The sequence below is a fragment of the Procambarus clarkii genome, chromosome 69 (genome assembly GCF_040958095.1).
Source record: "Procambarus clarkii isolate CNS0578487 chromosome 69, FALCON_Pclarkii_2.0, whole genome shotgun sequence".
NCBI lineage: Eukaryota > Metazoa > Arthropoda > Malacostraca > Decapoda > Cambaridae > Procambarus > Procambarus clarkii.
The window spans coordinates 19801619-19862566 of NC_091218.1; the positions used below are offsets into that span (position 1 = coordinate 19801619).

At 38.3% G+C, this 60948-nt stretch overlaps 2 protein-coding genes and 1 long non-coding RNA gene across 13 annotated transcripts in view; 2 read left to right on the top strand and 1 right to left on the bottom strand.

The window, feature by feature from the left end:
* Positions 1 to 6280, bottom strand: part of LOC123772106 (uncharacterized) — a 27054-nt gene extending 20774 nt beyond the window's left edge. Inside the window, exon 1 of the long non-coding RNA XR_006774615.2 lies at positions 6145 to 6280. This is a non-coding gene — a long non-coding RNA (uncharacterized lncRNA). The remainder of the gene's footprint in view (positions 1 to 6144) is intronic.
* Positions 1 to 9036, top strand: part of LOC123772105 (uncharacterized) — a 98659-nt gene extending 89623 nt beyond the window's left edge. For 8 of the 10 annotated variants that reach the window (XM_069311153.1, XM_069311147.1, XM_069311146.1 and 5 more), the window contains 4 exons: positions 3304 to 3544; positions 5862 to 6015; positions 6157 to 6410; positions 6906 to 9036. In XM_069311153.1, coding sequence (XP_069167254.1) covers positions 3304 to 3544; positions 5862 to 6015; positions 6157 to 6410; positions 6906 to 7060 — 804 coding nt within the window. In that variant the 3' untranslated portion in view covers positions 7061 to 9036. The other 2 variants (XM_069311155.1, XM_069311156.1) reach the window with 2 other exon arrangements.
* A 21587-nt stretch (positions 9037 to 30623) lies between these two features.
* Positions 30624 to 60735, top strand: app (Palmitoyltransferase app). 2 transcript variants are annotated; one of them, XM_045765062.2, is made up of 11 exons: positions 31871 to 31941; positions 32268 to 32334; positions 36869 to 37023; positions 37347 to 37507; positions 39450 to 39608; positions 43705 to 43842; positions 45643 to 45797; positions 46379 to 46496; positions 46641 to 46750; positions 47057 to 47216; positions 58002 to 60735. In XM_045765062.2, the coding sequence occupies exons 3-11, from the start codon at positions 36875 to 36877 to the stop codon at positions 58298 to 58300; spliced, it is 1449 nt and encodes a 482-aa protein (XP_045621018.1). In that variant the 5' UTR covers positions 31871 to 31941; positions 32268 to 32334; positions 36869 to 36874; the 3' UTR covers positions 58301 to 60735. The 2 variants fall into 2 exon arrangements, with proteins under 2 accessions (XP_045621015.1, XP_045621018.1); XM_045765059.2 differs by lacking the exons at positions 31871 to 31941; positions 32268 to 32334 and adding an exon at positions 30624 to 31507.
* Positions 60736 to 60948: the final 213 nt, after the last annotated feature.

The following is a 60948-nucleotide window of genomic DNA, read 5'->3' on the forward strand; positions in this document are numbered from 1 at the left end:
GTGTCGTCTCCACCCGCCCTGTGTGTGTGTCGTCTCCACCCGCCCTGTGTGTGTGTCGTCTCCACCCGCCCTGTGTGTGTGTGTGTGTGTGTGTGTCGTCTCCACCCTCCCTGTGTGTGTGTGTGTGTGTGTGTGTGTGTGTCGTCTCCACCCGCCCTGTGTGTGTGTCGTCTCCACCCTCCCTGTGTGTGTGTCGTCTCCACCCTCCCTGTGTGTGTGTGTGTGTGTGTGTAGTCTCTACCCTCCCTGTGTGTGTGTCGTCTCCACCCTCCCTGTGTGTGTGTCGTCTCCACCCTCCCTGAGTGTGTGTGTGTGTGTGTCGTCTCCACCCTCCCTGTGTGTGTGTGTGTGTGTGTGTGTAATTACCTAAGTGTAATTACCTAAGTGTAGTTACAGGATGAGAGCTACGCTCGTGGTGTCCCGTCTTCCCAGCACTCTTTGTCATATAACGCTTTGAAACTACTGACGGTCTTGGCCTCCACCACCTTCTCACTTAACTTGTTCCAACCGTCTACCACTCTATTTGCGAAGGTGAATTTTCTTATATTTCTTCGGCATCTGTGTTTAGCTAGTTTAAATCTATGGCCTCTTGTTCTTGAAGTTCCAGGTCTCAGGAAGTCTTCCCTGTCGATTTTATCAATTCCTGTTACTATTTTGTACGTAGTGATCATATCACCTCTTTTTCTTCTGTCTTCTAGTTTTGGCATATTTAATGCTTCTAACCTCTCCTCGTAGCTCTTGCCCTTCAGTTCTGGGAGCCACTTAGTAGCATGTCTTTGCACCTTTTCCAGTTTGTTGATGTGCTTCTTAAGATATGGGCACCACACAACAGCTGCATATTCTAGCTTTGGCCTAACAAAAGTCATGAACAACTTCTTTAGTATATCGCCATCCATGTATTTAAATGCAATTCTGAAGTTAGAAAGCATTGCATAGGCTCCTTGCACAATATTCTTAATGTGGTCCTCAGGTGATAGTTTTCTATCTAGAACCACTCCTAGATCTCTTTCTTTATCAGAATTCTTTAAAGATTTCTCACATAATATATAGGTTGTGTGGGGTCTATGTTCTCCTATTCCACATTCCATAACATGACATTTATTAACATTAAATTCCATTTGCCAAGTGGTGCTCCATATACTTATTTTGTCCAGGTCTTCTTGAAGGGCATGACAATCATCTAAATTTCTTATCCTTCCTATTATCTTAGCATCATCAGCAAACATGTTCATATAATTCTGTATACCAACTGGTAGATCATTTATGTACACAATAAACATCACTGGTGCAAGAACTGAACCCTGTGGTACTCCACTTGTGACATTTCTCCATTCCGATACATTGCCTCTGATTACTGCCCTCATTTTTCTATCAGTCAGAAAATTTTTCATCCATGATAGAAGCTTACCTGTCACCCCTCCAATATTTTCCAGTTTCCAGAACAACCTCTTATGTGGAACTCTGTCGAAAGCCTTTTTTAGGTCCAGATAGATGCAGTCAACCCAGCCATCTCTTTCCTGTAATATCTCTGTGGCCCGATCATAGAAACTGAGTAAATTCGATACACAGGATCTTCCTGATCGAAAACCATACTGTCTGTCTGATATTATATCATTTCTCTCCAGGTGTTCTACCCATTTAGTTTTGATTAGCTTTTCCAATACTTTCACTATTACACTTGTCAATGATACAGGTCTATAATTGAGGGGGTCTTCCCTGCTGCCACTTTTGTAGATTGGAACTATGTTAGCCTGTTTCCACACGTCTGCTACGATTCCTGTACACAGGGATGCCTGAAAGATCAGGTGAAGTGGAATGCTGAGCTCAGATGCACATTCTCTCAGAACCCATGGTGAAACGCCATCTGGGCCAGCTGCTTTGTTCCTCCCGAGCTCCGAGTGTGTGTGTGTGTGTGTGTGTGTGTGTGTGGGTGTGTGTGTGTCGTCTCCACCCTCCCTGTGTGTGTGTGTGTGTGTGTGTGTGTGTGTGTGTGTGTGTGTGTGTGGGTGTGTGTGTGTCGTCTCCACCCTCCCTGTGTGTGTGGGTGTGTGTGTGTCGTCTCCACCCTCCCTGAGTGTGTGTGTGTGTGTGTGTGTAGTCTCTACCCTCCCTGTGTGTGTGTGTGTGTGTGTGTGTGTGTGTGTGTGTGTGTGTGTGTGTGTGTGTGTGTGTGTGTGTGTGTGTGTGTGTCGTCTCCACCCTCCCTGTGTGTGTGTCGTCTCCACCCTCCCTGTGTGTGTGTCGTCTCCACCCTCCCTGTGTGTGTCGTCTCCACCCTCCCTGTGTGTGTGTGTGTGTGTGTGTGTGTGTGTGTGTAGTCTCTACCCTCCCTGTGTGTGTGTCGTCTCCACCCTCCCTGAGTGTGTGTGTGTGTGTGTGTAGTCTCTACCCTCCCTGTGTGTGTGTGTGTGTGTGTGTGTGTGTGTGTGTGTGTGTGTGTGTGTGTGTGTGTGTGTGTGTGTGTGTGTGTATAGTCTCCACCCTCCCTGTGTGTGTTCTCCCTATCTTAACTGTTCTCTGAACAATCCCTAAATGTGCTGCCCATCTGTCCTGAGTGTTATTTTTTCCTTTCTGCATGACCTTATCAGGCCTCAGTACACTGTGTCTTAATTAAAGATGTTAATATATGCTTCTCTCATGTTTGTGTAGCCTTACTCTTTTTTTAAGTGGTCACTCGAATTCTATTATTTTATCTTCATTTATCTTTTCTTACTATTTAAGGTATTTCATATTATCTTACTTTTATTGTAACTTTCTAGAGTTATCTCGATTATTGTCTTCATTTGTCAGTCTGATTGTTCCATGTTTAAAATGTCAGTCAGTTATGTCAACTCATTCTTAATTAGTACCTTTATTGAAGCTAACATGTTTCTCTTAATAAATTCTCTTTATAAAAATATTCATTCTTCATTCTGTTGCCTCTTAATTTTAATTATTTAGCATTATTCTGATCTGCTTTCACTTTTTCCTCTTCCCCCTCTGCTTCAGCTTGATCTCTCCTGATTAGTGCATCTTTCCTTGCTCCACTTTTACCCAGCTTCCCTTTCTCCACTTGAACGTCTCATTATCCATTGCCTTTCCTTGGCGTGTAGACACATGCTTACCAAATATTTTGTAATCCGTGATAAACTCACGCCAGTCCCTCTGAAAAGTAGTTAAAGCCTGTGCCCTGCTTTACTAACTTCCACCCCTCCTGTCACCTCCCCACATCCTGCTTCCTACTTCCCATGGAGCATCTCTTCCCCACTTGGAGATGTTGCTCACCCCTCCCCATCCATCCTGGACACCCTCGCCCACCCTCAGATGCGCCGTGGTTTTGCGCATCCTCTCCGTCGCTTCCGGTCCGAGGCCAACGTTCGAGAGGACGCCGAGGTGCAGCCCCAGAACCTTCACCCCCGCCTGGAGCTGGCTCTAAGTGTGGGCACACCAGTGCGTGTGGGTGTGGGCGGGGGAGAGGGAGATGCCAGCGAGCTGCTGGATACACCGCTCACCCATGCTAAGTCTCAGCCCAACCTCCTCCTCATGGGCCCCGATGCTGCCAGACGTAAGACTCATCATGCCTATATGCACACTATGACTTCTTATTGTTCATATTCTTGTCTGTAAGGATCTTCCTCATAATTAAATACTGTACCTTCATCATCATCCTAATCTCTATATGTGCCTTTGCATCCCTTCCACCACTTTGCAGGATGGATATAGGATGTATCTATAGTAAATTTATCCAATCATTTAATACTGTACTGGTATGCTATGTACAGAACTATATCTGTGTGATATATACAGTACAGGATGTGTAAAATATGAAACAATAACCATACATTTAAAATGTATTCAATTAAAGCCAAGATATTTGTTGACAATATGACTACAGTACCAGATATATACATTGTATATATATATATATATATGTATATATATATATATATATATATTAGCCATACAGTCCTGTGCTTGATTGCTATGTCAAACCTCTTGTGCATCACACCGTCGCCAAGGCCATGGAGATGGCTGGCTCCTGTTCATGTGCATGGCAATGCAAGCTTCTTGTTATTCCCAGAATCTCCATTTTTCATAAAAATACAGTTTAACTTAACATTTACAATTGGTTAATATGAGGTGTGACCAACTAAAGCAATATGTTTTATTCCTTAATGAGAATGTGCTGAACACAAGTTGTTGAAACTCGCTTGACTCTTTTCTGGCTCTATTTAAACTTTGTATTTTACTCATTGTTGAAAATATTTAAATTAAATTAAAAAATTAAAAAAACATTCTTATTTATTATTAAGTAAACTTGAGCTATTTTCAATAAGATGTTTAACAGATTTAGTGCAGGAGATTCTCAAGGGCAGATATTATGTTCTCTATTAATTTATGAAGTTTGTTAGCTAGTGTGATGTGTTGGTCTGCATGGTTTGGTTGAACATTATATATATAATCATTGAGCAATTATATGGAGCTCTTGCTGGTGATGGAAAATAGTCTGGCTAAAAATAGAAACAGAACCAGTACTGTATAAACCACATTTTCTGACTGAATGGATCCCATGAAAAGAAAATATGTTTGATGACTAGTGTTTGTAAACATCACATGTACTGTAAACAGAGATGCAAAACTTGACAACATTTCTCGGCTATACCACTTAGTTGCTCCCTTAAGCCATGTCTGGCTCTCATAGTGAACTGACCAAACAATAGTTTGGTCAGTTCATTAGAGAACACACCAAGTACCCTTTCACTGTTGGGTGAACAGAGGCTACAGTTAAGGATTGGCACCCAGTCAATCCTCACCAGCCAGAATCCAGGCCAAAGCACTCGCGCAGCGCCGGGCAAGTGCTTTACCACTGCACCACGGGAGCTTAAGTCAAACATCCACTAGGATCTGATGAAGACCTTTTGTGCCCTCTGCAATCCTTTTACACTACTGTTCACAGGATGAGAATAAGGTGCACAGTAAACTAGCTCTGCTGCAGCAACAAGCATGGATTTTTTTTTTTACTGTAGCTGAATAAACCTTCTGAAGGTCATTCCGGGTCATAAAGAGTAACTTACTGTGTCACTCTTTCCCCAATTAATGGCCTGGTGAAGGCTTTCAAAAAAAAAATCCCCACTGCATTAGGGAGAGATTGCTGACATGTTTATGTTATTATGTCTCTGTGAGAACCAGACATTGCTTAAGGATCAGTCAAGTGTTTCAGCAGAAATGAGCTTTTCAGCTACACTCAAATCCTAATATTTTCTTTTCATTTCACTCATTCTGAAAAAAGTAGACAGAAAGCACAACACAATCTGGCACTCAATTTTGATAGGTGGACTTTTTTTTCTGATAGATCAAAAACTGTACATCTTTCTGTGTTTGCTGTTAAAATTCTCAGAACAAATTTCCAGAAGAACATTAACTATTCTGGTGCAAAATCACACCAGAGGAACATAAAGTGGCTGTTAAACAAATCAGAATAATTATGATTGTTAGCGACTTTAAAATGAAAGAAAATTTCTAACAAATTTTATCATTCATGACAGTACATTATTGTATAAGGATTAAATAGATAATACTCCTATGATGATCATTCCAACTAATATAGGATTCTCAATTATTTGGTAATCAGTCATACATAAGTTGTAGTATTCAGTGCATTACTAGATCTGTTCCTTATGTAACCTACCCTAAAGTCAACTAGTATAATCTGTGGTAACTAGAAATGTGTTACAGCCAGACCCGAGAGATTCTCAAACAGGGCAGATTTTTATAACATGCTACAGTAGCCTTCTGGTTAGATTCAGATATACAATAATACTAGTTCAGTGACACATACGTACCCAGTCCTCTCAATACTGTACTGTATCTAAATATTATAGTTTCGTCGGCTGCGAAAGTAGTGAGCAGCAACAGCAGTGGTCATGGACAGCAGCGTGCAGACATATTTGTGAACGTGCGTGGAGTTGCAGGGAGGGTGCAGGGCCTCCACATACCTCGCTCTGGCCTCCAGCTCTTCCTCAGGGTCCGCATCAGGTGGGTACTGGTGTGTCTCAGGTTATCACAAAATATATTTCATGTAACAAATGTGCCAAGGGATTAACTGTTAAGAGTCAGCCCATTGGAGAAATTGGACATCTCATCCCTCTCACACAAGATACTCACCTGCTTTACCAGTGATGAAAAGAACAGCAGCAGCAGCCTTGGCAGCAGCTTCAGCAGTAGTTTGAGCAGCAGTAGCAGCAGTGGCCGGAGTTCCAAAACTGTGGGCAGGTCTCGCCTGGTGCCTGCCTCTCCTTCTCCAACCTTTGACTGTGAGTGGCAAGTAGATAGCGAGTTATCACGGCGGGCGCTGCTTGTCCTCGAGGTTCGCACTGGTTCCAGGGAGCTCCTCAACTCTGCTAACATTGCTCTTGGAGATATCTTTACTGGTTAGTAATAAGGGTGTTTCATGGGGAGGTCCAGTATAGCAGTCTGTTGCTCACCAGTTGTACATGTCAGGTCTGGCTAGAAATGGCTCAATATATAATATGTTTCTATGATGGTTTTTGTAAACTGTATAGGCTTACGATAAGTATTTGATCCTTAATGATGTTTACTTACCTAGGATTTACAAACTACAAAAGATTTGAAACAACAAATGATAGGCTAACAGCAACAATCTTTAGGAGCCTTTTATATTTGATGACCTGTAATAGCAGTTCTGACATACTGTACTTTACAAATAATAGCCTTTCTTTACAGTTATAAACTAAATCATTGGCAAGCTAAATTGACCTAAAATGATTTGTGATCAATCAGCTTATCTCTGAATGTATGTGAATTACTATCATTAATATCTTAAAAATATTGCAAATAAAATAACCTTTTCTCAAAATTGTCTAGCTTGATGTAAAATATTGAATTTACTTATTTCCCTATTGCAGAGCCTGGGACTGAGGGCAGTGTGGAGACATGGGTTAACCTACAAGGAGGAGCCACACTTCACCTACGGGCCAGTCATGGTGGCCAGCCTCCTCACTCATCCCGACGCCGCTCTCTTTTCCGGTCATGGTCCCTCCACAAGCTTGGCAAAATCTGACAGCTGCTGCACCTGATATAAGGAGCAGCCATTGCAATTGGATCTCTTCACGAGGCTTGAAAGGCTGTTTTCACAGAATATGCTGCTGTTAAGGTATGAATAGCAATCAGAGCTGTCTGAAAACCTATTCATACTCGTGGGGACCTGTCATAGTCATCTGAAACAATTGATCCCTTGCCTTAGAGGCTTTTGTCATAATCTATGAGGCTGTCAGTTTGGTCTGAGGAGCTGTCTGTGCCATCTCTTGTGTTTAAAGCAGGATCTGTGAAGTTTTTACACAAATTTAAAAAAATTCAATATGAACTGTGATGCAGTTCACTGGCCCAGTGTGTTGGTAAATCTAAAGTGCTACTTCAATACTGTTAAGATTCAAAGACCATTTACATGACATGAAATATTTCTGTGCTTCTCATTGTCACTTGTTTTAGTGATTAGTGTTATAAACCATTTATGAACCTGCATTTGCTATATCTAGCAAGTAACTTGTGTAACAAGTAACCTTGAAGGTTAAAAATTTGAATCACATGTATTGCATTCCTTGTAATACTGGTTGTTAACTAAAAAGATAATTATGAAATGTATACAAGTGCTCATCTGACAATTTACAAAGGTTGTGGTATTTGGGATAAATATTTAGTCTAACTGATTCAGAAGTTTAGAAAAGATCATCATCTTACAAACAACAGGGATCAGATTGGGTCATATGTGAAATCCAAACATCCCTCCTTTGTAAGTTTGCAAGTTTTTATAAAGGTTTTACCCCCACATGTAGAGACTTGCAACCTTTAATTTTCTTAAGACATGTAACACGAGCAGCCATGAGAGATAGGGAAGTGTGATCTCAGAAGTCATAAGTTAATATACGGGATGGATACACTGTAACTACGACCGAAACGTTTACATTAGGGTTGTATAGAATTGATCTCTCAGTGGTGAAGAATACATTACCTTTTTATCCTTCACAACAATCAAACCCAGACACAAAGTAGATATAAAATAGTGTATTTTAAACTTCTACATGAACTTTGAATTAAATTATGGATAGAAAATTAATTATTTGCTTACTGGAATTACAATAGGCATAAATATATTTACAGGCTAAAAAATATCAAACTTGGTGCTTCACTGAATGTTACACAAGTGTTCAAAACTAGTTAGATTCATGTAACTAGAGCTAAAATACAAGACCAAAGATATTCCTAGTCAGTACAACAAAAGTGCAGCTTAAAATTGCCAACATTTTCAAGGTTCTGGGGATGTTTTATTTGAAGTTTTAGTGTTAAGCAGGATGGCTAAGATATGTGTTGCCAACAGAAAATGTTACCCCAAAAATTTACATAAGAAAATGGGAAAAAGTTTGGTAAAACACATGCTTGCATTCAAAATGCGAGCTTCCACAATGGTACTGTATAATATTAGTACGTGTAATGTGTAAGGAACCCTCTAACAAATTACAGCCTTATCCAACAAATATTTGAATGCAAGCAATGATAAAACTAAGACTTCGCTAACAGGACAATATAGGACCACAGCTCTGCCTGTCACCGAAGATCCTCACCATTTTATATTTCAGGTAAACCCTTTAAACTTTTTGTCACTAAAATGCAGCTCTAACATGTAGCATTATAGGTATTTCCACCAGTTATTTATGTATTTAAAATGATGATTTTAAATTATATGTTTTGGTTCAAAAGTTGTGATGTACTGCTGTTTACTGAATATCAACTCTGGTCAGAGTGGGGCAGTGTCAGTGCAGATGCAGAGGACTGTTGACCTTACCTGGAGTCAACAACACCTGGAGAATACCTGGAGAGGGTTTCGAGAGTTCTTCTACTCCCCAAGATTGGCTTGGGGCCAGGCCAATCTTACAAGTCATGTGGTTCATGTCTATATTCACAAACTGAATAATTTTGTGAGTGTATGAAGATATTCTTGTGTTTGTATACAATATATGTATAATAAACATTCCTACTGAACATGTTTATACTGTATACGCATGTCACCTTGTATCTTATTACTGTATATGACTTGAGTCATGTTAAGTCTTCACCTGCAGCTATAATTAAATACACGTACCTCAATATATAAAGGAGAAAATAGCAAACCACATCATCAAATTCACAAATGACATGATGATCTATGGTACAGTAGAGAATGAACTCAATATTGCCAGAAGACTTGCAAACACTTAAGTGTTTAAAAATGCAGTGCCTTACAGGTAGGACAAGACAAGACATGTTCATAACTACCATATTAACATTACCCTGTAGAAAAGAGGATGAGTATAGCATACACAATAAATTCCTACAACAAAGAGGAGGATGGGGTGCTCAATAAACTATTATTCACAGGATGAGTATGGGTGCACTATAAACTAATGCACACTTAAAAAAAAATTTAATTAAAAAAAAATCTAAAAAAAAAAGTTAGGCGAGGTGGTAGTGGAGGCCAAAACCATCAGTAATTTCAAAGTGTTATATGCTAGAGTGCAAAACTCTATATGCACTCGCAAAACGCCAGAAATGTTTCGTGAGTGTTTTACGTTTCGAAACGTAAGAAACGTCTTACCACTATGCCACGGGGACTGCAAAATACTTCACCCACATACTACAAATACAAATAATCACCAACAGAACCTAAACACCTAACCTTACCAAAGCCTAAATATGCACAGTATGCTAATATATAACAATATTAATTTATATGAAAAAATTTCAATTTTAAATGAACAGCATGTTAAAATTGATGAATACACCTTTGGGGTCGACTGCTGGATAGAATGGACTTGGTCTAAGGATGGGTTGACTACCGGGATGATAAATATCTTGTGTCTAACTGAAATATTTGGCCATTTGATGTCCAAATTATTTATGCCTAATTTGATATTTGGACATAATAATATCCAAACCACACATCAGAAATTAAAGAAATATGACTTGTTCATTTACCTAAGCAGGTTATAGTCTTGATGAGCTAGTTACAAAATTTAACGTATATTGTTACATCAACAATGTGTTTGAAACTGACCACAAGTACAGTCTCTAAATTCAGCAACTTACATATGTGAAGAGCTAGTGTCATAAGCTCTCATTTTGTTACCTTTATTCTTTACCATAAGGACCTGCCTGAAACGACGTGCATGCTATTGGCTTTGCAAGAACGTAATTTGTCAACCCTATGTATACCTTCTTGTATAGAAATAAAACAATTCACCAGGGCAAATAGAGGGGGACCTTCGACAAGACGCCAGCTTCCTGTCCTCGTCGAGGCCACTAGTGTTAATGGCTCTCTGATCAATTGAACAAATCAGATTATGAAACTAGCTCACCGTATATGTAAACTACTTTGTTTAAGAGGCAGTAGTTGTGTTAACTCATTGTTGTGGTCATTTCAGTCTTTGATTCATAAAGCTGTGTCCCAGTATCGGGGCTGGTCACTTCGTACACAACCTGGAGCCCATTTGGGCCATTTCCCACACAAAATGTGTACGTTTTGAATATATATTATATATTTTATATATAATATAAACACAACTCTAGTTAACAAACAGCCCAAGAGCCCATCCAAACTCCATTCCTAGCTCTACCAAACAAAGACTTCCTTAGCTCTACCTAAAACCCTCCATTTGTCCTAGAAACTAACTATGGAGCCATAGCAAACAAAAATTGAGCTCTGTACGAAAAAAGAATCCTGGATTTTTAGCAAACATACAACCATGGAGGCCTAGCAAACAAACCTGGAATACTAGTACACAAACAACCCCTGGAGCACAACCATGGACGGTCCGGAACCCGATCATGAGCAACTAGAAGCCCAACAAGGCACACCCTCGGAGCCCGACCAGTTGTGTAATCGCAAGTCTAGCAAGCAAATATCTCATCCAACCCCCCACCAATGTGTTAAGTGGGGTGCCACAGGGGTTCATTTTGGGGCCAACCCTTTTTGTCATATACATTAGTTAAACCATATAATTTTTGTCATATATTTTTGTCACATTTTGTCAAATTTTGTCACATCAATCAATCAAATTTTGTCACATCAATCAATCAAATTTTGTCACATTTTTGTCAAATTTTGTCACATTTTTTGTCACATTTTTGTCACACACATTTTTGTCATATGCCATATAAACATTTTTGTCATATACCTAGTTAAACACAAGACAAAGTTAGAGAAGATTCAGCGGTATGCCACCAGGCTCGTCCCGGAACTGAGAGGATTGAGCTACGAGGAAAGGCTAAAGGAGCTGAACCTCACATCCCTGGAAAACAGAAGAGTAAGGGGAGACATGATAACCACCTACAAAATTCTCAGGGGAATTGACAGGGTGGACAAAGACAAACTCTTCAGCACGGGTGGGACACGAACAAGGGGACACAGGTGGAAACTTAGTACCCAGATGAGCCACAGAGACGTTAGAAAGAATTTTTTCAGTGTCAGAGTAGTTAATAAATGGAATGCACTAGGAAGTGATGTGGTGGAGGCTGACTCCATACACAGTTTCAAATGTAGGTATGATAGAGCCCAGTAGGCTCAGGAATCTGTACACCAGTTGATTGACAGTTGAGAGGCGGGACCAAAGAGCCAAAGCTCAACCCCCGCAAGCACAATTAGGTGAGTACAATTAGGTGAGTACATCAATGACATAGATGAGAATAATACAAACCACATCAAATTTGCAGATGACACTAAGATCTATGATAAAGTGGGAAGTGAAAGTCATATTGAAACCTTACAAAGAGATTTACAGTTATTTTGGAAACTGCAGGGGGGGGGGAGCAAAATGTGACCCATCGTCGTTTTCAGTAACTGGCATATATTCGGTATAAAAGGTCGTAATTTCAAACTGCATATATGTGCAGAGAGCCAGAATTTGGCTCCAAAATATTGCTCAGGAGTCAGATTTGGGATATTTGCGATATTTTGAAAACTGCAGGGGGGTTTGGGCAAAATATGACCCATCGCCGTTTTCAGTAATTGCCATATTTTCGGTATAAAAGCTTGTAATTTGAAAATGAAAATAGGTGCAGTCAGAATTTGGCTCAAAATTCACGATTAGGAGTCAAATTTCCGACATTTCAGATATTTTGAAAACTGCAGGGGGGTTTGGGCAAAATATAACCCATCGCCGTTTTCAGTAATTGGCCTATTTTCGGTATAAAAGGTCGTAATTTGAAAAGGAAAATAGGTGCAGAGAGTCAGAATTCGGCTCAAAAATCACGCTCAGGAGTCAAATTTCCGACATTTCAGATATTTTGAAAACTGCAGGGGGGTTTGGGCAAAATATGAGCCATCGCCGTTTTCAGTAATTAGCCTATTTTTCGTATAAAAGGTCGTAATTTGAAAAGGAAAATAGGTGCAGAGAGTCAGAATTTGGCTCAAAAATCATGCTCAGGAGTCAAATTTCCGACATTTCAGATATTTTGAAAACTGCAGGGGGGTTTGGGCAAAATATGACCCATCGCCGTTTTCAGTAATTGGCCTATTTTCCGTATAAAAGGTCGTAATTTGAAAATGAAAATAAGTGCAGAGTCAGAATTCGGCTCAAAAATCACGCTCAGGAGTCAAATTTCCGACATTTCAGATATTTTGAAAACTGCAGGGGGGTTTGGGCAAAATATGACCCATCCATGTTTTTATTAATTGGCCTATTTTCCGTATAAAAGGTCGTAATTTGAAAATGAAAATAGATGCAGAGAGTCAGAATTCGGCTCAAAATTCACGCTCAGGAGTGAAATTTCCGACATTTCAGATATTTTGAAAACTGCAGGGGGGTTTGGGCAAAATATGACCCATCGCCGTTTTTAGTAATTGGCCTATTTTCCGTATAAAAGGTCGTAATTTGAAAATGAAAATAAGTGCAGAGTCAGAATTCGGCTCAAAAATCACGCTCAGGAGTCAAATTTCCGACATTTCAGATATTTTGAAAACTGCAGGGGGGTTTGGGCAAAATATGACCTATCCCCGTTTTCAGTAATTGGCATATTTTCTGCGCAATTGTTTCTTTGTCCCACTTTCAGAAACATCGCTTTGTTGTTGCAAAGCTGAGACCATTTTGTGAACTGGACAGTCACTTGTCACTAAACTTAGTTTTTAAACTATTAACTTGATGAAATAATATTATCTTATACAGGAGAATACAAGAATGAATCATACAAGAATGTAACAACTCTTGTATAAATAAAAAAAAATCTGAATATGCACTGCAATAAATTTGAGGAATGAGGCTTTGGGTTGGGCGGTGGCGTAGGCGAGCCTGGCCTGAGGACAGGCAACTGTAAATGCTTCACCCTCCACATACTTCAAGTGCAAATAATTGCCAACAGAACCTAAATACCGAAACTACTATACGCCTAATTAAACCTAGAATATAAAATTAATTTATACACGATAAAAACTATTTTTAATACACAGTACATGAAAGTCGATAATAAATGCGTGTCTTGGAAAGTGAGGGGTCGACCGCCGCGTTAACAAGCCTAGCCTGACGACAGGGTGGTTTAACACACTAGGGAAGTGTATTCTACATAATATCCTACCCATATAATGTTGGCAAATTATGATCCTCAAAATCTTCCACAATATCCGAGAGAGGACAGACTATTTAGCATTAGTGGAATACAAAGACGGTCACTACAGAACCCGGATGAAAAACAAAATAATACGGAAACAATGACCCTCGGAGACATTACAAAAACTCAAAGTTATGATAGAGCTGATGAGTTAGCCAAAGAATCTGCCTTTAAAGGAGACCTTGAGTGTAACTTTGGATTGTCAATGAGCAATCTGAGAGCAGCAGTACACCGAGAACTTCAACAAGATCTTGTAGATCTGAGGCAAAGTGAAATTGACAGCAGTAATTCCATCCATCATCATACTATCACGCAAGAGGAGCCACACATCTATGGATCATCCAATAAATTCAGCAGACTTCTAGCTCATCAAGATTGTAACTTGCTTAGCTAAATGAATTGTGGGGTTCAGTCCCCGAGCCCATTATATGTCTCTGTAACCCTTTCCACTACCGCCCACAAGATGGGTATGGGGTGTATAATAAATGAACTAAACTATAATAGCCAACAAATGTATAATGCATTAAGCATTATACATTTGTAGGTGGAGGTAGACTATATATTCCTGCCTACCTCCCAACTGCTCAGATAAATTAGCAAAAAGAAAAAAAAAAACTGATCAGCCTTAATTACCTACACGGGAACGACGACGTAGTTCACGCCGCCGCTGCTTCCTGACGACAGGCGGGTCGTTGTCAATCACGGTTGCCAATTCTAAATTGCTAAAAGTAGCGAATTTGTAATAAGAGTCGCCCAATCTTTTTTAGTGAATGATATGGGTTTCAAAGTAATATATTTTGATATATAGAGTATACTACACGATGTTAATTGTTTTATTAATATTATATCCTCACATCACATACACACACACACACACACACACACACACACACACACACACACACACACACACACACACACACACACACACACACACACATATATATATATATATATATATATATATATATATATATATATATATATATATATATATATATATATATATATATATATATATATATATATATATGTCGTACCTAGTAGCCAGAACGCACTTCTCGGTCTACTATGCAAGGCCCGATTTGCCTAATAAGCCAAGTTTTTATGAATTAATGTCTTTTCGACTACCTAACCTACCTAACCTAACCTAACCTAACTTTTTCGGCTACCTAACCAAACCTAACCTATAAAGATAGGTTAGGTTAGGTTAGGTAGGGTTGGTTAGGTTCGGTCATATATCTACGTTAATTTTAACTCCAATAAAAAAAATTTGTCCTCATACATAATGAAATAGGTAGCTTTATCATTTCATAAGAAAAAAATTAGAGAAAATATATTAATTCAGGAAAACTTGGCTTATTAGGCAAATCGGGCCTTGCATAGTAGGCTGAGAAGTGCGTTCTGGCTACTAGGTACGACATATATATATATATATATATATATATATATATATATATATATATATATATATATATATATATATATATATTATTAAATATGACCGAAAAAGTAAGATTAATAATTCTAACACGAATTTTCTCAATCTTTCGTACATTACGCTTCACTGTTGGAGGTAAATCAAAAATCACTTCTCCAAAATTCATTTTTATTTCTAGTCTGACGCGACACGGGCGCGTTTCGTAAAACTTATTACATTTTCAAAGACTTCACAAATATACAACTGTGAAGTCTTTGAAAATGTAATAAGTTTTACGAAACGCGCCCGTGTCGCGTCAGACTAGAAATAAAAATGAATTTTGGAGAAGTGATTTTTGATTTACCTCCAACAGTGAAGCGTAATGTACGAAAGATTGAGAAAATTCGTGTTAGAATTATTAATCTTACTTTTTCGGTCATATTTAATAATATATGTCTACAGGAAAGACTGCTACCAAAATATACTAATATATATATATATATATATATATATATATATATATATATATATATATATATATATATATATATATATATATATATATATATATATATATATACATGTTTCATTGAATATGACCGCATATTCTGTATTTATTATTTTCTGGTTTAGGGCTTCTATCCCTCTAACTATTTTCTTAGCATCAGGGCTTAATTGAAATAGGAGTTCTCCAAAACTCATTTTCGTACTTTTAAGGTGAAGAAAAGAAGTGATTTACTATAGAGTGTATTACACTTATTTGTATAATTTGCACGACGTTTCGAACCTCCATGGTTCATTCTCAAGTGAACAGATCTTACAATACTAGTTGATTTTATACCCGCATTAGGTCAGGTGGTAATACAATGAAAGTGAAAACATGGGGGGATACATAAGGGATAAACATAGGGGCTGCAGAAGGCTTATTGGCCCATGCGAGGCATCTCCTATCTAAACACAAAGATTAATCCAGTGTAATTGGCCTGTTATGTTGGACATTGTCTTCTGTGTTGGCATCGATATGTTCTTGTCTTGTCCTTACTCTCATGGTGGGTAGAGTAAATAGTTCCGTGATTTGGGTGTTCATGGTAGGTCGCTCTATTCTTATGGAATAGAGCGACCTACCATGAACACCCAAATCACGGAACTATTTACTCTACCCACCATGAGAGTAAGGACAAGACAAGAACATATCGATGCCAACACAGAAGACAATGTCCAACATAACAGGCCAATTACACTGGATTAATCTTTGTGTTTAGATAGGAGATGCCTCGTATGGGCCAATAAGCCTTCTGCAGCCCCTATGTTTATCCCTTATGTATCCCCCCATGTTTTCACTTTCATTGTATTACCACCTGACCTAATGCGGGTATAAAATCAACTAGTATTGTAAGATCTGTTCACTTGAGAATGAACCATGGAGGTTCGAAACGTCGTGCAAATTATACAAATAAGTGTAATACACTCTATAGTAAATCACTTCTTTTCTTCACCTTAAAAGTACGAAAATGAGTTTTGGAGAACTCCTATTTCAATTAAGCCCTGATGCTAAGAAAATAGTTAGAGGGATAGAAGCCCTAAACCAGAAAATAATAAATACAGAATATGCGGTCATATTCAATGAAACATGTTTGAAAGAAAACCTGCTGCCAGTATACACCAATATATATATATATATATATATATATATATATATATATATATATATATATATATATATATATATATATATATATATATATATATATATATATATATATATATATATATATATCACTTGTTCCCTTGTAACTTGTAACACTTATATGCTGTGCTTCCTATTTTAACCTGCTATGTTAAATAGGATTCTTGTATTGTGATTTGTGTATTTGTACTCAATGAATTTGTTCGCCCCTTGAGGGACTTGAAGTAGAGGGGGGGGGGGTAGAAGTAGCCTAAGCTACTCTATCCCTTTGAGATGTATTTTTTTATTGTCTCAATAAACATACTTGAACTTGAAGTGGACTTTAATGTTTTTTCGGCAGCTTTATTTCCTTAGTTTCCGAGCTGTTTTCTTTACCGTGTATGTTGTAATAAACTATTCCTATATTTACAGTTGTTTCTCCCTGTGAAGATTATTAAACAATGGTGATTATAAGGGCGCGGAAGTTCAGCCTGGCTAGGGCCGCCAGCAGCTCTTGGGCCCGCCCCGGCAGCTCCCAGTCTTTAATTTGGCACCTTTGTGACACCTTTGTGGCACCTTGGTATAAGCCTAACATGTATATATACACTGGCTGCCTGTCCCCCTACACAATGATTTATTATTACCTATTATTTTATCATTTAATTTAAATATTAAATAAAATAATTTATTTAATTATTATAGTAAGTACTTAATAATTTAATAATAAGTCGTAAGTACATAAAAATAATTAAAAAGTACAGTTTAGTCATAGGAGATTCCTAGATTGGAATTCACTACCAAATTTCAATATATCCAAGTACTTTTAGTGTGAAATGCTGCTATTGTATGCATAAATTGTTGTTTAATAATATTACGCTTAACCACTTGGGCTGGACGGTAGAGCGACGGTCTCGTTTCCTACAAGTCCGCGTTCAATCCCCGACCGCCCAAGAGGTTGGGCACCATTCCTTTCCCCCGTTCCATCCCAAATCCGTATCCTGATCCCTTCCGAGTGCTATATAGTCGTAATGGCTTGGCGCTTTTACTTGATAGTTCTCCCACCCCCCTGAATAATATTACGAGAGAAGTATTTACGGCCTATTCATGCCCGTGCCACCTCTTGGGTGGCTTAATCTTCATCAATCGAGAGCAGTACGTCCTAACCAGACATTATATGATGATATCCTGAACAGTTGATAAATAAAAGTAATTGCGGAACTCCAATTATCTAATAATTATCATAAATGGTATAAAACCTTATCATAAGCCAAGGGATTAAAAGGGAATTCGGAAGTAACACAGCTGATGCCATCTGTCGGCAGAAGAGAACACTATCAACTGGCTGGTCAATAGTAGCCATAAGATACAGCTTACGCCATCTGTTGACAACAAATTACACTTATAACAAATTACCCCACAAAATACAACTAGCGCCATCTCTTTTTTTTCCAACGCACTATAAATAGCCAAACAGCAACCCATAAGGCGGGTTGTTGTGCTCGGGTAGGAGGTTCCAAGCTCCGCCCACAGATGGTATGGTGTGCATAATAAATGGCATATCATTGGTAGATATTCTTTGTTGACATTCACACAACAGCCAATCACAGGAAGGGATCAGCTAAAGGCTCCATCCACTTAATAAATCATCTTTATTCAGCACACCATCCTTGCTTATGACATTCTACTTCAACTTTAATCTACTTAAAAAGTGAAATGTTAAGTATTTAAAAATATTAACATAGTGATAATTAAATACTGCAAGACGTAACGAGTGTTACAGAAACATGGGCTGGCTACCTAACTTGTGACGTCATCAGTGGGGGTTGCCTCACACAAATAATGATACGCTGCTCTGACCTATTATTCGGCTAAATTATTCAGTTAGATGGAAATTTCTGTCAGGTGCAAAACAGAAATTGTTGTTCTTTTTGATAACAACCTTGTTGTTGTGCACAAGGACCTAATTTCTTAGCTTAAATTTTATTCATAAAAGAGTGTTGGTATTCCCCGCAACAGCCAATCACAGGAAGGTATTTCTGGAAGCTCGGCCTCCTTATGGACTCAGCACATCGCTCTAGCTCATGACTCTCTGTTTTATCTCTTGTATATACAAACTATGACTTTTTTCGATTACTGTTATAATTAATAATATGAGATATAAAAGTTTTTACACAAAATGGCTAAATTCTGCCATTTAATTGACTTTGTCTGGTATACATACAAACATACACCTATTACCATTCATCCATTATTAATTTCAAATGTAATATATACTGTCTAGTTTTCTTCCTCTCGCCATTACTTGGTGCAATATTTGAAAGTTGTCTATTTATTTATCGATCTATCTGTTATCTTGTATTTATATTTACAAGTTTCTGTGTTTGGAAGAAAACTCTGCATTGAATTGAGACTAATTTATTAAATAATATTATTTAGTATTAATTAATATTTACAGTCCCAGCTGTGTCTCGGAACAAGTGACAGGATGAACATTAGCCCGCCGGGTTTTCTTCCTGTTGGGGAGTGATTCCTTCATTGATTCCTTCATTGACAAAGTTGATTCCTAATGAAATCTAACAATAAACTCGTTAAATAAACGAGTATTTAGGGTCAAGCTACAGATGAGTTGGTTTAAGATAACGAAGTCTTAGCTTGCAACTTCGTTACACATCATCCCCATTCCCAGTAATAAGCAATTTGAAAAGGAAGAACTAGAAAACGTAATGTATTACTAACGTTTCGAATAATCAATCCCAGCCTCTTATTTGCCTTAATTTGATAATTTATGCATTGTTTTCTGGGATTAAATTATAATCGTAATCCCTTTCGCAATCTCAACACCTTCTAGCTCGTATCTCAAACTCTATCATCATTACCTAGCCTCAAAACCTTACATTTATCTTATATATCCTCAACAGTAGAAAAAATAATAATCGCAGAACTCCAGTTACCTACTTATGGGCTGCTGTTTGTTCCCCCCCCCCGACCCATCCCAAATCCTTATCCTGACCCCTTCCCAGTGTTATATAATCGTAATGGCTTGGTGCTTTCCCCTAATAATTCCATTCCATAAGGCGGGTTGTTGTACTGGAGTAAGAAATGGGTATGGGGTGCATAATAAATGAAATGTTGGCATATCATTGGTAGAAACTCTTTGTTGACATTCGCCACAAGCCAATCACAGGAAGGAATCAGCTAAACGTGCCATCCACATAATAAATCATCTTAGTTCATCACACCAACCTTGCTTAACTTTAATCTCACTTTAATCTACCCAAAAAGTGAAGTATTAATGATTTAAAAAGTGTTAATAAAGTGATAATTAAATATTACAGGATATAACAGGTGTTTTATAAACATGGCCTGGCTACCTAACTTGTGACGTCAACAGTGGGTGTTGCCTCGACACAAATAATATTGATGATACGATGCTTCGCCGTCTTAATGCACTAAATGATTCAGTTAGATGGAAATTTCTGTCAGGTACAAAACAGAAATTGTTGTTCTTTCTTACAACAACCTTGTTGTTGTAAGAAAGAACGTATTTCTTAGTTTATATTTTGTTCATAATAGAGTGTTGGCATTCCGCGCAACAGCCAATCACAGGAATGTATTTGTGGAAGCTGCGCCTCTTTATGGACGAGGAGCGTTCAACACATCGATCTAGCTCATGACTTTCTGTTTCATCACTTGTATATACAACTGACTTCTTTCGAATACTATATACAAATATAAGATATAAATAAAAGTTGTTACACAAACTCTGCCATTAGATATAGACTTTGTCTGGTTTACACACAAATTGTACATTAACTTATTACCATTCATCCATTATTAATTACAAATGTAATGTATACTGTCTAGTTTTTTCCTCTCGTCATTACTTGGTGCAATATTTGAAAGTTGTTCATCTATTTATAGATCTATCTACACCACCGCCCACGGCATGGGTATGGGATGCATAATAAAGAAAGAAATTGAATTAGCCTCAAAATCTTACATTTGTCTTATGTATCCTCAACAGTAGATAAAAAAAGTAATTGCAGAATTCTAGTTACCTAATACCAGCATGGTATAAAACCTTATTATAAGCTACCAGACGTATAGATCAGTGTTTAAAGTAATAATAATATATTATTATTAATGTAATAATATTATTAAAATAATAATAACACAGCTGATGCCTACTGTCGGCAGAAGAGAACACTATCAACAGGCTGGTCAATAGTAGCCATAAGATACAGCTTACGCCATCTGTTGACATCAAATTACACTTATAACAAATTACCCCACAAAATACAACTAGCGCCATCTCTTTTTTTTCCAACGCACTATAAATAGCCAAACAGCAACCCATAAGGCGGGTTGTTGTGCTCGGGTAGGAGGTTCCAAGCTCCGCCCACAGATGGTATGGGGTGCATAATAAATGGCATATCATTGGTAGATATTCTTTGTTGACATTCACACAACAGCCAATCACAAAAAGGGATCAGCTGAAGGCTCCATCCACTTAATAAATCATCTTTATTCAGCACACCATCCTTGCTTATGACATTCTGCTTCAACTTTAATCTACCTAAAAAGTGAAATGTTAAGTATTTAAAAATATTAACATAGTGATAATTAATTACTGCAGGATGTAACGAGTGTTACAGAAACATGGGCTGGCTACCTAACTTGTGACGTCATCAGTGGGGGTTGCCTCACACAAATAATGATACGCTGCTCTGCCCTCTTATTCGAGTAAATTATTCAGTTAGATGAAGATTTCTGTCAGGTGCAAAACAGAAATTGTTGTTCTTTTTGATAACAACCTTGTTGTTGTGCACAAGGACCTATTTCTTAGTTTAAATTTTATTCATAAAAGAGTGTTGGTATTCCCCGCAACAGTCAATCACAGGAAGGTATTTCTGGAAGCTCGGCCTCCTTATGGACTCAGCACATCGCTCTAGCTCATGACTCTGTTTCATCAGTGCGGTCTGCTGCATGATGCGAGGAGGACGTGTTGCTCCGCATCTTCGTGTTTGCACGTGGCTGCTGCAGCTAGATGTTGTGAATTTGTTCTCGACTGTTGCAGTGATACAGTGCCTTTGTGTATCGAGGAAATGGCTGAGGCGGTCTGCCTAGGTGATGGAAGATCCTGTACTGGGCCTGGAGAGTGTGACAGTGGGGATGGCAGACAGGATGATACTAGGCCGTATCAAGCAGTAAAACAGATATAAACGGAGAAATATTCAAAGACAGCGAGACGAAGACAGTGAGGAGGAAATAACAAAGAGACCAAAAAATGAAGACATGCTCAGCAGGACGCGGGAGATGCAGACTAATGGAAGGAAGAGGCTGTTGTTCCCTACAGCATGTCAACTGAATTTTCATCAAAAGCTGGAGTGGACGGTTCGTTTGGCTAAGGAGTTTTTTGAATATGAACCACTATTCAAGGAGGGTCTTCACCGGCCCTATATAACAGTTGGGACAGAAGAGGCCGTGGAACACCTAACGAAGGATGGGTTTGAGAATATTGTGATCGTTACTCCGGAAAAAGGTATGATGTACACCAAGGTCATAGTGTTTAAGTATCCAACTTATTTGGATCCTGATTATCTATTGCTCAACAATGATAGTGTTGTTTGGGCAAAGAGGAACAGTGTTCGTGGTGAAAAACAAAGCCAGGTTGTTGCCTTGGTAAAGGGTGAGGCTCCAGAAAGAATTTTTGTGCAAGGACTAGGCTACAGGAAAGTTGTATAATACATTGAGGAGCCCATATTATGCATGAAGTGTTCTCGTTGGGGACATATGGCTTGGAAATGCCAGTTTGACTCCAGGTGTCGGTACTGTGGTAAGAAACACGACTCTCGAGAGTGTAGAGTCAAGATTAAAAACGGTGAAAAAATCGCCCCATCTTGTTGCAATTGTCGAGGCAGCCACAATGCTGGTTCCTAGCTATGTCGCATGAAGCCTCATCTGAGAGACTCCAGGACGGGTGCTACAAGCAGGATAGATGTATCCTCGAAGGAAGGAAAGATTGTGCAGCAGGAACATGGAGGAAACAGCTGGAAGCCAATGACAGCGCCTATGAACAATGTGTGGGAGAAAGGAACGGAGACAATTAAGGCGAGCCTAGGGAAAGTAGGAAATGCAGCTGAAAAAATTAAACCTTGTGGAAACAAGGTTCAGGTCAATATAGTGAACTCTGAGGTTGGTACTCAAATATTGGAATATCTAAAAAAACTAGAAAAGAGGATTGAGGCATTAGAAAAATTAGCTATGGGGGGTAGACGGGGTGAAGATGGTGGTGAAACAGGACGTGAAGTGGAAAGTGAAACAGGATGTGAAATGGAAAGTGAAACAGGACGTGAAATGGAAAGTCAAACAGGACGTGAAATGGAAAGTCAAACAGGACGTGAAATGGAAAGTCAAACAGGACGTGAAATAGTAAGTGAAATATAGGACGTGAAGTGGAAAGTGAAACAGGACGTGAAATGTGCGTTGAAGAAAGTAAGGAAGAACATGACGAATTGATGATAGAGGATAGTCAGGAAAATGAACTTTCTAGTAGTGTTAGCGTTCAACCTTCTGTAGTGACAAATGTTGAAACAAAGGTTAAAGTAAAACGGTATAGAGAAATAAGAAAGAAATTAGATATGAATAAGATCACCTTTGATGTTAGTAGCTGTTGTGCAAATGAGGAGAAAGCAAAAATGTTACAGTGTTGGGAGAGTCTGTCTGAGAAAATCTCGTATCTCATGGAATGTGACAGACAGGGCAAAGGCAGTTTTATTAAATCATGGATGAAAGTAGAGTGAGAATATTATCTTGGAGCGTTAATAGGTTAAAATCTAGTGCGGTGGATGTACACTATTATACTCTTAGATAGTACTATATTAACCTGATATGTTACATGGGATTCTTGTATTTGTACTCACTGAATTTGTGCGCCCCTTAAGGGACTTGAAGTATGGGAAGGGGTAGAAATAGCCTAAGCTAATCTTTGAGTTTTTTTTTTTTTTTTTTTTTTAACTTGTCTCAATAAACCTACTTGAACTTGGAAGACCATTATGTATTAAAGTGTCAACTTATGGATAACCATAGAAATAAGGAAATAAGTAGTGTACCACTTCAAATTGTTTGGATGTGTGATAATTTTTTTTTTTTTTATATATATATATATATATATATACAAGAGTTGTTACATTCTTGTACAGCCACTAGTACGCGTAGCGTTTCGGGCAAGTCCTTAATCCTATGTTCCCTGGAATACGATCCCCTGCCGCGAAGAATCGTTTTTTCATCCAAGTACACATTTTACTGTTGCGTTAAACAGAGGCTACAGTTAAGGAATTGCGCCCAGTAAATCCTCCCCGGCCAGGATACGAACCCATGACATAGCGCTCGCGGAACGCCAGGCGAATGTCTTACCACTACACCACGGAGACATAATGATATGATAGACAGAATACTTAGGAACTACAAGAATTTTGCCCCAATGATTGTAACACTTACTATATTAATATGCAATGTTAAATGTTGTATTGTGATTTGTGTATCTGTACTCACTTAATTTGTGCGCCCCTTGAGGGACTTGGGAAGTAGAGGGGGGTAGAAATAGCCTAAGCTACTCTATCCCTTTGAGATGTATTTTTTCTTGTCTCAATAAACATACTTGAACTTGAACTTGAACTCTCTGTTTCATCTCTTGTATATACAAACTATGGCTTTTTTCGATTACTGTTATAATTAATAATATGAGATGTAAAAGTTTTTACACAAAATGGCTAAATTCTGCCATTTAATGGACTTTGTCTGGTATACATACAAACATACACCTATTACCATTCATCCATTATTAATTTCAAATGTAATGTATACTGTCTAGTTTTCTTCCTCTCGCCATTACTTGCTGCAATATTTGAAAGTTGTCTATTTATTTATCGATCTATCTGTTATCTTGTATTTATATTTACAAGTTTCTGTGTTTGGAAGAAAACTTTGCATTGAATTGAGACTAATTTATTAAATAATATTATTTAGTATTAATTAATATTTACAGTCCCAGCTGTGTCTCGGAACAAGTGACAGGATGAACATTAGCCCGCCGGGTTTCCTTCCTATTGGGGAGTGATTCCTTCATTGACAAAGTTGATTCCTAATGAAATCTAACAATAAACTCGTTAAATAAACGAGTATTTAGGGTCAAGCTACAGATGAGTTGGTTTAAGATAACGAAGTCTTAGCTTGCAACTTCGTTACACATCATCCCCATTCCCAATAATAAGCAATTTGAAAAGGAAGAACTAGAAAACGTAATGTATTACTAACGTTTCGAATAATCAATCCCAGCCTCTTATTTGCCTTATTTTGATAATTTATGCATTGATTTTTTGGTTTAAATTATAATCGTAATCCCTTTCGCAATCTCAACACCTTCTAGCTCGTATCTCAAACTCTATCATCATTACCTAGCCTCAAAACCTTACATTTATCTTATATATCCTCAACAGTAGAAAAAATAATAATCGCAGAACTCCAGTTACCTACTTATGGGCTGCTGTTTGTTCCCCCCCCGTCCCATCCTAAATCCTTATCCTGACCCCTTCCCAGTGTTATATAATCGTAATGGCTTGGTGCTTTCCCCTAATAATTCCATTCCATAAGGCGGGTTGTTGTGCTGGAGTAAGAGATGGGTATGGGGTGCATAATAAATGAAATGCTGGCATATCATTGGTAGAAACTCTTCGTTGACATTCGTCACAAGCCAATCACAGGAAGGAATCAGCTAAAGGTTCCATCCACATAATAAATCATTTTACTTCAGCACACCAACCTTGCTTAACCTAAATCTCACTTTAATCTACCCAAAAAGTGAAGTATTAATGATTTAAGAAGTGTTAATAAAGTAATAATCAAATATTGCATGATATAACAGGTGTTATATAAACATGGCCTGGCTACCTAACTTGTGACGTCAACAGTGGGTGTTGCCTCGACACAAATAATATTGATGATACGATGCTTCGCCGTCTTAATGCACTAAATGATTCAGTTAGATGGAAATTTCTGTCAGGTACAAAACAGAAATTGTTGTTCTTTCTTACAACAACCTTGTTGTTGTAAGAAAGAACGTATTTCTTAGTTTATATTTTGTTCATAATAGAGTGTTGGCATTCCGCGCAACAGCCAATCACAGGAATGTATTTGTGGAAGCTGCGCCTCTTTATGGACGAGGAGCGTTCAACACATCGATCTAGCTCATGACTTTCTGTTTCATCTCTTGTATATACAACTGACTTCTTTCGATTACTATACACAAATATAAGATATAAATAAAAGTTGTTACACAAAATGGCTAAACTCTGCCATTAGATATAGACTTTGTCTGGTTTACACACAAATTGTACATTAACTTATTACCATTCATCCATTATTAATTACAAATGTAATGTATACTGTCTAGTTTTTTCCTCTCGTCATTACTTGGTGCAATATTTGAAAGTTGTTCATCTATTTATAGATCTATCTACACCACCGCCCACGGCATGGGTATGGGATGCATAATAAAGAAAGAAATTGAATTAGCCTCAAAATCTTACATTTGTCTTATGTATCCTCAACAGTAGATAAAAAAAAGTAATTGCAGAATTCTAGTTACCTAATACCAGCATGGTATAAAACCTTATTATAAGCTTCCAGACGTATAGATCAGTGTTTAAAGTAATAATAATACATTATTATTACTTTAATAATTTTCTGGCAGGTTTATTCTGGTTTCTGGCAGGTTTATTCAGGTAAAATGTTTATTTAGGTAAAAGTACATACATACAAGATGAGTTACAAACAGAATGTTGGATTTCTAGATAGAGTTAGTATATACGTGAGTGTGAACACCAAGTTCAAGTATGTTTATTGAGATAAGCAATAAATACATCTCAAAGGGATAGAGTAGCTTAGGCTATTTCTACCCCCTCTACTTCAAGTCCCTCAAGGGGCACACAAATGCTGTGAGTACAAATAGACAAATAACATTACAAAAATCCCTTTTAACATTGCAGGTTAATATAGTAAGCATAGCATATAATTGTTACACTCTTGGGGCAAAATTCTTGTAGCTCCTAAGTATACTGTCTATCATACCATTATCACACATACAAACAATTTTTTGTGGTACACTATTTATTTCCTTATTTCTATAGTTTTCAATAAGTTGACAAGTTAATACATAATGTTCTAAGGTGAACACCTGAGACATCATCCCCATTACTAATAATAAACAATTTGAAAAAGAAAGAACTAGAAAACGTAAAATATTACTAACGTTTCGAATAATAAATCCCAGCGTCTTATTTGCTTTATTTTAAACATTTATGGATTGATTTTTTGGTTTAAATTATAATCATAATCCTTTTCGCAATCTCAACACCTTCTAGTTCGCATCTTGTAACTCTATCATCATTACCTAGCCTCAAAACCTTATATATATATCTTACATATCCTCAACATTAGATAAAAAATATAATAGCAGAACTCCAGTTATCTAATTCATTATGGTATAAAACCTTATCATAACGTAACGGACGTACACGGGAAACATCTCCTGTCACGCAGGGTGCTGTCGCACTTCCACAGATCTCCAGTATCAGCTCTTGATACTGGTAATGGCTCAAAAGGGCCACCACTTACGGGCTATTCATGCCCGTGCCACCTTTTGGGTGGCTTAATCTTCATCACAGTTGTGACCGGACCGCGGTCGTATGCGGGCGCAGTGTTGGCGCTGGTGTCCGCTGCTTGGTGGGAGGTGGAGTATTGCCTCACACTCTACGTTTTTGCACGTGGCTGCTATAGCTGGATATTGTGAATTTGTTCTCGATTGTTGACAGTGCCTTTGAGTGTCGAGGAAATGGCTGAGTCGGTATGCCTAAGTGATAGTGAGGAGGGCAGACAAGATAATAACAGGCCATTTGAAGTAGTAATGAGCAGAAATAAACGGCGAAATATTCACAGAGAGACAGAGTGAGGATGAAATAACAGAGACCAAAAAGTGAAACCCTACTCAGCAGGACGCAAGAAAAGCAATTTAATAGAAGGAAGAGGCTGTTGTTCCCTACAACATGCCAACTGAACTTCCACCAAAAGCTGGAGTGGACGGTACATCTGGCTAAGGAGTGTTTGGACTATGAACCACTCTTCAAGGAGGGTCTTCATCGGCCATACATAACAGTTGGGACAGAAAAGGCCGTGGAACGCCTCACGACGGTTGGTTTTGAGAATGTTGTGATGGTTACTCCGGAAGAAGGTATGTTGCACACAAAGATCATAGTTTTTAAGTTGTCTGTCTGTCCGAGGTTGGAGGCTAGACACTTGGAACAGCTTCACCCAGTGTTAACCAGTAATTGCTGTTCGGTAAGTGCCTAACATGGATGGAGTCATTGGTACTAAATCAAAGAGAGCCACGTACGTGACACTCAGAACATAACTCCTCACATTGTATATTGCAATACCATAGTGATTGGACTGAGAATTATTAACTTCTTTGGGGGGAAGGGGGTAAGCTGGGGAAAGAAAGTGTAGTCCTTCTTTCCTTCTCTCGTGTAGAGAGAATACTCTCCTCTCTATAAGGACCCATCTCTCTCCAAAGCTGTTCAGCCAAGATGGGTGACAGAATGGCACTCAACAGACTTGAGTGAAAAATGCCTAAACTGAACTAGGACATGTATGTCTATAGAAAAAGGGTTGACACAGTGGAATGTATTACCACAGACCAGGAATACTGATATTCCTGGACCTCGAGAAAGCTTTTGAACTGGATAGCGCCAAAGTTATTCTCTGCAACCTCATCTACAAAGAGAACAAAGGCAACCTGCTCTCCTGGACCAAAAACTGTCTCATAAACAGAGAAGCAAGAGTCACAGTCTGAATACAAAAGACATGAAAACGGTACACCACAAGGAGGCATATTCAGCCCCCTACTTTTCAACTGTTTAATGGATAGAGTAATGAGGTTGAAACTCTCACAACACTGCACTATCCCTCTCTCTCTTCCCCCCCTATATATCATCCTGGAAAGTTGGGCGAGACTAGCCTCTCTCATCCTGCTTTGGACAGACAGACATCGATTTTATAGATAAGGATTGGTGGCAAAACATGTTTTCTGTCTTACATTGTGACTTGTTGAGCGTGGAGCTGATCATGCTCTTTCTGCCTTTTTGAAGATGGGAGTGACATTTACCTATTTCCAATCACGGAGGAATTTCCTTTGGTCCAAAGATTTTCTGGTTAGGAGTTTCAATGAGAGAATTAGTTCTTCGGCCAGTTCCTCTACAACTATTTTAGTGTTTTAAGTCTCATTGAGATCAGCTCTGTTATCTCTGGTTTGCAGGCTCTCAACCGTTCTTGGTAGGAGAGTTGACTTAGTATTAGGATGAGTTTTGTTGCTCTTTGTTGAACTTTATCCAAAGCATATATGTTCTTTTGAACGGAAGTCTCTGTGCTTGGATGCAGTAGGCTAGACAGAGGCGAACCAGAAACCAGTAGAGTTCAATAACCACATTTACTTATTTGAAGTCAAAGATTCGTTTGCTTATTCTTATGATTTGGTTGATTTTTTTTCAGAACCCACTTGTTGTGCAACTTTCAATGACTGGTGAATCCTGTGTCCTTTTCCTGATAAATCTGCTGCATGGTAATGTGGTTTATATGACAGTTGTGATGTACATTGTTATGCCCTACAAGTAAGGACTTGAATTCTTCAATACTGAAAACCATATGCCAGTTTTTTTACGTTTTGTGCAACTTGACCACGTAGATCTCTCTTTAAGACCTCAGTAGTGTTTTCGTTTTCTACTTTACATAGATCTTACTGTTATCTGCACATTTAATGATGTGGTTTGTAATATTTACACCAATGTCATTGATTCATATAATATGAGAGGATCATGGCGGTACTCCACTCACCACATTTTTCCAGTCAGATTCATTTCTATTTAGGGCGACCTTTTGCTTTCTTTGTTTATCCTTTCCAGTATTTAATAATTTATTCCACGTACTTGTAATTTCCTTGTCAGGTTAGATATAGCACAAACAAGGCGCTACGGCTTCAAGTACAACGAGCCACAATGTAGGACAGAAAACTGATGTTTTTTCACCCTACAGGGATATAAACTCATGGAATCGCCTACCCGCCGAACCCGATAATGCCAAAACTCTGCTAAACATTAAAGTTCATCTTGAAACAAAATCATCAGGACAAATGAGGGACCTTTGACAAGCCTCCGGCTTCTAGCTGTGCTTGTCCAGGCTACTAGTGTTAGTGACCTTCAGGTAAATAAACCCATGGAACCGCTGAAGCCGTACATTTATTTGTATCTATTTATTTATATACAAGAAGGTACTTCGGAAGAATTTTACAATAGTTTCCCCTATCAGGATAAATAGGGGTACCTTCGACAAGCCGTCGGCTTTCTGTCATCGTCGAGGCCACTAGAGAGTTTAGTTAGTTTGGTTCATTTATTATGCACCCCATACAGAGAGATAGTGGCTCTCAGGTAAATTCAGGCATCAACTCACATCTCGTGATTATTTTTATCTGATTCCATGTATAATGACTCACTTTGTGAGGTGGGTATATTAGATAAAGGTATAACTTGGTGTCCTGTGTAGCGTGTTATTCCTCACGTTTAACTACTCATCTATGTACCTAAGCTTCTTAATAAGAAATCTATCCCACGCAATCTACCACAAGGTCTCGTTAACCTCCCTGTCACACAGTTTCCATGGCTCTCTTGTCTACAAGAGAGATATGTAAACAACAACAACTAAAATATTAGAAAGTTGAGCCACAAGTGATTAGCAACATTACAACAACAAAAAATATATATTTTTTTATGGTGTTTATCTCATCGTCAATCGTCGGTATTTCCAGGTGTGGGAGTGGCGGAACTCTGTGGCCAACAGGTGGCTCTGCCAGCTCCTCTCCTGAATTAGGAGGCCATTTACCCCTCTCCCACCTCGTATATTGGCGTAATCACCCTTGAGGAAACTTGTGGTTGTCTGAGGAGATGCTAGATGTAGAGGTTGTGGTGACTATGAGTGTTGTGGGGAGTGTTGAGGGAGGTGAGGGGGTGGAGGCGGTGCGCGACCCGGACTTATGGTGTTGGTGTTGAACACACCCTGCAGGAGGAAGGTGGAGGAGGTCGTCAGATGTGTCGCGCCTCGCCAGGCTCCCCAGCTGCTGTGTCTGTGTCGTGGAGGGCAGCCTCGCCTCCTGCGGTGACCGGGGCCACTGGACACCCGCCTGCACGGGTATGACGAGCGCAGGGCGGTGCTCCTCTAGCTCCGCTCCCAGTCTTGTGCTTGTCGAGGTGTTCTTGCGTAGGACCTTACCTTATGAAGGGGTTTCATAGGACCTGTTAAGGTGAACGTGTTGCGAAGGACCTACCCGTGTGAAGGTGTTTCCAAGGACCTGCTCGAGTGAAGGTCTTGAGGACCGTCCAAGTGAAAGTGTTAAATCTTGTCCAGTCAAAAAATTTTAGGGCCTGTCCAGGTTGGGGGTGTCCAGGACCTGTCTAGGTGAATGCTTCAAAGCCCTGTCCAGGTGGAGGTGACAAAGCTTCCCCTATATTGCTGCCTTCATGCTGGAGGAAGGAATATACCAGCGTGTGGCCCTCGAGTCACCGTCTCAGTCTCCCACACAGTCCAGTGACCACCTCCTGGACAACAAGTGCGTTCAGTCGAGTGCCAGTTCGTCCTCTGACAACCTAGATGCAACCTCTCCGAAGGACGTGCACCCCAAGACCAAGGTGAGCCTCAGAGGTCGTGCGTTCACCTCGACTGAATAGTTTGTGCATAAAAAATTTAGTGTTGACAAAGTTTCTCAAGGAAGTTGTGACATTAAATAATCAGTGAGTTGGTGTCGAAATAACAAATCTAGGCATTTAAAGTGTAAGGATATTTAGTGAGGAAATATTCTCCAGTTCACAACAGATTGGATATACTGTATAGCAGCACAGCTTCATAAATCCACGTCTCCCTCTTCGGCAGCCAGTTTTATCCAGTCCAGCAGCTGCTTGCATTGACGCCGCAGTTCTCACACAGTGCGTCATTTGTGATACAACTACCCTGTTAGGCGTGGATCTAGTCTCAAATAATGTGCTTGTAATTGTGTTACATGCGTATGTGTTCATGTTGTGGGAGTAGAAGCAACATTCGTGCAATGACTGCTGAAATATTAAAGGTACGGAAATTTTGTAATTATTTGCACCTACAAGCTGTCATGCAGTTAGGTTAGGTTGCTTTTTAAGAACACTTATTGTGTCTAAATTAGCTAATTTAAATGCCTATACCAAGCGTGGCATTGCAGATATGCTAATTAGTCTTTGTTTAGGCAATTTTCACACTAAGCACTTAGTATTTAGTGGTTAAAATACCATTCTAAGGAAGAAGTTCACTAATACATTTCTATATAAGTCCCAAGAAATTAAAATATTTTTGTTAATTTTTACTTCTCTAATTTATTATAAACCTAGGCATGTGCACCTTTTTATATTTTGAATCATGCAGTGATCCTGTGCAGCACGCTGCAGCTTGCTGTAACCAGTACATCAGGAACACAATGCTTTAGCAGCAGGTACTACTAAAAAATGATCAGTAATTCTTACCTTTTGGTTTTTCTCTGAAGTGTGTTTGCATATGTTCTCTCACTAGTGTACATGTCACTCGGTAGAACACTAATTTTGTATATTTTTATAAAGAATGACTGAATTGAGGATTCCAAATAGGTTTGAGAACAAGGTGCCACATTTCTTACCCGCTTGTCAACTAGCTTGTATTAACTTGTATCCGAAGCTAACCTTTACCTTAACAAGTATTGTATACGCTTATTCAACTCATTGAGAAAGTGCAGGAAAGCATAGACATATTAAGGGGCTTGTTTGGGGCTATTGGGGATGACCAATGTGTGGTTGGATTAGATAAGGAATGGGCATTACAAGCTAAACTAGTATAAATCAAATTCTTAAAGTGGTTAATAAATGCAAGAGGACACTTGAAAAATTATGTAACTTTTAGTATAATTTATTTAATAACTGGATAGAGCTAATGCAGTACTGTATGACCCCACTTTCCATTAACAAATACTGTAAATTCATGAGAGTATCACATCATCTCTTCTAATCAGCTTATTTTCCTAAGTTGAGTGTTGACATGGACAGTAACCTCACACACTGATACCATCTCTTTCAAAACAAAATCTAGGGAAGGGAACTATCAGGAGAAAGTGCCAAGCCATTATAACTACTGTATAGCACTTGGAAGGGAACAGGATAAGGATTTGGGATGGGACATGGCAAAGGAATGGTGCCCAAGCGCTTAGACAATTGGGGATTGAACGCCGACAGGCATAAAGACAGACTGTCGCTCTACCATCCAACCCATGTGGTTAAAGCAGATTCAAATAAGTTTCTACCATTATTAATTTATTACATTCCAAAATACTAATGTTATCATTCAAGTACAGTACTGTACAGTACTATGATAATGAGTCCAATAGTCTGCAAAACTGCAAAACAGTATAAAGGTTAGATAATTATTATTTATGGATAAGTATTTATGGTTGAATTTAACAAATTGGTAATGCTGTGCTGCTGCTGTCCCCCCCCCCCCCCCCCCCCCCTTCCACACTACTAGTAGGGAAGGAGCCCAGGAGAATGATGTGTTTGTTTGTTCAAATTTCTAGCAATATTAATTATACACAGTAATAATAACAAATATTAGTAAGGGGACATTCCAGCATCAGAATACTTTCTTCAACATATTAGTTTGATCTGAACCTTTTACATGGTTTTGGAAAAAGGGTAGTCACATAAGTTGAATTAATTGTTTTTATCTTATATCAGGCAGTGGCATATTATTTTATTCTGAAAGAGGGTGGAGGTTTCTGCATATGGAATGCTGCATATTTGAGGAGACAGATTTTCAAGCTACAAATGATACGTGAAAATCTGAAACCAAAAAGAAATGCAGACTGCCCCGTGCAGTTGAATTAAATAATGTGTTAAATAAGTAAAGCAGTTTTAATTTGGAAGGGATTTTATAGAGAAAGCACTGCTTACGTTGCTTCTTGGGAATACATGCCACTGCTGTACTTGATTCTGTCGCCAACTGCTGGAAGCATTTACTGGCTTCAGGGAATTGTTTTGACGGCAACAGGACTTGGTAAATGTTATAATTGTGAAACACTTTTTTCTAGGTACTTAAAATGTTGCTTATCACAACCGAAGAGTTAATTAAATTGGTAAGGAAAAAAAAGCGAGGGATGAGGTTATTTTAACATTCTGCAGCAATAATTAAAATACAGTACAGGGTACATTGTCTAGTGCTTAGTGTCCTCATAATACTTGTGAAAAATAAATTTCAGATTGTGCCTCATAAGCTTTAAAGTCAACAGTTAAGTCGACTCATTCCATGTGTGAATCTGAAATTATTTGTACCAAAAATATGAACTTTTTTATTTCTAAAATTTTTTAAAAGTACAGTACTGTATTATCAAAATTAAAAAGTATGAAAAAATTACATATTCAGTATTTTCTTATATACAGAAATTGAATTGAAATTGAAATAAGTTTATTGAGGTAAAATACACACAAAGGGATGAGGTAGCTCAAGCTATTCTCACCCCATTCAGTACATCGTGTTAATACATACATAGACACACATCACAAACAATAAACATATTACTGAACTTATATATTAGTACTGAACTAAACTGAACATTTTATTTATTTATTTATATGCACACAAGAGTTCTTGCATTCTTGTACAGTCACTAGCATGCACATAATTTTGGGCAGGTCCTCAATCCTAATTTTCCCGAAATACGACTCGCCAAATCGTTTAAAATCACGTACCCATTTACTGCTGGGTAAACAGGGGCTACAGTTAAGGATTGGCACCCCAGTCAATCCTCCCCGATCAGGATACGAACCCATGCCAAAGCGCTCACGAAGAGCCAGGCGAGTGTTTTACCATTGTGCCACGGGACTGTTAATTATCAGTAACATTAAAATTTTTATAAAATGTAGTTACCCCCTATTTTGCATTCATTTACAGTATTTTAGGATTAAGTGTATAATCCTTGTAGAATTAAATATGGGTGAGTAAAATAAAAATGGTTTAAAATTTAATACTGTATTTTGCATAAATATTTTTGGACATTATAATGTCACATTCTCTGAAATTCTTTCATTAATTACCTTTTATGTATAATAACAAGGTTTATCTTCTTATTAGGTAATAAAAGCCAGAGATATGTCAAATCTTGGTAACTATAGAAATTTATTAGAGCTCAATTCTCAGGAGTTTTTACTTTATAAAACTGAAGTTGAAGTATTCTGCATTGACCTCAGGTGAACCTTTACACATCATTTGATGTAAGCTGCCTTCTTAGGGTTCAGATTGCAGGAGGTAGACAATGACATTAAAGAATTTGTTACCAAAAAGTTTGTCAAATATATACCCAGTAAAGCAATATGTAAACAATTATGTGTTACTCATCATATAACCTAGATGAAAGTTGCATTGCATAAAAGTGCTACTGTTATGTAGGAGTGTTGCATGTTAAGGGAAGCAGAGTAACTTTAATACAGGGGGTGAGGTGGGTGGTAAAGTTTCAGGACGCTTGTTTAGGAGTATACACCACTATTCTTCCTCATGTTTACAGTTACAGAAAGGTAATTTTTTCATTAAATTTATATTGTTGTCTTGGCAGCAGTAGTTGTCTACCTTATGTGTGGCTGCCCAATTGCTAGAATAAATGTGTAATTATATAGTTGCTGCTACAGGAAAAGAACTGTGTTCACTGTGTCTCATTCATTGCCTTTGTAAATTTCATCATAACTCATGTTCAAATTTCTACAGTTTTAGTGCACAGTCTTGTGGAATCCATTCTGCTCATCTACCATTATTTCCTTTTTTCTTGGAGGTGCCCCTCAGTAGCTGCCTGAGCTGCTCTTGTATCACCAATCTATAGCTTAAACACTTAGGTCTATTTAAAACCCCAAAAATCGGAGAATTAATTTTTTTTTCTGATTTTCACACAATCTACAGGGTGGTCAAAATATCTGGTTCAACCATCAGTCAATGATACTCTAATGAATGATGCATATAAAGAAAATAAAATAGATATAGCTGCCTTGTACTTGCATCATATAGATATAGCTAAAATAGATATAGATATATGTAGCTATAAATAGCTGCCAAATAAAAATTTGGCAGCCTTTGCATTGAAATAGTCTAACAAAAGGATTGATTTATAATGTAAAATGTCTGTCTGCTGACTTCATTTTCATGACAACATGTCTCCATTTGCGATGACTTTTTAATAAAGATTCATGAGCTTTGACCTAGGCTAAGTTCCCCAGATGTGTAGTCATATTGCACATGATTGATGTTGACATTAGCAGCATCTGCTTTATGGTGCATCCCATAATCATCCTATGCATCATACTGGTAGTGTAAAGGAATTGGAGGGCACATTGATCATGTTAGTTTGCTTCATTATGAGTTACCGTATGTCAGTGTCAGTATGCAAAGAATTATTTCTCTTGTACACTATTTTTATTTGAGGTTCAGGGGATGCCCAGATGTTTAGACCATCCTGTATGATCCTCACGGCGTCTAAGTTTTTTACTGCATTTCCTCCCCCCCCCCATTTCCATTATGTGGCATTTCATAACACTGAAAACCATCACTCATTCTTTGCTCCATTTGGTTAATTTGTTTAAATTGAGAGTCTTAGTCATTTTGATTACTTGTTTTGCAAATATTGTTTTCCCATTCTTTAGTGTACAGTATATTCATATAAGATACTGTACTGTATAGTGATTATTTGAAACCTTTTGGTAAATTATTTATATAACTTAAATCACAAACATTATAGGGCCTAGTTCAAGTCCTTGTGGGACACACTTGTGACTGTCCTCCATACTGACAATCACTTGTTGCTTCTATCTTTCTGGCAAGAAATCTCTAACTCATTTCTCATTTCAGTAATACTGTATTTTGTCCCAAAAACGTCTTGTATTTAGTTGTATGAGGAATATCATTAAACTTTTTGGTAAAATAATATCAATAGCAGTACCAAAATAAGTGTTTTTCGTCGACAGGTGAAAATGGCAAGTGTGAAACGAAAATGGCAAATTTTTCCTGGTCGCAACAAGTTTTGTTGCGACGGTCGCATAATGATGGCACAACAGACTGGCATCTTTTACTTCACAGTTGGACTCATTGTTGTCACAAATGTACTATTCTTTATCTTTGAGTAAGTGTTAGTTTAACATGCAGGTGAAAAATATCCTGAGTAATTTTTTATTTTGCAATACAGTACTTTAGTTGCTTTTTGTGCAGCACTGTGCATTATGTATATACAGTACAAATATTTTATGACTTGAATGTTATTACAGTACTATACAAGCAACCAGAATTGCATGTGATAATACTATAGATGTACCTCATATTTTACAACTAGTATCATGCACCATAAGAAAATATATAATCTAAGATGTTTATCTTGCCTTATTAAAGGCAGTTTTTGCTGTTTGGTCTTTTATTAAACCTTGTCTAATAAAAGTATTTTCCCCCCAGCTGTCCCTTCTTGGCGGAAAACTTGACACCGGCCATACCAGCATTTGGGGCACTTTTGTTTATTTTCGTCATGTCTTCACTCTTCCATACTTCCTTCACTGATCCTGGCATTATTCCAAGAGCCACAGCTGATGAAGCTATCTACACTGAGAAACAAATAGGTAAGATTTTATATCTAGGGTTATGGTTTGTAAGTGAATGTGTTCCTAGCCTAGAGAGAATATGCATTTTGTCTTTTGATATAATGATAATAGGTAAAAGTACCAATACAGCCTGAGCAAATGGCATTCTGTGTGCATTGGTTTCCACTTCTAGGTTTTTACCATCTTCAGATTTTGGTTTACTGTACAGTGAGAAACCCAATGAGCATACTTAACCCTCGACAAGTGGCTCTCGTCAAAATTGTGCCATGCTTCCCTCCCCCCCCCCCCCAATAAACCATGCCCTTTTAGAAAAATACATTTGCATGCAAAAAAGTAAATAAAAGACAAAAGAGTAAGTCCTGGGATAGATTCACTGGTGGCAAAGATCAAGTCATCATTTGACAATAACTACTAACTTCTTGTACATGATAACTTTATCACGTAGTTAGCAATTAGAAAACGATAGTAGAATTTTGTCATGGGTCTTGGTTAACTCCAATATGTCCATATAGGTTTATTATAAACATATTTACATCATTGCCAGGCAGTGATAAAAAAAATTGACAAATGACTATAACCACAGTGCTCTGGAAATTAATAAATGACAATGTTGAGTACAGTACTGTATTCAAACCAAATTCTGTGGTTCATTTTCATTTGAGGGAGGGGGAAGGGGTCGATTTCACACAAACCTGGAATGGGTCTGGAATGATGTAATCCAAAATTGGAGATGCCATTCTATTCTTATATTTTTATGATGCACTACTGTATATCCATGCAACTACATATGCAACAAGTATTTTAGTGTCTAACGAATTAAAATAGAAAGTTGTTTTAAGTCTCCCGACAGTTCTTGATCATTACAAATATTGTAATGCTGTAATATTGTCATAGTGTTCATTATTCTTTGGCCATCCAGCCTATAAAATAACTTGACAATAGTAATGGAATGCTTTGGCCTAGCCATTCATACCATTTGATAGATGATTTACTTTGACAATTGAACATCATCTTTGAGAGAGGCTAAAACTTAGCTGTTCCAAGTGATGCATGTGAAAGTACTTGCTGACCTTCAGCAGAATCTGATGCCACTGCCAAACCTGGTTGCTTTACTGGCTAGTTGGCTTATTTGGTAGTGGTGATTCTGTTCTAGGCTGCATTAAGTCACTGGGCATAATGTACCGTGTTTCATTGTCGAATTGGAGAAAATTGTACACGTGGCATTATCAAATCGATTGATACATAATTATTGGATATATTTCAGAATATTTTGTCTTTGATATTATTTCCATAAGACTTGGTACATACATAACATGCATTTGAATCCACAGTTCTGTATAATATATTGTTCGGAAGGTTTCTTGTTTCAAAGGTTGCTGTTAAAAATAAAATATGAGTGGTCTTTATAAGACTATTCAATATAATTGTGTGTCTTGTGGTTTACTTTAGTGGAATCAGGTCAGTACCACCCCCAGCATCCTTAATATGATTTATCTATTTCTAGTCACTAATACAGTACAGTACTAGAATATTTTGATTTGTAGATATATTTTGTAGAGCATCAGCTGCTTTGTAATGTACGCAATCATTATGGAATGTACTACTTGTACGTATATTTGAAAATTTGTAGTGTACCCAGAATGCTTGCCCTTGGTAACTTTCTTTGTGATAAACCAATAAAAATATGTTCGTATTAGGCTAACTCGTACTATATTCTAATGTAAATATTGACTCAAGTATGTAGTTGCAAAAAATTACCTGGACAAAATCTGGAGACCATTTGGGTGGGGAAAAGTATTGAAAAATTAGACACATTCCTCCTAAATCTCTCTCTTCCTTGGATAGTATTCATTATTCTAATGTAACTGTGAATGTTATTTTGATAGGAAGTAATGCTGTGTATACAATACTAATATAATACATTTTTATTACTTGTTATATGAACATTTATTTCCTACAGAGGTGCCCAACTCTGGTAATGGTCCCAGACTCCGCCCTCCACCTCGCACTAAAGAAATTGTTGTAAATGGTGTGACAGTAAAGCTTAAATACTGTTTTACTTGCAAAATATTCCGACCACCCAGAGCGTCTCATTGTTCAATCTGCGACAATTGTGTTGGTAAGTGGTGGAACTCTTCGTGCAAAATTCAGAATGATAGTAATAATTGTTAGGTGGATATAAACTTTTGGTGCTGCTTATTACAGCTCCTAAGAGTTCATTGTCAGTCATGTATCATTATTATTAAACACACAGAAATCACATTAACATGATATATACAGTATATTAATGATAAAATTCACTAGGGCTATAGGTGGGCGCAAACCTACGGCCATGGCATTGCAAAGCCGCATACTCTACCACTAGACCACTGCCGACATGTAAAAGTCATACAACCTGATTTCTACCGAAATCACAGGAAGTCTGGAGGCCCCTACTGAAGCCAGTCCAAGTTTTTACATATGACCCACAAGCACTTGGGTGGAAGGGTAGAGTTGTCCCACACCTTACGCCCCAACTTCAGAATACGTTGGGGCGTAAGGTGTGGGACCACTGCCCTTCCATGAGTGTGCTTGTGGGTTATCCGTAAAAACTTGGACTGGCTCAAGGCTTCCTGTGATTTCAGTAGAAATCCGGTTGTATGACTTTTACAAGTCACGTTGGTCTAGTGGTAGAATATGCGGCTTGGCAATACCATGGTCATAAGTTCGTGTCTACCTATATAGTCCTAGCAGCCTTTTTTTTATTTTTATTATTATTATTATTATTATTATTATTATTATTATTATTATTATTATTATTATTATTATTATTATTATTATTGTCAATTTCCCATTTTCATTTGGCGGGGAGATATTTGACTAGAGTGAATTGGAGAGCAGCATGGGAGGGGGAAATTAGATTCATAAATATCACCTGTCCATTCACCATACCTTCCACCCTTGGCAGCATCATGGAGACAAACATTACAACACTCCAAAAAAATCATCCACCACAAAACACTATATATATATATATATATATATATATTTGCCTTTATTTGCTCTTAATAAACTGTTTCAGCTTAGTCTTGTTTCCTATCATTTCTTGTGCTCTGTTAATGCACTATTTCCTCATAGACTCGAAACATATCTGCCCATCTTCTTGGCCTTTCTCTTCTCATAGCATTATATTTATTCAAATATGCTGCATCTTCTTTCATCATTCTCTGTTCATTCAAGGTGACTAAACCATGTCAGTGCATTTCAAGATGACCAAGCCATGTGTTAAGTGTGTGTAAACATTTTAGGTGTCAGTGAGCAGAACTCTTAAGATGCCTGGAACGTTTATGGGCAGGAATACACCCAACAGGTTGTAATGTTAGTGTTAATGTTAGTAATAATGTTAGCCAAACTTTCTGTGTGGAAGAAATTCTTTGCACACCATTCTGCTGTGAACATTGGAATTAGTGTATATTTTGTGTATAAGTAAAGAATGTGTTAGGTTATGCTAGTTAATTTAGATAGAAATGACATTTTCATTCTTTTTCTGGGGGGAGCCCCGTCGGCTCCCCGGAGCTTTACCGGCTGATATGCTAATGTCAGACTTTGGCATCAGTCATGTGTATGGAGTTCTAGGGCCTACCGGGGACCACGAGCCAGAACCTGGCCCCCTCAGAGAGGCAAGGGGAGCAATGGCCTATAGAAACCCCCGTGTGGTTGGAAGCATTCTATGTCTGCCATCGACCGGGTCAAGCATCCAGAAAGGTAAGCATTCCAAAACAAACCCCTATTCTGGTGAAAATTGCTACCTAAGCCGAACTAGTGAATAGAACTCTTCAACAGAAAACACGGAAACTAGTATGACGTCATACGTCACCGCGCCGCTGTCTGCGCAGCTCCCCCCTCCCCGGGAGGGGGAAGGGGGAGCCCCAGACCTCCCACGCCGGCTATCCACCCATCAGTTCTTCGGCTGATGCTATAGGCAATGGTTATGTGCTCCGGCTCCAGTGGTTGTTTCAGCACTGTACCTAGAGTGTGGTGTCTGTTTTCTAGGTGGTGCGTGAGCCGGGTGTGATTCTTCAGTACTCGGGCTGCATGCGCCTAGGGTTCCCTTCCCTAGGTGCCCTGTAAGTACTGCCCTTGGGGCTTGGGGCCACCTTCCACAAGTTCTTTGGGTCCTGCCCCTGCTTGGCCGTTTACCGCTTGGTTTTCGGCCGCTCTTTGTGTGCTCGGGTGTTCTGTCTCCCTTGTTCGCCTTAGAGTAAGGGGCAGTGTTTGCACTGGTGGGGCGCGGGGTACTGTGCAGCTTGTCTTTACCAATCATAGCGGCCGGCTCTGTTCCGCTTGGGTACGCTGTCCTCTTGCGGGGTTTTCTTTTTCTTTTGTTTATATACCTGGGTTTCGGTGGTCGCGCCCGAGATCTTCTCGCGGCTCCGCCTTTTTCCTGGGCTCGGGGGGGCCTTGTCGGGGCTGCTTATGTTCTGCCTCGTGGTCTCGCCTCCGGTTGGTGGTCGGGTGGCTTCGTGGTAGGTGTCCCACCTGCGTGCTTCTTGGCGGCAGTATGGGGTATTTTGGCGGTCCTTCCTTTTCCTGTCCCTTCTTCGGTGGGTCCTTCTTGTTGGCTTGGTTTACTCTCGGCTTGGTTTTCTAGTGGGGGTTGGGGGCCGTCGTCTTGCCACATACTGTCGCCTCTTTTCGTGCGGCGCAGGCGGAGCCGCTTCAGCTTGCTTTTGGTCTTGGTGTTGCTTCTGCACCGTTAGTCAGCTGTCTTGTGCGTCATTTCACCTCCGGCCTGTTCGTGCGCCGCTTGCACCATCCTGGTCTCTGGTCAGCGTGCTCTGTCTTCTCCTCGGTTGGTAGTGCCCCTTCGGTTCCGGTGTGTTTTTTCGTCGGCTCTTTCCTTTGGGCCTTTGCCTCTGGGGGTCGGTTCGCTGTGTTTTCTTGCTCCTTCGGTTTTAGCGTTTTGGTTGTTTGATGGCAGCAGTCTCCATCTTTTCTGGCGCGGGGTGGGGCTGCTGCATTCTGGGGGGTCCAGGGTTTGTTGGTGCTTTGTTGGTCGGGCCGGGGGTGTGTCGTTTTTGTGTTCAGTGGCGGCCCTCTGCTGTTGTTTGCGTGCCACGGCGTTTGGGTCCGGAGCGCGTTTTGCGTTGATCCGGTTCTGTTCTTCCCGGTTCGCGGGTGATGGTGTCCCGGGTGGTCAGCCGTGTTCTTGTGGCTAAGCTGCCTGTGTTCTTCCCTTATGCCTGTGGCGTTCGTGGCTTCGCTGCTCTCGCTGCCGTCTGGGCGACGTGGCCTTGCAGTCTTTCGGGCATGGATTTTTGGTGTTCGTGCAGGGGCCTTGCTGCTCGTGGTTCTCGTGTTGTTCCCGGGATTTTCGGGGCTGTGGCGCCTTGGGTTGGCGTTTGCTGCCGGTTGTCTCGCCTCCTTGGGGGGTGCGTGGTGTCCGCCTCCCGGTTTTGTCCCTTTGACCTTCCTCTGTGGGTAGTTAGCTCCGGGGAGCCGACGGGGCTCCCCCCAGAAAACCAGCGTTGAATGTAATGAAACGCCATTTTCTGGGTGAGACCCGGAGGCTCCCCGGCAACCCTCCCTCCCTCCGGTCGGCGTTTTTCGCGTGTTTTGACATCCAGCCTCAGAACTGATGGGTGGATAGCCGGCGTGGGAGGTCTGGGGCTCCCCCTTCCCCCTCCCGGGGAGGGGGGAGCTGCGCAGACAGCGGCGCGGTGACGTATGACGTCATACTAGTTTCCGTGTTTTCTGTTGAAGAGTTCTATTCACTAGTTCGGCTTAGGTAGCAATTTTCACCAGAATAGGGGTTTGTTTTGGAATGCTTACCTTTCTGGATGCTTGACCCGGTCGATGGCAGACATAGAATGCTTCCAACCACACGGGGGTTTCTATAGGCCATTGCTCCCCTTGCCTCTCTGAGGGGGCCAGGTTCTGGCTCGTGGTCCCCGGTAGGCCCTAGAACTCCATACACATGACTGATGCCAAAGTCTGACATTAGCATATCAGCCGGTAAAGCTCCGGGGAGCCTCCGGGTCTCACCCAGAAAATGGCGTTTCATTACATTCAACGCTGGTTTTTTTAGACTGATGGACTTTGGCTTAGAACTTTAATTCATTCAGATAGTGGTTGTTTTTATAAATGGGTTACAAGGATGATAATTTGTCTAATGAGTAGTTGTACTGTATGTGAAACTAAATGTATTATGCAATTCCTTTTTTTTTTTTTTACAGAAAGATTTGATCACCATTGCCCATGGGTTGGGAATTGTGTTGGCAGGAGAAACTACCGATATTTTTACCTTTTCATCATATCTTTAGCCTTTCTCTGTGTATTCATCTTCTCATGCGTTATCGCGCATCTTGTCTTATGTGAGTATTCTTACCTAATAATACTAGCGGCCAGGTACTTAATTACATTATTGTTCACATTCTTAATTTTACTTCATTTAAAAATCACACCAGTTCAGTGTACACTGATGTTTGTATGTTTATAATTTATGTACCGTACTTGTGTCATACTATAAGCTGCAGCTGGACTTAGGCTGACAGAGAGGTTCATTTTCCTCACACAGAATAGTCTTGATTATCCAAGATGGTGATTAACTGAAAATTGGTTAATCATGTTAGTTGTGAGCAATTTGGATGGCTTGAAGGGCAATTTCCACTCTTCTCAGTGAAATACTTTTAGACACCTTTCACAATGTCCTTCATGTGGTCCTCTGGTGACAGCTAACTTTCCAGAACAACTCCTAGATCTCTCAAACACTGCCCAAGCCAAATTCTTCCCTCAAAGCTTGCATTAATTTTTTATTTATTTTTTGGTTTAATATTTAAAAAATAATGTAAAGTGGTTTAGTTATAAAAAATCCAGTTTTGAATGAAATTAAATGCAATCTTTCTGAAAGCTACATGTCACCAATGGGACTCTTATGTCACTGGGATTGCTCTAGTCTACCAGTCACATCAGTTGCATAGGTTGATTTGGCCCACCAGGAACCAGAGCCAAAACCTGGCCCCTTCACATATGCAGGAAGCAAATGACATTCCACCATTGTGCTGGGAAAGCATCCAGAAAGTCAGTGAAGCTTTGCAGACAACTGTTGGGTTCACAGGACAAAACTACTAAACTACCAAATAACTATCCAAACAATAAAAAAAAAAAAATAGAAATGAATGCCTACCACTAGATCCAGCGTCGGGTCTCAGATCAGTTCATCTGCTGATGCAGCAGTGCTTTGTATCCTTGCATTGCAGTGCTTTGCATTTCATCATCTGCATCCTAGGACAATGCAGCAGTGCTCTTTTGTTACATCTTGCAACCAGTTCCAGAGCTTCTGAGCTTAGTAGTTGTGAAAGCCATTTCCATCTACAATTTAAGGCCAGATTCCCCAAAGAATTAAATGCCTGAAAAGTTAAATTATAATGCAACAGGTACAACAAGGCTAGTAGGTGAGGCATAAAGAGCTAGACCTCATTCGCCCATAGACACTGATAGCTAAGTACATACTGATAAGTAGGTACATAAAGTTGGTGGTGACTGGCCGAGCCACCACCACCGCCACCAACGCCACCACCACCGCCACCATACACTCTTTGCCTGCAAATATCAAAGAAGAATAGGGCCACTTCTACATGCACATATTTATTGTCTCGATACATGCTTACAATACAATACTTTTTACCAAAAACTTGTCAATCAATTACTGAACATTGGATAATTAAGACATGACTTTTGTTTATTATGATTTTCATATTTATGTTGTAGGGAAGCCTTCAGGTTATACATACACAAATAATGCAGTAATGGGTATTTAAAAAATGCCACAGCATAACATTATTTTTATTGTATTTGACAGATGGTCTCTAAAGTCTTAAACATCCATCTTGTATGTCTTTTACATCATCCATTCTAGTTTACCTGTAGTCATTTTGAGAATTTTCCTTCTCTGCAAGCTCTGCCTGGAGCCAGTACATTTCTAAATAATATCCTCTGATAGTTATGGCCTCATTATATAATGCATATATTTTGTTCATGTCCCAGTGACCTCTTGTATTTGTATTGTCTCATTTAATGAGCTGTACATTAGGCTTATTTTGGACTTTCCAGTTATTTTTTACTTTCATCTCTAAATAAAGTGGCCAAATATTATCATTATTCTTACTCTTCAGTTATGAAAGAGAGTGCAACTTTCTTGGATGCTGTACAGAATAACCCTGCATCAGTCATAGAAGGTGTCATATGCTTCTTCTCTGTATGGTCAATCCTAGGGTTGGCAGGATTCCACACCTACCTCACAACATCAAATCAAACTACAAATGAGGATGTGAGTATCAAGTTCTATATATTACCCATATAAGAAGTGGTAATTGGCCTGTAGTGCAGCAGTTCTCAAACTGTTTATATTAGTGAGACACTAAATATAGAATAGATTTTAGTAACACTAATTCATCCTGTATTGAAACCAATACGGGACCAGTGATTTGGCACTTATATGTTTTCCAGATGTTTTGACGTTATAAATGGTTTTCTAATGAGGTGCATTTAAGTACATAATATGACAGTGTTGTATGTTTATCTTGTTCTGAAGTGCTGGAAGTTGCTTATAAATTATATGTTACTCATTAAAGACGGCACCAAATAACTTGCTAGTACAAGCACTTGGTTTTGTGGTAAGATAGGTGTGGAAAATAACCTTATTTTAGGATATCTGTGAAATACTGAATATTTCTGTTTTTCCAGGTAACCATTAGTTGGATATGCACAGTATTTTCCAATTTTCCATGAACATGTTTTGCAAACAAATCGAGGGTTTTTTTCTGTAGTATCAGAATTTTCAATACGAAGAAATTATGAAACTAAATAAGAAATTATGTATACAGTACAAGATTTTTTTGTTTTTAATAGATTAAGGGCTCCTTCACTGCTCGACGAGGACAGGCAAATTTTAATCCATATGGATATGGTAACTTCTGCCTGAATTGCCTAGCCGTATTGTGTGGCCCTGTTCAACCCAGCCTTATAGGTAAGAATTTCTTAGAATTGTGTTATATGAAATTCGCAGTAAAAAAAAAGTTTACAGGATGTGTAATTAGAGAACTCATTCTGAAATATTGTTTATTTTTAGAGAGCTTCAGTTAGTTACTGATTTGGACTCTTGGTGTTACAGATCGTCGAGGTGTTGTAACGCTAGACTACTTGACGAGCACACAAGGTAAAGTACCTGACAGTCAGGTACCTTCCAGAAGTTATGGCACAGTGTACACAGCCCAGCCAACGGTGAGATTTAATTTACTAAGTATGTGTAATCCTGTATTTAGGTTAGGTTTTTTGGTGTAACTGGTATTAGATACTGGAGGCATCATAAATAGAGGTTATTTTGTATGGCCTCAATCTCAAGTGAGGAAGGAACTAATAATGCTTATGAGGTAAATTGTCACTCCAGTTTAAAGCATGATATCCTATGGAGAAGCTTTCATATTATCAGTACTTGTTCCAACTCTCTCTTTTTATATTAATTCATTTACATTATCTTTATTATTGGACATGTTTTTCATTCTGGTCTCATTCTCTTCATATTTTCAGAATGGCATGGTGCCTCAACGGGCTGGCTCGGATAAGCCAGTGGGGGCACAGGCTAACATTGGGGGCGTGGTGGGGGGCAGTGGTACTAGTGTTGGTCCTGCGGAGGCTGGTGTGGCAGGCTCGTTGAAAAAGAAGTCCACATCAACGCAGTCAATAAATGGTATGTTCTTTTTTTTTTAATTTGTGCCAAGAGTTATTATGATTGCAGTGCTCAGACAAGGTCTGCTGATGCCTAGTGTCTTGTGTGAAGTATCAGATTATTATTAGTGTGTGCTCAAAATATATATAATTCATAGTAATTTGAGGAAGGATTTTAATTGTATAGAGGTATTTCAGATTGTGAATTTCCTTTATCCCTGTTAATTTTAAACTACTGTACTTTGTGTTAAGTATATAACATTTTCAGTGAACTCATAATGTTTGTATTGATATGGAGTCGTGTTAAGTCTGATTCACATATACCATGAACTCGTTGATATTTTATATTAATAGCATAAAACTAGTCAGCTGTGAAAGAATTCATCTAGTGAAGTATTGCAAAGAATTATTTTGACAAGTTTTGTGATATGACAAATAAAGTTAATGTATCATATAACAATCGAGGAATATTTAACATACCTGCTAGTTGTCTTTTAAGTCTTGCAAAAATAAAGAATTAAATGCTACTCAATCACAGTCCAGTACCAGTATGTTATCACTTTACTGCTTCCCTGAAAAAGGGTTTTGTAGGAAATTGAGTATTTGTCATGGATCATCTATAATAGCACTACATCAAGGAGGTAATTATTGTGTGGGGTCAACCAAATGACATTATGAGGTGGGAAACAGAGCAGTTGGTGTGGACCTACAGAAGAGAGGACTACATGAGGGTTAAGGCTCAACTGCAGCATGTTCAATGCGAGACAGAACTGGAAGGAAAATCAGCAAATCGGATGATGGATCTCTTTAATACAGAAATGCAAAGAACCAATGGAACAGTTCATGCCTCTCAGGATGGAAATGGACAAAAGGAGAAAAGGAGAACAGCAAACCAATGGTTCAGCAGACAATGTAAGGAGGAAAATGAGAAGATAAAAAGATAATGGAAAAGTATAGGCACATGGGCACAGAGGAAAATAGGAGGCACTTAAGGGTCAGAAATAAGTAAAAAAAAATCAGGTGGGCAGCAGAGCAGCAGTTTGAAAATGACATTGTAGCAAAACCAAAGAACTAATCTCTGCTGTTGCACAGTATTATACAGAACAAAACAACAGTTCAAGACCTTGTGATCAGACTAGATGGACAGGAAGGAACACTCTTGGTAAATAACAAAGTGTTCAAAGAACTGTTGAGTTTCAGAAGGTCTACAAACTGGAACCATATTGGTGGCCAAGAAGAGATGACAACAGATGACCAAAAACAACACTAAACAGAATTGAAGTTAATGTAGAAGAGGTAAAAAGACACCTAGTGGAACTGATGGGAACTGACGGAAACTGCAGGGATCTTGTGTTACCCATGAACGACAGCATTCAACATTTCATTAGAGATAGTAGAGCAACTGGAAATCTGGGAAAAGGCAAATGTAGTTGCAATATTGAAGAAAGGGGGAGCAAACATGAAGCATTAGATTATAGACCAGTGTCACTAACATGCATTCCATGCAAAATACTGGAAAAAGTCATCGGAAAATGATTGTGGAACATTTGCGTAAAGTAATGAAAATGGGCAAAAGAAATAGGAAACCTGTATTTAACAACACCATAAGGGGAAGGCAAGTACAAGAAACAATAAGTTTCTATACTTATACTTCTTATACTAAGTTTCTTATACTATACAATACTCTGGGAGTAGATATAATCCTAACATGAACACATGTCAATGACTACATTGAAGTGAAATCTAGCCTCCTAGCCAGTTATAATGTACTTTGTTCCCTAATTACATCTTTCTATATTAAAGTGGTTTCAATAACTTCTTTATGCAGTGCATTCCACTTTCTGACCACCCGTGTAGTGTATGAAAATTTCCTTATAGCTCAATGACTTGATTGAGTATCTAGGATCCACTGGTGTTCTTTTGTTCCACCTCTCTATTTAAATAAGCTGCCTTTGTTCATGTTGTCTAGTCCCCCTTCCTTTGTGTTTGGCATCCACCCATTGCTAACCTAAACTTTATTGTACTGAGAACTACCTGACAAACTAGTCATGCAAGTCACCTGTGAGAGAGACTTTCCCATCTCTCCATGATGCGGAGAGCAGATGGAGATCAGAAGACAACCTAGTATTGAGCCACATTGTCCCAAAGCATTGAAAGATAAAACAATACTTGACCCTTCATCAAAAAATGGTTTGGTAAATGCAGACCAGACAAAACTGACCAGCTAATAAGCATATCAACCAACTGCTCCCTCTACTTCTTAAGTGAGGTGATGGCCCAGCCCATACAGGATCTAGGTCAGGAGACTACTAGCCCACTCTTTTCCCTGATGCCTAGATTGTCACATCTTGATATCATGCAGAGGCTAGGACCTAGATTCACCAAGTGTCATGAGTTTTTCTTCTTAAATGGCTGTGTCATGTAGGTTCTTAAGGAATCTGTAAGTAGAATCCTATGCAAGATTCAACAAGGTGTTGTGTGCAGTTACAAATTTTGTACTGGTTTGCCTACATTTCAATAGATGTCACTAGTGTTTCTCATTTGACTAGTCAAAGAGAGAGTAACATCATTTATCATATTGCTTAGCCATTCATCAGATGGAGATTTGACCAATCACATTCATCTGCCTGAAGGATGCTAGTATTATGGTAACTTCAAAATGTCCAGACACCAATGATGCATAGCTATATCTTTGCTCACATATAAGCTATATTCCTTGAAATATGGTCTCAATAATGTTAAATATCTCTGTCTTTGAGATATCATATAAAATGCTAAGCATTACCAATATATCTATATGTAACCGATATGTTCACCGATATGTGAAATTGCTGCTCCTATTGATTGGGCATCACCTCCCATGTATTTTTGTCTGTTTTTGTTATAAAATTAGTATATTCCTGAGTAAGACTGTTATTTCACATTCTGCATTCAGTACCAACATTTTATTAAGGAAATGTGATGTTTCTTCTTTATTTAAATAATTTTGCGAGGCATTTTGGGTGGGCTTCAAAGCTTTAGGGAACTTGGGGTAATTCTCCAGACAACAGAACCCTTATTAAGATATGCACGCCTTAACTCTCCTATAAATTATATTCCCTGTAATGGATTCATAATAACTCTTATATCTGTCTTCTCGATGACACATAAAATTTTAAGCATTATTAGTGAATCTGATAATTACAGAATACATTAGATGGTGTGTAGGATTCGGTGCTCAGAGGCCTTATAAACGGGTAATATTTATAAATATGGTATATATATATATTTTTTTTTTTTTTTTGCTTAAATTTTAGATATTCTAGTAGTAAATGATTTAAAACACAGCTTGTGTATTTCAGTTTTTCTTGAGACAAAAAAAAACAGTTTTTAGTGTATCTAAGACATTAAAATTAAATTACAAATATTACAAATTTAATGATTATAAGTAGAGCCAAGTTTTAAAATGTCTTTAATGGCTCATACAATATAAAACTTACGGACACACTTATTAACCACCGTTATCTTACCTTGGTATGGTATCGGGGCTTAGTGTTTCCCCACGGCCCAGGCCTAGACCAGGCCCCCTACCTACCTACTCCTACCGTAACATACTCTAATGTACATGTATATTGTGTTGTATAAATAACAATTTTTATTATTATTATATTTAAAAGCATCATCCTTATTAATTTAGTAATTCAGGTCTCCAAATATTTATAACATTATCAAAGTCTGAATACTGTTGGTAAATGTAGAATCTACAAAACATTACTGTACTTAAAGTATGGCAATTAATGTAATGTAGTTTAAATAAATGACTAAACGTATTAAAGCACATTCTATCTGCACAGTAATGCAATATATTGGCCTAGGTAAGGCTAGGTAAGGATTTATTCTTTATTATTTAGTATTTTATATTTTTACACATGTTTTATGGGTGAGTGATTTCAAAGCATATACAGTATTCAAAATGTGGCAGATATTAACAAAATTTGGCTAAATTTTTTTCTAATTAGAATTTACTAGCTAATCTTCAATACTGTATTTAATTTGCCATAAACTATTTAAGCATGTAGGTCTATAATTTAAAAAACAATTGACGAGTTTAATTATGGGTGAGCTATAACTAGGAGAAACAAAATTTGGTTACAAAGATAAGTTACACGGGTATGTACTATTGAACAAAATTTTGAAATGGGTGAGTGAATTTCAGTTATTGAGGGTTTTACACTTGATCAACAGGGATCAATGATGATAACTCGTATTGATCCTCGGGTTGATGGCAGTAAGTTTGGCTCCCACTTATGGTACATTCTTGTGTTTTACAAACTGCTCGAGTTATACTGTATTAGTTATATTTATGTATCATTGCAAATTTAAAACTTTAACCTTTATCATGTGCTGAATTGGTTACTGGAACTTGGAGGCATCATTAAATGTTATTGTTAAAATGAGGGTTTTGCTAAGTAAATAGATAAATGAGGATTTTTGAAGGTTTCTGGCACTTAACCCTACTTTTCCCATTTACTGTACCTTTAAGCTCAATTTACACAGACTTGAATTTGCACAACTTTCACAGAACTATAAATCCTTTGTAATCACATGTTGTTTGTGTGTAGACTCGGATACCTCCAAGGACTCACTTGGAAGGTTTCATTATTGCTCGTTCACCTGCCTGTCCCACCAACTACCAAGCAGTAATACCAATGCCTGCCCACAGTTCTCAGACATAAAGGCTGGCAATCTTTCTGACAAAATCTGCTCATGGGAGAAAATGGGCGAGCTTAGTGAGAATTTAAGAGGGCTTTGAGTCTTTATGGTTTTGTCTCTGGACATTTGAATAATTCTCCTTGGTGTGTTGCCAAAAATGTCATCATTCCTGACATGAATCTTGTCTGTGACACAATAGATTCTTACCTTAAGGAGCAACCAGATGTGATAGCTCAGAAATGAAAAAATATTCATTTTCTAAGGTAAAGCCCACTTGGTTGCTTCCTTCGGGCAATGTCCTTGGACATACCTCAGAAACAGCCAAGTTAGTACACCCTCATCATCCACACATTGAAGGTCTTTACATTACACCTGTGTTAGGCCATAAGTGAGGGAAAGAAGACACTGGAGAACTTAGTCCAACCCAGAATACTTCTACAAGCAATACATGGTTTCAAATAGACTGCCAAGTATTGCTCTGCTAATTGTTAGTTAGCTGCCTGGTCATTACCCTAATACACCACATCTTCAGTTCCATATAACAGACAGTGGTGCTGGGGGAAACTCCACACCTTGATTTTATCTGGACTTGACCCAAAGAGCCAAAGGTAAGCTGGGGCAAACAGGAGGGCATGTGAGTGACCAAGTGACTTGATCAGAAAGGAGCTTTTCATCTACAGTACACCCAGAGCATATTTCTGAGTTAAAGGTCATTCATTCACTCCTCTATGTAAAAGAGGAGAATAAATAGGTTAAATCCATGTACTACATATAGCAACTAGAATGGGCTACAGGTGAAGGAGAACCATATCCATGGAGCGTTTGATGTCCAGATCACAAACTTAACCTTATGTGGAGAATTTGTCCTCCATTTCTCAATGAGAAGCAGGAAAAAAAATAATAGGATGATTGATACTTGGGGAAACCTCCATCACGTTAAAATTCCTTGAAGCGGGAATCAGAGTACCACTGACACCATTATTCTGCCAATAATCTAGACATTTTTACTCTTATGGTTGCTTTCATAAGCATGAGTAGGTTTTTCCTGATTATTCTCTTTTAATTTTTGTTATATAGTGTTTGGGTGTAGGAATTCTTGCCTAAGTCTACTAAAACTTAGTAGCCTTCAGCTCAGAAGTAAGACTGTGAGTATAGCATAAAAGCTTCTTTTTGATCATGACTCTGTCATTCCCATGTTCTTTAATTTATACTATTAAACTCTTTGCTGTTTGGGTTGAGTTGAGATGAAATGAAGGTGTATAGTACCATGGTGGCTTTTCAATGTACTGGTGCTATATTAAAAAATGTAACTAAAAAAAAAAAAGATGAACCTCTGATCATTTCATAATTGCTACCTGGTTGATACCTGGTTGATGGGGTTCTGGGAGTTCTTCTACTTCCCAAGCCCGGCCCGAGGCCAGGCTTGACTTGTGAGAGTTTGGTCCACCAGGCTGTTGCTTGGAGCGGCACGCAGGGCCACATACCCACCACAGCCCGGTTGGTCCGGCACTCCTTGAGGACATTCAGTGACCTAACATCTTCATTGGCATTTTAAGACTCCTTCACAGCTGTCAACATAGTTTAACATTTGTGATAGTCCTGGGTAATGTACTAATGTTCTCAAGGCTGCCACAGTATATGTGTGTGTGTGTTCTTTATACTCCCTATATTGGATTGTCAAATATCAAACTGATTTTACGTTAATTTGGCAGTATCCTAGTAGTATCACTGCAGTCACTAGCAAAGAAAAAATTCATCTTAACTGTTATAGTATGATGATTAATACAATATGATGAATTATCAAATGAGAAAAATCTAGGTTTGAGGCAGTAGTCTATTGTCAGTAGTGGTTGTGCTGCTACAGCTGAAGCCTCTTGTCGAAACACATCAGTTACTGTTAACTATTTTCATTCACATGCATTATTACTACTAACACATGTCAATAAGTGTGATGTTGCTGGGTTTTGGTGCAGTTTTGTATAAATATTTTATAATGGCTAAAACTCCATGTTTTGTTTTTGTTTTGTTAACTTTTGATTTACTTGTTGCTCAAGCTCCTTGTACTGATATTCCTTCCTTCAAACTAGGAAATAGAAATGTTATATAGTATTGGAATAATTTTTTGTTAGGTCAGTTGCTAAAATAAATAATCCAAGTCCTGTATCAAATATTTATTTCGCTGAACTTCCATGGTTACCTTAATCAAATTTCATATCGATAAAACTTGACATTTGCTTCTCAAAATATTCTACATTATAAAGTCAAATATTATTGCTTTTAAATTACACTTTACATAATTTGAGAATCAAAAGTTGATATCCACTTCCTAAGGGGAAATATAAGAGTTGTAGATTGCTCATAGCCAAAGCTTTCATTCAGTAATGGCATAACATAGATAATAAAATAAGGAATGGAACCTTTGTTTCAAGGATAAGTTGTCATACACTTAAGTTGATAGTTTTCATTTACTTTGGTGTTAATATTTCCGGGCGCTTGTATCCATAAGGTTACGGAGTGAACTTTCGGGTAGCACCGGCCTATGAGCACCGTGCCTCATGGTATTCTGAGTCGGGCACCTACTACTACCTCATCTGAGTGTTGGAGTGATAGGCAACACCCTCCACCAAGATCTAGGGGGTAAAGCAAAGATGATGTATTCTGTGCAACACTTAATGTTTAATTCCACACACCTGCTACACCTTAGCTTATTCTCTACCTTCACCTCAACAATGCATTTATTGCATGGCCAATAGGCTTTATTTCTTTGTCTTGTATCATTTAAATTAAGAAGTAATGAAAAAATACATGGATTATTCTGTGTGCAGTGACATGGCAATAACTTCTATGGTCAGTAAAGTGATCAGCTGCTAAATGATAGAGCTGTGATGCAGCCACTTGACCAATTTAAAGCACAGTACTGTAGTTGAATTTGTGGTGTAGTGAAGCTTAACCTGATTAGCTAAGTGGAACAGTTTTGTCTTCTAAATAATAAACATGTTATGGAACAAATGTGCATGTTATATATTTAAGCTTTTAGCTGTCTTAAAGTAATGTAAAATTAATTTTGATATGTATTGAATTTACTGTTTGGTTAGTAAGTTTTAAGTTATTGAATATGTTGTGATTTTTGAGGGAGATTCCAGCTGCATTTAATGTAATGAACATGATAAAAACAAGGAACATGATACATTCTGTATCTTAATTTGATGGTGGGGATTTTGTGGTCTACTTATGTAATTTATCCTTGATTTTACTTGAGAAATATCTATACAGTAATAAAACTAGAAATGCACACTTTGAAGATGTAAATATTCATGTGTGTAACCTATTTCTGTATCTCTGAAATCTTGTTCTCAACAGGAACATTATTTATGTTCTTTTCATCCATCTCTTTGGTACTTTTTGGTAAGAATGAGACTGCGGGCTTCTGGAGAAGTCTGTGGAGTTATTGATGCTTGGTTGGTGAGGCCGGGGGTGCATCATGTTTTGTGTGCGGTTGTGACATTTTGCCATTACCTGCGTGCCCCGGGTTCTGTGTCCGGGGATGCATTGTGGGTTGATCCGGTATCCCTCTTAACCTGTTCGAGGGGCTTGGGTCTCAAGGGTCATCCACAGGATTATTAAGTCTAGCCAGTCTGCGGTTTACCCTCGCACCCATGATGTTCGGAAGTTCGTGGCTCTTGCTGCTGTGTTTGGGAACATGTCTTGGTCTGACATTTCGGCGCGGGGGTTTTGGAGATTGAACAGGGTCCTGGCTGCCCATTATCTCGTTATTGTGCCAGGCCTCTCAGCGGTCTTGTTTCTTTGGGTCGGTGGTTGCAGCCAGTTGTCTCGTCCTCGTCATGAGTCATGCAGTGCAGCCACCTCCTGGGTAAGTCCCTATTTTACTGCTCTTTGGGTAGCTAGCTCCAGGGAGCTGATGGGGCTCCCCACAGAAAACCAGCATTGAATGTAATGAAATGCCATTTTCTGGACTAGTTTTGGAGGCTCCCTGGCACCCTCCCATCCTCTGGTCAGCATTTTTTGTTTCCATTGTAAGTCTCTGAACTGGAGGTCTGGCATCTGGCTCGGTGGGGCTGGCACAAACGAGTGCCACACGGATGACATTTTGCTTATTAACTTTTTTTTTTCCTTGTGGGGAGTTCCTATGCTCTGTTCGATCTCAGGTTGCAATTTTTTTACCAGGAGGGTTCTGTTTTTGGGGTGCCTACCTTTCTGGGTGCCCAACCCCAGTTGATGGCAGACATGAATATACTCTCAAAGAATGGAGTTTTCATAGCCATTGCTCCCCTCGCCTCTCTGAAGGAACCAGGTTCTGGCTCGTGGTTCCCGGTAGGCATACGGATGCCACATGACTGAAGCCTCAGACTAAAACAGTACAGCTAATATCAGTCTGATAGCTCCAGGGAGCCTCCGGGGCTCACCCAGAAAATGGCGTTTCATTACATTCAATTCAGTTTTTTGTTTTATGTTTTTAATTTTAGAAATACTCTACTGTAATCCATTTCTGTTATCAACTGCTTACTGCCTCCGTGTCTCAACTTCATGAAGGATCACACATTTGATTTGAATAGTAATTCATAACTGAACTTCATGTTATTGTATATATATATAAATGTTGCTTTTTGTTTGCCGAAGTGAGAGGGAAGTAATGTGACATCTGACAAACATAATCCAGTGACACTAATTTTGTTTAGTAACACAATATCCAGAAGATAAAATATAATTTGTGCTTTCTTAGTGTATTTTTTCTATGGTATATCTGTCCTTGACTTCATTTCGGAATGATGATATTTGAATGTTTGTGTATTAAATGTTATTTGGGGTTGTGTATATTTGCCACAAACCACTACAATATGCTGGTGGTCTGAGTGTTTATATAGGATCACCTTTTTCTACCATATAGTAGGTACAGTATTGTTTTGTAATATGTTGTTTCAATTGATTTATTTTGCATTGTACAGTCTAATTTATTCACATTGTAATATGATTAATGCTTGACAGGTCATTGAAATAGTGCCATTTTTTTATTTTATCATTCGGTTAAAAATTAATTGTTTATTTAGTTTGATTGTAAAGTATATTGGTGAATGTTTTTATGTGTAAATTATGTTATTGACGATTATGTATTTTTAATTATTATTTGCAAATCTCCACAAAGACAAACCCAAAACATGTATCTGATTAGTAGTAGTAGTGTAGAAAGTAATTTAAATGTGCAATAGACTGTAGTATTGATAAATGTGATCTCTGTTACGTAACTCTACACTGATATTTTATAAGATGTGAGATTTACGTATATGAGGTTGTAAGTGATGTTGTCCCAGGAGCAGCGTATTATTCATTGTGATGTAGGGGTGAAGCTCTAACCTGTGTCCGTCTCTCTCTTCTCTCCCTTCACGCTGCCTCCCTCCTCTCCACTGGCTGTGACATTTCCTCCACTAGGCCTAAATGTCAACAACAACATCATCAGCAACAATATCAACAACAACAACAACTTTAGCCATGTGCATAGAGGAAATCCCTGTGGCAAAGTCCATAAAATGACTGGGAGAAAATTGAGAAAAAATATGGAGGACCTTGATGATCAACATATTCCCATAATTTTACACAATCAGTCCTCTCGAAGTTCACTTGTGGACTAAATTGAAAAATCACTAAACTTATTATAAACTTAAAAATTTAATACTTTTAGCATGTCATGGATATTAAAGGTGGGTTAAGACTATTGCAGCATGGTCATTAGATATCACGCTGTAGTATAGAGCACTACTGTCTTAATACATTGCACTTGGTTTCTCTCTTGGAGGAATCAACTCTAAACATGGGATTGCTGGGTTGACCATTAGGCTCATTCTCTAAATTTATTTAATATGATTTTGATGTTAATATGGAATGGTGGTGCCGATGCACTTAAAATGCTTAACTTTAAATTCCTGCATTATTAAATATTGTGTTTGCCTATTTTCATTTGTGTAGAATGTTTTGTAAGTTTTGTGTACTTTTATTTTCCTTGCCACATTTTTATTACATTTTGCAATGCTCATAACTATAATAATTTTTGTCACCGTATTATTGTTAATTCACAAGTATAATGGTATGATGTAAATTGCAGGAAAAGAGGGAGTGAATAGCAGTTGTGCAGGTACTACATCTGTTGTCAGTCCTCTTCATGCTACTGTGGGGTCAGGTTTACCTCCTGCAGCAGTTCATCAGCCACAGGCCAGCCCGGGAGAAAATGTCACTATGGCAAACAGTACAAGTGTAGGGGGCACAACAGGAGTGTCCACTAGCCAGTTGTATCTTCTAGACAGCTCCTATGATCTCGACTTGGATTCTATAGATGGCTCGGTGTCGCAGCCCTCGCACTCTGAGTCGTCACAGTTAGGACTAATTCATAGTAATGCTGTATAGCCCTGTTTTAATGTAATTGTTAAAGAATATCTTTCCAAGTGTGATGCATGGGGTTGTGTATGGCATGTACTCCAATATTTGTGCCAGCAAGAATTACGTTTGAACAAAATGTGCATTTTTCTCAGTCTCGGTGATACAGTGAAGGTAGTTGCTGGACATATAGACCAGTTTGTTACCAGTGTAACTGAGAAGATACTTGCTTTTTCATGTATATTAATTCTCTTGTGATTGAAATAACTTGCATCACAGATAAAACTGCAGTACTGAAATGAAAGCTATAGAAACAAAAAGGAGAGTGATCCAGTGTAGAGAAAAACTTGGCATCAATGAGTAATACAAGACTGATCTGCTAAGACTTGAGTTAAATATATGTTGCACAATCAAATCCTTACTTTAAGGTTTGTGTTGTGTCATGATTTAAATACACGTGTGTGTACATGTTAGTTTGTGTGTGTGTGTGTGTGTGTGTGGTGCGTGCGTGTGCATGAGTGCGTGCGTGCACACATGTGCATGCAGCACTATCAGAAAAAGAAAGACTTATTTTCTTCGGAATCCTCTATTTAGCTACATCAGTTTGTAGAGTCTTAAATTTCTGCGTATATATATTTGTGTGACGTGTATATGCATACATGAATACTTATCATATGACATATGTTATTTTCTTTTAATTTCCATTAAAACGGCATGACAACATTGCATATATAGCTTGTGGATTTCTTCATTGATAAATATTTAGTCATGTTAAATTTTTATATTTATGTATGTAATATATGATGAAATCAAGGTACTTTATCTTGAGTTGAAGCGACCAAAGTTTTGTGTGTGGAGCGCCTAGTGCTGTAGGATATAGAAAGCTTAGGTAATGAACCCTTTTTTAAATATTTTTAGGAGTGTGTGATAAAATGTTATGCTCTTGTGACATTAGCAAGTTGAGAAAGATAGCTGCTGCTAGCAAGCTGAGAGGCTCATCAAACTGGTTGATGTAATTCTTTTTCCCATATTGTATGTAGGGAAAGTTTTCTACAAATTTGAGAGCACGTCGTTATCATGCTTCAAGGTCACATAGGGAAGGTGTCTATATTATTGTTGTCTAGAATGTTTTCTTGTACTCTTTATCACCAGGTCAAACTTTTTATGCATGTGATTTCCAGGCTGATTAATAGTATTCTGATTGTAAATGACTATGGTACGTCTTTTATATGTTGGGCCATGTAATGTTCGTGTAGTTAATGAGGAATTATAATGTGGTAGATCTTTTAACTGCCATTGTGATTTATGTTGAAAGTTCTGGTAAAGTGGTGTTTGGTGAGCAAAATTTGACATAAATATCCTAATTGTTCTCCTGACTTAGTACTAGGTGATCCCCCATGAAATAAGTCAGAATACCTGTTACTGTATTGAAAAGTATTCAATGTAGTGATGGCTTATAAAAATCTCCTAAGCATAAAAATATAGTATTGGATTTATCATGTGAGGAATTGAGCTATTTGAATAATTTTGTAAAAGATAATATTTTTATTGAATCGGTATATCTTGACTATAATGCACTTCATAGGAGTATTTACCTTTGAACTAATGTAAGTTTAAAATAAAACAAAAATCAGTTGATATTTTGTATGAGTTAGCCAATGCTGAACTTGGATTGTGGTCTAAGATGTCTTAGATGCAAGCTACCACATTTCTATGAAGAGAGATAATGCTTAGAACCCAAGAATCAATCAATTTTATCAAAATTTGTGAAAGGACTGTCATACCCTTGATTCATATTTCACATACAGTCCTTTCTCTTTGAGGACCAATTGTGTCCTAAACCATTGTGGAGGAAGGGAAGTAGTACATGGATCTGGTACTTCATAAACCCAGGGTCTGATCCTGCATGACACTTACGAACCCATTTATTGTGTCGTGCCATTGTGAGTTTCAATTTGATGTAAGTATTGTATTGGCACCCTAAAATGATATCTAGAAATCTTTTACTGTTCTGCACCACAGATGGTGCTCAGTAGTCTTCCAGGTTTGGTGGCCTCTTTTGTTAATTACTTAATACGAGTCCATGAAAATTGGGCAGAAAGTAATATGAAAATTAGAGCTTAATATTTCCTTCATTAGAACATTTTTAGAAGCCATTGACCAGAAGGCTAGACATCACTAGAAAAAAAGTACAAAATAATATCAAAACAAAATTAGCAAAGTATCACTAATTTTACTAGAATGGTGAACGTCTTCATAAGGTGTAAAAATATAATAATAACTTTACCTTGAAGCAACAAGCTTTGGTGATAATTTGTAGTTCTGGACATATGATCCCAACATAGTGGCATTAAGAGATCTACTGTACATAAAACATTATTGCCTTAAATATTGCAAAACTATGCCATCATTTTAGAATTTGTGAATTGCAATAAAACAAATGGTGTAATAATGTGTCCAATTTACATTTGTTTCACTTTCCCTCCCACTTTCTTATGTATGAATATGGCCCTACAGAAATATATCTACATCTCACAAAAAAGTTTGGCTTAATGATCTTGAAAAACTTATTTAAATATCTACATTAGTTATCACAGTACTTACATATTGGTGGTATATAATTTTATTGCTGCAGATGGATGCAAGTCTACATACTGTCTTTGCAGCACTTTGAGTAA

Excerpts from the sequence above, each read along its gene's own strand:
- app (XM_045765059.2), top strand. The coding sequence starts at position 31,340 with ATGCTGGAGGAAGGAATATACCAGCGTGTGGCCCTCGAGTCACCGTCT. Across the intron at positions 37,024-37,346 it reads GTACTATTCTTTATCTTTGA|CTGTCCCTTCTTGGCGGAAA; the intron begins GTAAGTGTTAGT and ends TTTTCCCCCCAG. Across the intron at positions 46,497-46,640 it reads TGTTCAACCCAGCCTTATAG|ATCGTCGAGGTGTTGTAACG; the intron begins GTAAGAATTTCT and ends TTGGTGTTACAG.